The sequence below is a fragment of the Podarcis pityusensis genome, assembly GCF_964106645.2.
Source record: "Podarcis pityusensis genome assembly, chromosome: 7".
Taxonomy (NCBI): Eukaryota; Metazoa; Chordata; class Lepidosauria; order Squamata; family Lacertidae; genus Podarcis; species Podarcis pityusensis.
The window spans coordinates 63,385,727-63,446,674 of record NC_138031.1 but is presented as its reverse complement, the minus strand read 5'-3'; the positions used below and the strand labels follow the sequence as shown (position 1 = coordinate 63,446,674).

Genomic DNA, 60,948 nt, shown 5'->3' with positions numbered 1-60,948 from the left:
TAAAAGATTCAGGCTTCCAATATCCAAAAGACCACCTTCTTTCCTACAAACCCTCTTGGGCCTTAAGGTCAGCAGAGGAGGCCCTCTCAGTAATTCCCTTCCCTTCAGACGCTTGAGAATTTGTGGGCCGGGAGAGAGCAGCCCCTAAGTGTGGAATTTCCTCTCCAGGTACATTGAGAATCTTCACTTTTAAACTTTGCACTCTGTTTTTACGATTGTAAGTCCCTCTGAGATTAAAGCATAGTAAGTGATGAATAAATGCAAATAATATTTCACATTATAATACACTAAATCCCCTTCAGCTCTGACATATTGATTCAGAATCATACTGTACAGAATGGACAAGGAAAACTTTGGGGGCAGGGGGTCTTGGGGGGGGCTATCATCCATTTTAAATTGGCCGGTTTGACAATTGCACCCAAACAGACAGACAGTCGTGATTCTCATGCATGCAGTGTCGGAGCTTCATGCATGTGTGGGGCGCCGCCCACAGAGGCGTGGCGCGTGTCCTGGGGCAGGGCACACTGCCTGCAGGGGCATGGTGCCCAGCACGGGCAGGGGGGCAGCCGCGATGGCACCCTACTGGGATCACGCTGCCGGGGGTGGTGAGCTCCCCCCGCACTCCTCTTCCTCCGCCAGTGCATGCATGCATGCACAAGCATACATTATTTCTGTTTTGCACACTATTCTAGATCAATTCAGCTTCTCTTCTGTAATCACCATGTTGTCAGATGTGTCATATAGACTGGGCTTGGGCCCCTAGTTTCCAGGATTTCAAATCATATGCCAAATCGTCGTCATCATCATCATCATCATCATCATCATCATACATAGAATCATAGAATCATAGAGTTGGAAGAGACCACAAGGGCCATCGAGTCCAACCCCCTGCCAAGCAGGAAACACCATCAGAGCACTCCTGACATATGGTTGTCAAGCCTCTGCTTAAAGACCTCCAAAGAAGGAGACTCCACCACACTCCTTGGCAGCAAATTCCACTGTCGAACAGCTCTTACTGTCAGGAAGTTCTTCCTAATGTTTAGGTGGAATCTTCTTTCTTGTAGTTTGGATCCATTGCTCCGTGTCCGCTTCTCTGGAGCAGCAGAAAACAACCTTTCTCCCTCCTCTTTGTGACATCCTTTTATATATTTGAACATGGCTATCATATCACCCCTTAACCTCCTCTTCTCCAGGCTAAACATGCCCAGCTCCCTTAGCCGTTCCTCATAAGGCATCGCTTCCAGGCCTTTGACCATTTTGGTTGCCCTCCTCTGGACACGTTCCAGTTTGTCAGTGTCCTTCTTGAACTGTGGTGCCCAGAACTGGACACAGTACTCCAGGTGAGGTCTGACCAGAGCAGAATACAGTGGCACTATTACTTCCCTTGATCTAGATGCTATACTCCTATTGATGAGGCCCATCTGATGGGGCTGCCCCAGTCACACTGGGTGGCTTCCAACAGAGTATAAAGGAACACACGAAACATCAAACATTAAAAGCTTCTTGACACAGGGCTGCATTCAGGTGTCTACAGAAGGTTGTATAATTGGTTATCTCTTTGTCATCTGATGGGAGGCTGTTGCACAAGGCGGGCACCACCACCAAGAAGGCCCTCTGCCTGATTCCCTGTAACCTCACTTCTTGCAATGAGGGAACCTGATGTTTCAGGAAGGCCTATATCCTTGCCCTCTAGCTCAGCCTCCCTTCCCCAACCAAACTGTCACTCTCGCATGCCAGGATCTCTGTTATCACAGCAGTAATATGTAAATTCCACCCACCACAGCTGACCCTATTAGCGGAAGAAAGTGACGACAGCTCATTTCTTGTTTTCCATTTAAATTGGCTCTGCTTTTTTAATGTAGACTTTTAAAGTAGATTCTGTAATCAGAATCTGTACACAAATAAAGCTATTAGTAAGGTAAGCAGTGAAATGCAGAAAATGCAGCAATGCCAGCTACACGGGGGATGGGGGTTGAAACAACAAGAAGTAGCCACACTCTCTAGAAAAATTTTAAAAAATTACACACTAACTATTATTCAAGTGCAAGGTAAACATGACAAATCTGACTAGCTTTTGGAGATATCAAGCAGTTTCGCCATTACCACATAATAGGTTTTGAAAGTGTTGCCTGGCAGTTCAGTCGCAAATCCCAGAGGAAAGTCACATTACCAATGTGTGAACATGAAATTTCAGTGTTCCATTCATGGGGCTTTGTTAGCATTTTTAGGGCATGTCGACTCTGAAGTATTTTCATGGGATTTGTACTAGCAAATAACGCTAGCAGTGTGTGCATTCTGCACCTAGCTCTTTGTTCTGTTGAGATTTGTTCTCCACTTCTGGCTTTTAAGCACTGGAGCTAGTCCTGGCTGTATGAGGGAAGGGCGGCAGCTCCACAGCAGCAGCTGCTTTGCACACAGAAGGTCCCAGTTTCGATCCTAAGTATCTCCAGGTAGTGCTAGGAAAGATGCTTAAAACTCTGGAGAGCTGTTGCCAGTCAGTGGAGACCATTCTGAGCTATCTGGACCAACGGTGTGACGCAATATGAGGCAGATTCCACATTCCTCATAAGTGGGAACTAACTTTACTGCAGTGTCTCTATGCAATGCTACAGAGAGTCTCTCCATTTTACGAGCCTTTTTAATAATATACGGTAATCTCCATGTTGGGTAGAAGGTGATGGAGACAAGAAGAGGAGATGACTGCTTCAAGAATGGTCTTCTTATGAGCATTAAAAAGGCATCTAATTCACAACTTGCTGAAGTAGTTAGGTGCTAGGCCTTGTCCAACACAGGAATTACTATATCAACTGGATCATGCAGCAGTTGACCCTGGAACAGCACCATCCATCTCAGTGAGGCTAGTACAGACTCATTGAGACCAATGTGGACTTTGGTGGCTTATTACATACGATTAGAGGCCACATAAAAGGAGAGTGCTTCCTACTGTTCTGATGCTCTGCCAATCCATATGGTTAACGTGAACAACTGGGATTAGCATAGGCTGGGCAAATTGCATGTCTGGCCACACCCTACTAGGGTAGAGAAGAGGTGTCTGTCTTTTTCTTGGGTGTTCCTGCTCTCCAAGTTAGGAAAACAAGAATGCTCAGCTGTGAGTGCATGCAGATGCCATTTGAACATGACCAAGGTAGCAGGTCCAGCCTAAGATATTTTGTTGCCTGAGGCAACAGACAATATGGTTCCCCTCTCCATTCCACATGCAGAAGCTGAATGGACTGACTGTTGAATCTTGTCTAACAATGGCAGCAGAAAAGTGTCCTCCACCACACCAGAGAATAGTAGGTTAGTTTTGGGGGACACACAGAACAACACAACCAGGAGGCTCAGGAGGAACAGCTGGGAGGTTGCCCTGCTGCTCTTCCCAGATTTGCTGCCTGGGGTAGTTGCAGCACTCTACCTAAAGGTAGGGACAGCCCTGCAAAGTTGGTTAAGTAATGTAACTAAAATTACATTCAGAATAAATGTTCCTCCAAAAAACGCTGTGATATTTTTTTCCTGAGCAAAGAAGCTTGTAGATATATAAATTCTTCATTTAAGGGGCCTGCAACACAGAGAGGAATCTTAGCCTTAAGTCTCCAGGCATGCTTTCAGTCAAAACCTTTTCAAATCAAGAGAGACCGAGACAACAAATACTTGCCATTACACTTGTCTCTGCCGAACAGTTTGGCATAGCCCTATTCCCCATGACAATGGAGGCTGAGGGAAAGAAACATGTTGGTTGGAAACAGCCAAAAGCTGTCAGCAGCAGCTACTGTCAATACTCATCAGCGGGGGAGCTCACTTCTGTTGCTTTGTCATCATTCATTGCTGATTTACTTTCCCGAAAACACATGTTGAGTGGAACCTTTTCTGAGTGCAATAAGGGTGTTTCACAAATTTGTTTTTGACCTGCACCTTCTCCCCGGGTTCTGCTGGAAACGTTTTAATTGATTTTACTTAAGGCATTTCTAAACCACCCTTCATGAACATTTACTCCAGGGCAGTTTCCAATGACTATTTAAAGTCCAAAGCTGGAATGTACATCCCACCCCCATATTTGGAACTACCTCCCTTGAGAACGTCACACATCCCTCTCTGATTTTAAAATTATTATTTTGTCAGATTTTATTTTTTGCTTACCGCTTTTTAATCTTGCTTGTTTTGAAATGTATTATACTGCAATGTATCGATCCTAGTTCCCTTTTTGTAGATAGCATTGTGAAGGTTCTAAAGACAGTGGGTTGTATCCAAAGACAGCAGCAGCAAGCAGCAGGACTCACCTGACCTTTCACTGCCCACATTGCTGCTGCTTACTGGGATTCGGAGGGGAAGGGGACTGCAACAGTGGCCAGGTGGAACTGCACTGGTGGATCCAATCCAGTGCTCCCATGGATACACTTGCATCATGCCAACCTCTTCCTTCCACTTCCCAGGAAGCAGCAGCAATGGGCCAACGTGAGGTCAGGTGAGCTCAGTCAGCTCACCGACCACTACTGAATGTTAGACCTACTCAAAGACCCACTAAAATTAAGGGGCATAACTAACTTAGTTCCATTTACTTGCGACATTGTCTTACCCCATATATGCCCACTTTCCACTGCTCCCATCTACAAAACTGGCACTTTTACATACACAAATGTGTCATACAATACTTGTTCCGTATTTGTAAGAAATCCACAAGTTGAGATTCCTTGCCTACTGACGTCAGGCAGGCACCTTCACTGTACTTTTTCCAGCACCTGCTAAAAAACATTTTAGTTTAGGCAAATCTGTCCAGACATTTAGAATGCTGACATATATTTTAATCTGGTTTTTTATCTAATTTGTGTTTTTTTAAAAATTATTCTTATATGGGGTTTTAATATACTGATAATCTTACTGTTTTATACTTTTTATTACAATCAGATGGTATATAGGTCTTGTGAGATGAATAAATAAGTACATTTCAGTGGGTCTATTCTGAGCTGGAATTTACTTGGATACAACCCAATATTATTGCTGCTCCTTATTTATTTATTTATTTATTTATTTATTTATTTATTTAAACAGCAGTTGAGCTGATGGGCTTTTGGTGGATGCACCAAAAGGAGAAAAAAATGCCACCTATAATATGCACATCTTCTTCAGTTTTATCAAAGCACGGGGAAGATTTCAAAAGGGAAATGCATGTTGTTGGTTTTTTAAAAAAACACTTTTAAACTACAAAAGAGAGAAAGAGAAAAGCTTACCTCAGCACTTTCTTAAGGTGCAGTTGCCTCAGTTGCAAGCTTAACAAACTTGACAGCTGCAGAATATAGAACAAGGTGATAACTAACTGGAGCCAAAAGGGAAGAAAACTTAAAAAATAATTATAGATGGAAAAGACAAGTGTAAATAAAGATGCCTGGCAGGAATATTCACTACATGATTTTGTTGGACTGCTCAGTAACATTGTTTCCGCTTTTCCCCCCTGAGCAGTCTTCTTCCCACCAAGTGCAAGGCAGCTAAGACTCCTTACAGTCAAATGTGCAAAGTTTAGCAGCTTCCAGAATGGTACATCCAAACAACAGGTCATCTGCTGCAGTTTCTGTTCTTTCTTTCTTTCTTTCTTTCTTTCTTTCTTTCTTTCTTTCTTGGCTGGAGGGAGTTCTCTCCTCCCAACATGCTGAAGATATGTTTATAAGAGAGAAGTGGTACATGCATTCATCGTGCTGTCATCATCTATGTTCACAACCTTTTGCAGTGCTTTAAAAATCTGTTAGGGAAGAAAGCAAGACGGGTCAGTGTATGGTGATCATAGCACCTTCAACTGTCCTTAAAACTATAGTCTGTCTCTAGCATTTGCTGCTTTGCTGTTCATTGAGAGTTTGCAGTGCCACACACTTAAGAAGCTGCCCCAAGTCAGACCAACTGGGTCAATATTGTCTACAGTGGTTGGCAAGTACCTCTCCAAAGTTTCAGACAGGGCTCTACCTGGGATTGAGACTGGTGCTCTACCTCTTAGGTACCACCACCACCTGCCCCCCCAACACATTTAGTGGGCTTTGGTTCTTTGCACACACTCGCAGCTCTACACATAACCCATATACACAACACACATTCACCACAAATATATACATTCAGGCACACAGACACGGAGACAGTGCACACATATTTAGGCAGCAGTGGTGTGTGGTCAGTGGACTAGGGGTACTAGACTAGTTCCCTAAATGTTCCCGACAAATTAGAGTATTAAAGTATTAAAGTCTAGCACCTCCTTCCCAAAGCCAAGGAAGCTTCTGCCTGGCTTAGGGAGGGAGGCACAAGGCTCACGTGGGCGATGTCAGGACATCACAGCGTCACCCCCTGCCCATCACCCTCACATGCTGGTGTCTCTGGCCCGAAATGTTCCCTTATGGAAAATTTCACTGCATGCCACTGTTAGGCAGAGAGTCATATACTCACATTCAGAGAGAAGCCCCTCCGGCCAACCAAGCAACAATAGAGTAGGACGCTTTCCTCCTACACCAGTGCTGAAACAAAGTGGAGAAGGGGGAAGGAAGCTTTCTTCTAACTTTGAAAGGAGTGTTTTCCCCCTCTGTGGCATTGCCATTGCCAGGAGGTATTGGGAAACAGGAAGGGAAACATCACTTCCTGAGCTCTAAGACCTTCTGGCCATGGTGACAAGAGGGAGCAAAGGGGCCTCTTAATAGAAGTCCCGGATATGGGAACTGGAACTGTTTTAGACACCCCACACACAAAAATCCCAAAGTGTGTGTGGAAGACAAGCAAATAGAAAATAGTTACTCCTTTAAAAGGGGTGGGGGGAATTGGAGTCGGGGTGTCTTGGAGGCACACATACACAAACATTGGGGTGTTGGATACAGGCTCCAGGTTAGCCAGCCGTGTATTAAAATGGCCCAGACACTGTTGCGCATGTCTCCATTGACTGTTGTGAACTGTGCGAAAGGAGGAGGAAAGGGAGAAACCCATGAGATGTCCCTGTTGATCTGTGGGAAAGGCAAGGCCATGCAAGGTCAGAACTTTGCCTTTTCATACAGCTGAGGTATTTTAATCGATTGCTTTAATGTGTTGTGCTTTCCTGGCTGCTTTTCGCAACGCTTCCATTAGCTGCCTTGCATCAGAATGGCAAGGTGCTAGTCCTTACATATAGAAAACACATTTTGAGACCTCTTTCTCTCCCCTCTCTCACACCTAAAATAAATAATAATAAACTCGTGTAGTGCCTATTGGAAGAGGGCTCAAAGGGGGCCAAAAATCTGCATGAAAGAAGAGTTGTTGTGGGAGGAAAAGTAAAATAATAACCAGAGGGAAGTGAAAGGCTATATAGACATGTTTATTCAACATGCCGGCACCTTCATTATACACCTTTCGGCAGCAGGTGAAAATGTTCCTCTTCAACCAAGCCTTTGGCTCATTAAAATCCAGTACCTTTTTAAATGATTTGTGGGAGGGAGGGGATTATTTGTTTGGTTCTGCTCTTATTTTTATTATATGCTTTGTGCTTATTCTGTTGTATTTTTATGTTGTGAACTGCCCTGAGATCTACAGTGAAGAGTGGTATACAAATTTTAATAATAATAAGGTAAAGGGACCCCTGACCATTAGGTCCAGTCGTGACCAACTCTGGGGTTGCGGCGCTCATCTCGCTTTATTGGCCGAGGGAGCCGGCGTACAGCTTCCGGGTCATGTGGCCAGCATGACTAAGCCGCTTCTGGCGAACCAGAGCAGTGCATGGAAATGCCGTTTACCTTCCCGCCTGAGTGGGACCTATTTATCTACTTGCACTTTGACGTGCTTTCGAACTGCTAGGTTGGCAGGAGCAGGGACGAACAACAGGAGCTCACCCCATCGCGGGGAGTCAAACCGCCGACCTTCTGATCGGCAAGTCCTATAATAATAATAGTTATGATCTAAACCAAGGGGGTGGTGAAGGCAGCTGCCTCCCACCCTTCTGAATGAGAAGTGGCTGTAGCTTATACTTTGCATACAGGTTCAATCCTCGGGGCCTCTGGATAGAGCTGGCGGCGACTCCTGCCTAAAACCCTGGAGAGCCACTGCCAGTCAGAGCAGATAATACTAGATGGATCAGCTTTCTGGCCCAGTGTCAGGCAACTACCTATCTTCCCTAAATGACAACGCACACCCATGCAGCCCTCATTCACTTTGCTGAGATTTAGTCTGTGCCTTTTCAGTCAATGAAATGGCTTTCCCCAATTTAACCAAGAGCGTGTAGTCAAACAAGGACTAGGGAGACCTGCGTTCATATCCCCACGTGAAGCTCGCTGACTTGCAGCCGAACTTACCTCACAGAGTTATTTGGGGGATAAAATGGAATAGGGGAGGAGAGATCATGTAGGCCACCTTGAGCTGCGGTGGGGGGGGGTGGGGAAGAGGAACAAAAATATAATAAACAATTTTTTTTCACATGGAAAACTCCCCCAGTCCCATTGCAGAATTCCATTCTACACTTCCTTTTCATGCAGGGGGGGGGGGGGCGGGATGACAAAGCCAGGACCAAGATTTGACTGCCCTTTGAACGGTAAAAGGAGTCTCTTTTTATTGTCCTAATCTTAAATAAGGTGCCACTTGTCAGACACATTTCATGAATTCAGGCCCTTATTTCCAGCTTCCTAGAGAAATGAATGAAGAATGCAGAGTGCATCCATTTCTTCCTCTTATTATGCTTCACATTTTCCTAACAAACCTCTGACCGTATTAATGTGGATAGACGAATATATATATATATATATATATATATATATATATCCACAACACAAGAAAAGAATCTGACATCTCGGAGGCATTTTCTTGTTTATCTGAAACCACAATCCCTCTGAGGCTGCATTAAAAATATACTCCCGTCGCATATAGATTAATGGGCAAGATGCAGGTGAGTCGATCAAAAGTACATGATAAATGCAATTTATCACTTGGATAACTACACCACATGTGTAGCTTCGCACATTGTCTACAGGGACAATTTCCAGTGCTCCAAAATGCTCTTCAGCAGCAAATAGCTTAACAGTGTATTCTCAACCTCTCCCTGGAGGCTCTCAGTATCTCTTTCAGGACCAGCTCCTAATGCTGCTCCATTTAACTCTATTATCATTTAACGAGAGATCTCCCTGGTAGAGGACACATTGGGAGGCAAAGTGTCCCCTTAACAACCCATCAATGGGGATGCCATTTTAACCTTTTATGTTTACACATACACACACGCCACATCTTTTCCTGGCTGTGTCGCACAGAACGGCTGGTTTAAAACAGGTAAGTGTTGAACTCACCTTTTGCTGCTGCACTCTGGCTTCATTTGGGAAGTGGCAAAAGGTGGCATATTGCTTTCCATCTGTTTCTTATAACAACGCCAGGCAAGTAAGAACAAGGGGAACATTCCATGCATTTTTAAATTGCATTTACAAGCTCAGCCTACTCATAAAACTGACTTTTCAAATGAATAGAACGGGGTAGAAAGATGGGTCTTTGCAGGGCTGGGGTAATACTTGCAGGGTTTAGGTAAAGGTAAAGGGACCCCTGACCATTGGGTCCAGTCGTGGCCAACTCTGGGGTTGCGGCGCTCATCTCGCTTTATTGGCCGAGGGAGCCGGCGTACAGCTTCCGGGTCATGGGGCCAGCATGACTAAGCCTCTTCTGGCAAACCAGAACAGTGCACGGAAATGCTGTTTACCTTCCCGCCAGAGCGGTACCTATTTATCTACTTGCACTTTGATGTGCTTTTGAACTGCTAGGTTGGCAGGAGCAGGGACTGAGCAATGGGAGCTCACCCCGTCGCGGGGATTCGAACCGCTGACCTTCTGATCGGCAAGTCCTAGGCTCTGTGGTTTAACCCACAGCGCCACCTGCGCCCCCACTTGCAGGGTTTAGGTGATATCTTAACAAGAACAGAGCGACCAATTGCAAGGGACAGCTAAGCTCTTGTACCTAGTTTCAGAGGTGTGCAGTAAAGGGGATTTCAGCTTCTTGCGCTGCTCAACAACAAGCGCCATCTGGGTGGAATAAAAACCCATGGACACTTTCTTTTGTGAGATGTGGACAGCCTAAGTGAGAGGCTTTGTTGTGCTCCTCACCAGATGAGGGTTGTAAAGTCTTTTAGTCTTGAAATCCAGTCACACGCATGTTTACTTGAAAGCAAGTCCTGGCAATTTCAACAGGCCTCAAAGTTCTTACCTGCATGGGATTTGAGCCTAAGACGGAGGGTTTTAATGGGCACTTTAGTATGGGAAGTAGCACAGCAAATGTGATTTGGCCCTCATTCAGGCTCACTATTTTATTTGTTTGTTTTATTGATTTATGAATTGCCTTGCATGCAAATTCCAAGACAATTTACAACCACACAATAAAAGCAACATAAAGTCAGTTTTAAAGCAATGCAGATGAACACCAGAGTCATAGCCAGCTGGGAAAGCTTGCTGAAACAAAAACTAGCAGAAAGTTAGAAGGTGAAGCATTTCCAGGTTGGGTGTTAAGCAACGGGAAAACCTCCTATGTGTGAGGCTGCCTCTGAAGTTTACTGGCATTTTCAGAGGCTGATATTGGTTGTCAAGCAGAACAGGCAAGCAAGCTCTCTAAGGCAGGGTTCCTCTCATCATGAAGCCTTTCCAAGACTAGCAAAATAACTGCAAACTGGCATGAGTTCTCTAGAGATCTGGACCCGGCAACTGCAGGCAGAATAGTAGTAGGTTGCTCAAGAGACAATGTCCTGCATTATGATAATCAGAAGTCAACGGACTCTTTGAGCTTATATTTGTGTAGGAAAGGGAATGTTCACAAATGTGGCTGTTACACAGGGTGAGTACAGAAACTGCACTGCCTAAAATTCCCATTTCTACACATTTACATAATGAAGGTCTTGAAGCCATCTCCTTTGCATGTGGTGACCCTATTGTGGGCTTAGGCTAAACATACGCAAAATGGCCTAGACAATCATATTAGTGGGTTCCCTGAGCCATCGCCAGACCCTATGAATGAGCAGGCCACATGGTGCCATTGGCCCTTAGTTCCACAGCTTGCTGCTCACTTCCATTTTATTTCTGAAGGTCAGGTGCTGACAGTGCTCAGTAGGCGAGAGCAGTGCTCTGCACATCATGACTGAGACACCTTCTCCTCACATCACCCAACTGACAACATCCAGTTCAGCTGAGTGGTCACTTTGGGCTATTATTATTTTTTCTGTAATGATTTTTATTAAATCTTCCAAATTATTTCGTAACTCCAATCATATTCATTGTTGTTGTTGTCATTACACATTTTCTTCTTGGCTTCCCATCCCTCCTGCCCTATTTTTTTTTTTTATTCCCCCTCAATAGCTGCATTAAAATACATCTACATTTATTTTCTAAGCCCCCCCCCCATCCATTCTCTACATTCTTCCATTGCTCATATCTCAAATCCTGCATGTGATTTCATATAAGAACGATAATTTGACAGATAGTCTACCAGTGGCCTCCATTCTTCTATGAAAATAGTCATCATTTGGTCCTCTTATTTTAGCAGTCAGTTTCACCATTTCTGCATAGTCCATCAAGTACTTTGGGCTACTAAATGTTTGGCCAAGGCTCTGCCCAGCTGAGTAATTTTAGATTCTGGACGTAATGGTTGGTCTCCCCATAACTCTCACACTCCAGCCTTTACATGGCAGTTGTCCTACTTCACTTAGTTCAAAATGTGGCAGTCTAGCCCTGCTGCATTTGATGGGAGTCCTGTTCCTGCCACTGAGTGGGACCCTCGTCTTGTGCCTTCAAGCTTTGCCTGCTCTGCTGAGCATGCTATTTGAACCACAGCGAGGAAAGGGATAAAAGATTATCAAAGTCAGAAGGGGAGTATAACTTTCTCTCCTTGGTTTTTTTTCTCTGCAGTAATTTGTATAAATAAAGAAAGCTTGGCTACCCTGTAGTAAATAAACAGACTTTCATGAATTAATTTTTACTGGAATACTGACCAACTCCCAAGAAACCTGCCAGAACCTATAAATAAAAATAAAATTTTAAATCTTTCCCTGGTGGTTTTTTTCCTCCATTATAAGTTATGATCTTTGCAGTTTGTACTAAATAATCAATATTAGTTTAAAAACGCTATTTTCTCCAGGGGATAGTGTGCTGGGGTTTTGGTAATGAAATATCATAATGTTCACTAGGTTTATATATCATATAAACATTGTAAAATAAACATCTGACGGGAGCCTGGATTGAATCTCCCCTCCATAAAGAGTCAAGAATTTTCTACTGGAAGCTCAGGCTGCATTTATTCTTCCTTTATACAGTTTAAGACCTTCTTAAAATGCTGTTGGTCTGAATTCTTCCTCTTCCTGAAATTACACTGCATTCTGAGCTAGTCTTCCATGCATCTTTATCTTGGCTGCCATGAAACACAGTCAGTCAAACTAGCAAACCTAAAATTAATTGCCATAGACAAGTGTTAATAGATTTTAATAATGCTTTATTAGAATTTATGCAAATTGGACTGCGCTGAGAATCTAAATAAAATCCTGGCTGTTATAACCATTTTTTAAAAGAGCTGTTGTCTTAAAACACAGTTAAGAGAAGGAGCAGCTTTAATTAGTGCCTCCTGACAGGATCTGTTGATGGAAATGTTCTTCTTACCAGCAGAAATAGGTGTCACAAAAATTAGTTTTAAAACTGCGAGGTTCATAATTCATTAATTAGCACTGATGTCTCTTCTCTGGGGGGTGGTTCTTCATTACAAATACTAATCTGCAGACTTTTAATAGTAGAGCTTCACATCGGGTTGGTTACTGTGTTTGTTTTTGCAGAAGCTGCATATTACAGAATATCACAGAATATTAGCACACCAAGGCCTCTGCAGAATGTTCTGACTCACATGCATGTCCTCAGTTCAAGTCATTATTCTCACACAAGCGCACCACACAGCTGCTTTTTGGAAGACAGCAACAAAATATCAGGAGCGCCAATCATGGGGCATTATATCTCATTGGACCTAGCTGTGTTGAACGTTTCAACAACGTACACTTTGAAAACAAAAATCCTACAAGAAAACAGTACTCCAAGGAGGAAGGAGAGATTTCCATAGATCAGAAGTTTTCAACCTGTTTGGTCCACGGCTCCCATGACCCATTCTTTCTGTGGCACCCCTGTGGTGCTCAGGAGCCCAGTTATGTCTCCCATTGCCTGCAGAGCCGGCAGCCCCTCACCCATTTTCAAACACCCTCCCTTGTGGAGTGTTCCCTCAGCCTCCTCTCTTCTCCCCTCTCTTTTCGCCTTGGGAGTCCTCCGGGCAGCCACAGCTGCTGCCCCGGTCTCTGAGCTGCCCCCCCCCTGCCCCAAAGAGAAGTGCCTCCTCAGACTGCCCCACAGGGGCCTGGGAAGCACTCCCTGGCCAGCCCCAGAGGCACCATTCGCCTGGGGAGCTTGTAGCCAGAGCTGCTGCCGCAAACAGCTATGCAAGCCTTTGGGAGGCAGTGATGCAAGAGGGCATCAAAGGAAGTGAGGAAAGGAAAGAGGGACAGAGGCCAGTGTTTCCCGCAGCACCCCTGACCATCATTCAAGGCACCCCAGGGTGCCACGGCACACTGGTTGAAAACCACTGCCATAGATGTAGGTGAGCACAGCTGCATATGCATTCTTCTCTAAGACAAATACATTAATTAGATTTCTATTACATGTGTTTTCTTTCTGAAATTCAGTATGCAACAAGCCAGCTTTTGCAAGCTACTAAGCACTCCATCCGCCCAATATCAACCCATCTCTTCCCTCCTCCCGCCCTCCACCCACAATCTCCTTCCCAACAAAGTGTAGGATGAAGTCTGGAATATTTCTGAAAGAAATGGTGAGACTTGGCACATGTAAATTTTGCTGCCTTACTTCACCGTAACTGATTACAGCTGACAGAGAGTTAATAAAAGAGCAAAGCTAGCTGTCAGAGCACATTAGTGTGTGCAAAGGACAAGACAAAGGAATAATGCTGTCATTATTTATGGTCATTAACTGGGTTGAGTTCACTCCTACATCATCCTACCTGAGCTGTAAAAATGATAATCTAATCACGAAATATTGCATTTAAGTTCAAACCAGTATATTTTATCTATATGAGTTTCAGGGTTCTGCGAGGAATTTGATTTTCAGAAAGCAGACACAATGGATATTACATATCTGTTTAATGTGTACATTATAATAATATTTTCTTCTTATAGGGAATATCCATTTGCTGTGTAATCTTTCCCCAGTCACAACACGTAGCCAATTGTTTGCTTCATTAGATTCATCCTCTGGGTTCAGTAGCAAAAAAAAAAATGTTGGCTATTTTCAGTCTGATTTATATACCCACATTCTTTAAATTGACAACAATTTGAAAATGTAATCTTGATCTAAACATTTTTGTATTTGCTAAAATTGCTGGGAGCATAATATGGTCAGCACTTATGATTTAAGCAATGGCTTGGCAAGAGTTGTGGTTTACATGTAATCTAAACCTGCTATCATCATAATGACTTCTAAGAATCTGCATTCAACAGTTCTTAAAAATTATGATAGCAACCTACTTCCCGGTCTCATAAATCCCAGTGGGCTTTCATGTTGCCTCATATATGCACAATAACATGAGGAGACCGTGCTCAAATTTCTTCCCTTGGTGATTTTGGACAAAGAACACAATACAACAAAAATTTAGTCACGACTGAACAGAACTGAGTGAACAGACCAATCCTATGGTCCAACCTTGTATCAGAAGCTTTCAGGAACATAACAAACTGCTCCTCTTCAAATTGAACTTGGCAATTTAAAAAACTGGTCACTGTTGAAATGAACAGGGGTTCTACAAATATAATCAGTATGCAATGTGTTGGTCAGGTACATGAAACAATGGAATGGACTTACCACAACCTTTCAAATGATCAATCTACTCCCTTGTTTTGTCTTTGCTTTCATAAAGTGAGACATGTTTTCATTTACATGCGAATTGTGGGAATGTTGTGGATAGTAGGAGAGGATATATTGATTAAATATATTGATTAAATATTGTCCGGATTGGATTGTTCCTAGTAAATTCCCCTTTAATTCCCTCTTAAAAAGAATAAAGACAGTCTTCTCTTAAAAGTAATAAGAAGGTTACTTACATTCAGTTCACAGTATGATCCTGAAGGCAGGCTTTAACTTGTAGTAGCAGAAGAGAATGTGGGTTCATCCCATGTGGGGAATGAGCCCATGTGCTGCTGGCTGAAAGCCAGCAGACAGCAACAGATGCATCAGAAAGAGTCAAGAGAGAGAAGAGCATCAAGAGAAAGATGGCTGCATGACCAGCCCTTTTATGGGGCCTCCCAGGGTCATGCCCATCTACCTGGTAATATGCAGGGGGAGGATGCTCCAGACAGGTGTGACAGGAAGTCCTCCTGGCTGGAGCAACACTCTGGGCAAACAGAAAATGTTGTACTTGACAGCTACAGTGACGTTACATCCCACATAATTTTATGCAGAAATGGCATGGCAGACAAAGAAAGCTATGTGCATAATAGGTGGACTCTTTGAATCCATCCAACTACTATATTTTGCTATGGGTGGTCTCAATCAGATTTCTTCAACATGTAGCATCCAGATATTACAACTGTGATGGCCTGGGACTCGGACTCGGAACCAGAGGAATCTCAGTCTGCACTGGATCCTTTGCCTCAGGCATAGTCTGAACGAAGTCAGGGGCCTGATCCTGAAGAGTCCCAGTCTGCACAGGTTCCCCTGCAACAAACACCAGCTGGGGGGCCTGAGCCTGCCCCGGCTCCAGATGCAGGGATTACCTTGTTGCCTTCAGCTGGGCCATCACTTACAGCTGCTCCACTACTGGCTTGGTCATGGGAGGCTGAGGCGGCCCCTGGGTGTAGTAACCCACCGACTGAGGGAAAGGCAAGAGCAAGGGTATGTGCCCTGGGTGGGGGTGGGGGTGTTGCAAACAGCATCCTACCCAGGAGGAAGAGAGGGGGTACTGAGTGGCAATGCCTCCTGCAGCTGTGGAGAGAAGAAGGGCAGGAGACCTGCTTCCCTGCCCTGCAATTGCCTGGACCAGCTGAGTGGTGAACCCTTCCAGGTCACCACTTGAAGAGCACGTGCAAGAGAGGAAGAGAGAAGGGTACAAAGCAAGCAATGTCACCTGACGCTGATCCTTTGAGTCTCTGGTTTGCAGGTTGGAAGGATCACCATGGGGTGGGCTTTGCAAGGCATGGGGAGGCTTGAAAATCCAGCAGAGCTTCAAAAGAGGAGCTACACCCAGAGTGCAGAAGTATTCTACCCTTTGCCCTCCCCTCTGCTGCTACTGCTGGTACTGAGCTAAGTGACATTTTGAAACATAGACTGTCACTTACCTTGGCAGCAGTGGCAGCAGAGGGAGGAATCATTATTTCTCTTCCTCCGTCACCACTGCTGCTGCCACAAGTGTGGTAGGAGGGAGAAATGGTTCCATCAGAAGACTTGAGCAAGGCCCACTCCTACCACTTGTCAGCTGTTCTTGGCTCAGCCACTTGGTGCCAAGTCTGCAGGTGGTGGGATATTACGAGCTCAGTGGGGATGGGAAGGCAGTGGTGGTTGTAGCGGCAACTCAAGTCATTGGGGTTACATGGCGGGCAATGGAAGTGGAGAGGGCAGTTGGGGGGGGAATCCACATGACCACCTGAAGTGTCGTGTCCAGTCTCCAACTCCACATTGAAAGGGTCATGTTTAGAGAGGGTGGGAAATGCTGATTCAAAGAGGGGTTTGCACTGAGTCAAAGTTGCAGTGGGCAACGCAAGAGCAACAGGTCGCAACAGGGATTGGCCAATGAGGTCCCCTATGAGCTGCGAGGCTGAGGAAGGGGTTAAGCTTCCAGCCCTGCCCCATCTCCGCCACTTCATGAGGGTGTGAGGGCCTAGAAAATCAGAGGTTGCATGTGACCCTAGCAACGTCTGCAGCTCAATCCCCTTCCTTCACTGCTCTCACACTTTAGTGAAGCAGCCTGCCTGAACGGATCACTTCTGCCGGGATTTCTTTCTGAGATCTTCTTGCATTATTCAAAACACTTAAATGCACAGGTTTTTCTGCATCTATTTTTATAACCCACCCCTTGCTCTTTAGATCTTATCAGTAGGTTTGCTCTTTTGTCCTTGGTGGTGGTGGTTGTTTTAAACCTGTTTCTATTGCCTCCCTCTCCAGTCCCAATTGCTTGAGAACCTGAATAATCTTCTGTGGCACTGTAACACTTGTCATTTATTTCCAGACTTGAGCTTTAATTGCGATTTTAGTTTTTTCACCTTCTGCTTCTGCCTTCCGTTCTCCAAAAATTTCCATGTGTTGAGTAAGGGAACCTAGAATAAAAGACAGAAAGTCAAGAGTATTTTGACCTTTCACCATATCATCTTTCCCTCCCTCTCTTTTATGTGCAGTGGAGTCCTAGCCATATTTAAAGGTAAAGGTAAAGGGACCCCTGACCGATAAGTCCAGTCGTGAACGACTCTGGGGTTGTGGCACTCATCTCGCTTTACTGGCCGAGAGAGCCGGCGTACAGCTTCCGGGTTATGTGGCCAGCATGACTAAGTCGCTTCTGGCGAACCAGAGCAGCGCACGGAAATGCCATTTACCTTCCTGCCGGAGCGGTACCTATTTATCTACTTGCATTTTTACATACTTTCGAACTGCTAGATTAGCAGGAGCAGGGACTTGAGCAACGGGAGCCCACCCCGTTGCGGGAATTCAATCTGCCAACCTTCTGATCGGCAAGTCCTAGGCTCTGTGGTTTAACCCACAGTGCCACCCGCGTCCCTAAGTAGCCATGTCTACTTAGAAGTAAACCCAGGAAGTTCAGTTGTACTTACAAACAGGAAGCAAGTATAGGACTGTGGCCCCAGTTAACACAAAACCTGTATACTTGTGGAAAATACTTAATGAAGAATGTTATCCTTTAGGTACATGAATCAGTCATGCAAATCAAGAAAAATATTTTTGGCAACATTGTTGTGTGTGTGTGTTTGCACGTATACACACACACAAACATACACACACAAATAAATAAATAAATAAATAAATCAGGGAGAGGGCAGCAGCAGTGCAGACATATGCCCCTTATAGCAAAATGTGTAGCTCCAGCACTGCTAATGGTCAGGGACAATGGGAGTTGTACATCAACAATAACTGGAGGGAGGCCAACAGGTTGGGGGAAGCTGGTCTGTCTGAACAAATCCACACCTAAAACTCCACTCTCAAAGTTGTGGTTTTATGCAACCAGCAGCACATTATTTGGCACACAACAAGGTTTTAGGAATAGTAGCAATGACATCCTTGCACACAGACCCTTGTGATAGCACGCACAATTCTGTGCCAATGGGGCTTGTGAATTTATATGGGCAAGTAAGCAATACAGGCCTAAGGAACAATAATATGTATGGAGGTCTATGTGTATTGCAAATCGGAGACAAAGAGCATATGCCAACTCAAGTTATTTCAATGGATACTGGTAAAATGTACATTCAGTGTTCTTGCATGTCGGTAAAACCAAAATGACTGTTTCGTGCTAAAAAAAATTACTCTTTTCCTATAACCTGTTCTGAAATACACGATTTATCACTTCTCCTCGGTCAGGTTACAGATAGGAGATGTAATCAACTAATGGAACATGAGGTTGGTTTAAATTGTCTGTGGGAGCTTTCGGAAATGAGCAGGAGGTCTTCTTTTTGCCATTTTGGTTCTTGTTGCTGATTTAACTACACCAAGGGTAACACCCTGTCAGTTACCTTTTAGCCTGGAGCAGATTTTTACAGCTGAGTCATAAACCCCTGAAATAGGAGTATGTAATGGGTACAGCTGCTTCAGCCTTAACTATACAGGGTGCAACCACCATAAAACGGCAAGAGTTCACATTAACAGGGGAGTCCCCTTATAGTCTTTCCTCTTCCCCACCCATTAACTAAGCAACATTACTCAATGGAGGAAGCGCTCCACAATTTTTCCATTTCTTTCAACAACAAGATGAACAACTAGAAGCCACTAAGTGACCTCAAAAGTCGTCGTTTTCAGAGGACTGAAAGAAAAAAGGTTTGAAAATAAATCAGCTCTTGACAAGGCTAGAGGCAGCGCCCAGCTTCCATGGCCAGCTTTCGGTGGGTCTGGCATCGCAGGAGAGGCTAGTGGTTGAGAAGAAACCTCCCTGTCCACCTGCTTTATTTGGTCTAAATTTGTTGTTGTTTAGTCGTTTAGTCATGTCCGACTCTTCGTGACCCCATGGACCAGAACACACCAGGCACTCCTGTCTTCCACTGCCTCCCGCAGTTTGGTCAAACTCATGCTGATAGCTTCGAGAACACTGTCCAACCATCTCGTCCTCTGTCATCCCTTTCTCCTGGTGCCCTCCATCTTTCCCAACATCAGGGTCTTTTCCAGGAGTCTTCTCTTCTCATGAGGTGGCCAAAGTATTGGAGCCTCAGCTTCAGGATCTGTCCTTCCAGTGAGCCCTCAGGGCTGATTTCCTTCAGAATGGATAGGTTTGATCTTATTGCAGTCCATGGGACTCTCAAGAGTCTCCTCCAGCACCAGAATTTGGTAAATTAATTTGGTCTGAATTTACCAAAGGGCAAATCCACAAAGTTAGGAAGCCACCATTCTGGTGTTCCTGCAATTCCCAAGAGGGATGCTACATTTGAAGGTGACTCGGAAACTGCAATTAATCCAGAATGCGGCAGCTAGACTGGTGACTGGGAGTGGCCGCTGAGACAATATAACACCGGTCCTGAAAGATCTTCATTGGCTCCCAGTACATTTCCAAGCACAATTCAAAGTGTTGGTGCTGATATTTAAAGCCCTAAACAGCCTCGGTCCTGTATACCTGAAGGAGCATCTCCACCAGCATCGTCCAGCCCGGACACTGAGGTCCAGTTCCCTTGCTGAGAGAAGTGAGGTTACAGGGAAGCAGGAAGAGGGTAGTGGTGCCCGCCCTGTGGAACGCCCTCCCAGCAGATGTCAAGGCAATAAACAACTATTTTACTTTTAAAAGACAACTGAAGACGGCCCTGTTTAGGGAAGTTTTTAATGTCTGACGCTGTACAGTGGTACCTCGGGTTAAGTACTTAATACGTTCCGGAGGTCCATTCTTAACCTGAAACTGTTCTTAACCACTTTAGCTAAAGGGGCCTCCCACTGCCGGCGCACCGCCGGAGCACGATTTCTGTTCTCATTCTGAAGCGAAGTTCTTAACCTGAAGCACTATTTCTGGATTAGCAGATGTAACCTGAAGCATATGTAACCTGAGGTACCACTGTATTGTTTTTAATATTCAGTTGGAAGCCGCCCAGAGTGGCTGGCGAAACCCAGTCAGATGGGTGGGGTATAAATATTATTGTTGTTGTTGTTGTTATTTATTACATTGCGTAAGAATCCACCGCAGCTCCCAGAAGTGTAGCTGCCTACCATGGCTCAGGATGACATTTCAGTCTGGCTTCAGGCCTGGATTCAAGAACACGCAGAAGCACCTGAGGAAGTTGTGGAGCAGCAAAATTACATAGAAATATGTAAACGTTGGGAGAAATGTGCTGTAAAATGCTGCTGGATTTTCACAAGGACTTTAGAAAAGGATTGCAAACTGGAAATGTAGAGAACTGAGCTTAAGGTCAGAAAAATGAGAAACTGAGAGAAACGGAAATTGACAGGTGCTCCTTTCCTGCAGTCAGCACTGTAGGCGACACTGAGATATACTGGGTCACACCAAAGGTCCATTGAAGGCAGCTTGTTATGTTCCAAATGTAAGGTCCAACCCAAAGGGTACTGGAGGAAATAGGGCTAGATGTATCATCAAACCCAACGGATTGGTTTCAAAATTAGTATAATTAATTTTTTGAAAAATGAGTTTTTAAGAAGAGTTGCATGGAAGAGTATAAAAAAAATAGGGCAGCTGCTTCATAGCTGTAATCCTCCGTGTGTGGCATTGTAATATTCCCTCATTTAAATATAGCACCATAACAAATAGAGGATTATGTTTTAAAGTCCTGGACTGTTAGCAAACAAGAGCCTGTTTATCCTAGAGAAAGCTGCTCTCACAGGGGGGGAAAAATTAAGGAAACAGACTGGCTCATAAATTATAATGTGGTATGAAAATAAGTGCATTATCCCATTTGTCTGCAAATATTCTAGAGCAAAACTGAGTGGCATGTCACTCATAATCTCTTATGGGGATACAGTGCCTCAGAAATACAGTTGGAGGTCAATTCCAGATGAAATGTATGTTGAGAAATCACCCTGATTTGTTTTTCCAAAATTTGCACAGACCTTATACAATGTCAGTGTCAAGCGGTCATTACCCTTCACTTTCCACTGTACTTTTCCATCACTTTTCTTGTCGCAAAAAAAAAATCTGCTTTTTGCAGGGGGGGGGGTATTCTAGCCATAGCCAGTAAGCTTATGAGGCCAGTATGAACAAAAAACACTTTTGCCTGAGAAGGGTCCAGATGGCATACCCTCCAACATTTCTCCAGTGAAAATAGGGACATCCTATTCTATTATTATTATTATTATTATTATTATTATTATTACCCTGCCCATCTTACTACCTCTCCCTGTTTATTCACTTGTCGAAAGGAGAAGGTTAAAGCAAAGCCATAGGTATGGGAGGGTGGACTAGCTGGGTTTCTTGCCCCAGTTGAAGCCACCAGAGGGGTACCAGTGAGGCTCCCAGCGTGTGTGTGTGTGTGTGTGTGTGTGTGTGAAAAATTGTGGGGAGGGTGCCAAACTGGGTCTTTGACCCAGGTGGAATAAAGCCTAGTTTTGACCCTGGGTTAAAAGAACCTATCTTGTCCACTCTGCTGAGATTTCATTGTTAAACGATACCCATGAAATTGTGGATCTATTCTTCCCCCTCTTACTAAAACAAAATGGCTGTCGTCCGATGTTCTGAGTGAACTGGGCATATGTAGGGGGAAAGGAATAAGCACAGCTCCCAAGTAAGGAACTAATGTACTTCCGATGTGGGTGGGCTTGACTTAAGGAATGAAAGTCTCTGCCTGTGTTTTTGTAGGTGGGGGAGACCTTGCTTTCCTATAATTCTGCTGAGTTAAAGACAAGGCAGACTGAGACCAGCTGACTGTAAAGGAGGCAGGCAGGATTTGAAGGGGGGCCCTCAAAATTGGGGGGCCAGCTGGTTGCTCACCCCAAAGCCACCACAGGGACACGGAGCCTACATGAATGAAACAGGGAACTTACATAAATGGCAAGACTTCAGTTGACTTCTGCATATCCACACACTTCTCCCAAAGGAAATCAAAAGGGTTTGCTTTTCCTTGTGAGCATAAACTTTACATTTTCTTTTGTGTTTCCTGTTCGCGACCTTCTGAGTGTCTCAAATTAAGGAGCAGGAAATGTTCAGATTGCTCAGGGATTCTTTTCCTGTTTTTTAATACAGCGCTGGATCCCTCTATTTAGCAATACATTGAAGCTATGGGTTTTCAGAAGCCTCTTCTTATATACATAAAAATAAGCAAAACCTTGACATACGACGAAGTCTGACCTGAGTGTATTCTTAAAATAAAATTTAAGAAACACACCAAGTTAATGAACTCTCTTCAGCAAATCTAAGGGAATAAATTACATGAAGGTGAGCCAAACGTCTTCATTGCTGGGGGTACAACAAGGATGTCATTCAGTCTAAACACACAACGGCTTTTTTCCCTTTTCTTTTAAACACAAAGGCAAAAAAAAAAAATCTGCAGAAGAAAATTATTCTGGAAGAAGTAAAGAGGATTCCACAAAAAGCCCCCGACCTCTCTCATCTGCCAAAAGAGACTTTTTGGCATGTGTGTATGCTTTAGTTCTTTTTTCTATGGGATACAATGGGTTTTGGAAGCCAAATTGGGGGGGGGGGGGAGGAATATGAATAGGAAAAGCTGGAGGGAAAAGCTGGCTCCTCACATCATGAGCAACTATGGGGTAGAGGAAACAGCACATAAAAAGGGATTTCACCAAACACACAAAAGTGACCCATTATTATATGTTGAAAGTGCATTGCAATTCCTCCCTCTCCAAATAGTTTTTTGTACACTTGGGATGAAATCCAGTTGGTGCCTTTGCACTCAGGGAAAGATTGTGAAGCAGCAGGTGCCTCCACTAGCAGCTGGTTCCTCCTGCAGGATCCAGAACCTACCCCAAATATTGGCGCTAGAGAATTGGCCAGCCGTCCAGACAGGGTGGAAGGTGGCATGGGTGGGGCTGTAGGAGGAAGGGGAAATGGGGGGGGATGTATGCCTTTTTCTTTCCTTAGTGGAGACTTCTGCTGGGTCAAAAGCCCTCCTAGAAGTAGAGAGAACCAGGCCTTTCTAGGACTGGATGTAAGCTAGTGACTCCCATCCAAAGAGCTCCAGTGCACTTTTTTCTTGCCATCTTCTGTTGCACTGTACCCCAATCTCCGAGCAGTGCAAAATTCCAGGGGTCCCATGGTTCTGTTTCCTTGGAATGAGGGGCAGCAGAGACTGTGGTGCACTTTCTACAGAAGGGAAAGTCTGTAGGTGCACAAGTTCTAAGCTCAGCATCCACCAGCTGATAGCGATATTGTAAACGCAGGAATTCCTAAACTGCTTCTGGGCTCAGGCCTAGCCTCCACTCCCACTTCACTGACCGCTTTATGTAATCCCGTATTTGTGAATGCCTGTGCTTTCACAAGAAGAAGAAGAAGAAGAAGAAGAAGAAGAAGAAGAAGAAGAAGAAGAAGAAGAAAAGTTTGGATTTGATATCCCGCTTTGTCACTACCCGAAGGAGTCTCAAAGCGGCTAACAATCTCCTTTCCCTTCCTCCCCCACAACAAACACTCTGTGAGGTGAGTGGGGCTGAGGGACTTCAGAGAAGTGTGACTAGCCCAAGGTCACCCAGCAGCTGCATGTGGAAGAGCGGAGATGCGAACCCAGTTCACCAGATTACGAATCTACCGCTCTTAACCACTACACCACACCACACTGGCTCTTGGAATTACAACTGCAGTAGGTGACGTTGTGAAGCCCTGCTCACACATGATAACAGGAAGCTGATTTACATCAAGTCAGACCATTGGTCCAGCAAGCTCAGTATTGTCCTCTGCCATTCTGGTAGTGGCTCCCCAGAATTTCAGACAAGGTATATTCCCAGCCCGACCCGAAGATGCTAGGAACTGAACCTGTGACCTTCAATTTAGCATGAGAAGGAGATGCTCTACCACTTCATCAACAGGTAGGCCACATGGAGGGTGCAATGTGTCAACGTACATGCCTCCTTGGAAACATGCCCCCTCCTCACACACCTGCACACACATAGTCGCTCTGCCTTGCCGGGTGTTTTCCTTGTAATGATAATAAGACAGACAATGCGTTCTGTGTTTCTTTTCCTTCTGTTCTTCTGTGTCTAACAGGAAAGACGTTAACTATGTGTGGAGCCAAGCCAAGGCCTCTCAAAGATGATGCCGAGGTACTTCACAACGACTTTCACAGTAGTTGTCAGGGAGTTTCATAGCACCGCGTTTGTCTGCAGAGCACCTGGTTGGAAAAGGCTGGCACAGACTGAGCTAGTTGGAAGAAAGGTCTGAATAGCTCTCGTGGCCTCTGTTTCTGGGTGGGTGGGTGGGTGGGTGGGTGGGTGGGAAAGTATGTCTGGAACAGCAGTCAAAAGAGACAAAGTGATGGTTTGAAAGCTGCATGCTATCTGAAATCTCAAAATGCAGCGCATTAAAGTTGCACTCCGATACACCACTCGCCTGGCAGTAAGTCCCATTGAATTCAGTAGGGCTTACTTCTGAGAAGACGCATGCAGAATCGCCCTGTAAAGACCCCACACTGTTGCTTTCTTCCTACTTAGTTATGGATATGTATTAATATTGTTGTTTTGTTTACAGCTGCACTGTCAAGTCTGTATTGATGACACGAGTGGGGGGAAATGACACAGAACAAATTTCCAGGGAAATTGATAGGGTGATTATATTCTAAGTAAGCAAATGTTATGTAATACATTATGGTTGAGGCTATGAGATTTCTGCTGCCTGCAGAGCCCACAATTAGTAGTACTGCTTTTGTGAACACCAGCCAGATTAATTTCATAATTGACATTTGGAGCACAAGAATTATGGGACTGGGTATTTGAATGTGTGTGTTTTTTCTTCTTCTTCTTTTACTGGCATGGATAAATGCAGCTCTTTTTCAGCAGTGAGCCAATGCTGAGTTGCACCTATGGAGAATCTTACCATTGCCAGCTCATCCAGAATGCATTTCATGAGCCTTCACAAATAATGTAATACTTCAGTGCGTGGTTCCCATATGTATAACTGGAAGTATCAGGTGTGTCAAGTTTAATATATTTAAATTTGGCTTTTGAATGTGTGTATGCTTAATTATAACTTTCATATTGTTATAAAAACACTATTAAAAATGTGTGCAGAGAGATTGTTTGACTGTTTACTCAGAAGTAAGTCCCGCTGTCATATATGAGATTTGCTTTCCATGTGTGCCTAAGAAAGCAGTCTTTGAAACAGGAGTGAGGTTGCCTGTGGCCCTCCAGATGGTGCCATACTACAACTCCCATCATCCCAGACCATTGGCCATGCTGACTGGGACTGATGGGAGTTGGAGTCCAACCGTATCTTTAGGACCACAGCTTCCCCACCCCTTTTGTAAACCTCTGGAGGGGAAAGAACTGCAGATGATCCTATCTCATGTTTTGCCTTCTCAGGTTAACACAGGTTGAATCAGAGCCAAACTGACAAGTGGCCACTGACTTTACCCCTGTTTCGGCAATAAAAATTACAATTGCATGAAGGGGAAGAGCTCTATGTCCTAGAAATGAGACCCGCCCACTGCCCCCCACCACAGACGCCACATTCTACTATTCGGCAGAAATAGCTGTAGAGAGCCTAGGACCTCTAAATCTAGGGGGCCTCACCAGCCTGCCATCTCCCCAGTGCCGCAGTCTCCCCTCTCTCAAAATTGCAAACCCAAGCCATCATGCAAGGGCCCAGCAACTATGAGACTCAGGGCTAGCCAGTGGGGCCAAATTTGAAGAAGTGGGGCCCAGCTTTAGTTGTTTTTTTGTTGGGTCCCAGTTCACAGCCAAAGTCTGCAAAATCTTATAGATATAGATAAAATCCATCTAGAATGCCCTGGTGCGGGAGGCCCCTTAGGAGCGGCTCGCGGGGCCCAGTTTGGCACAATTGTTACAATTGCCTTAAGGTCAGCCCTGATGAGACTGTGCAGGGGTTGAACTGACAGGCCCTGCACCTTCTAGGTCCCTGGTGTCACTATTCAGAGTGCAGACTCTAGGACTTGTGAGAGCAGTAGTTGCTTGAATTAACAAATAAGAAAGGTTTGAGAATTTACATGCTAGATTAAAATTGATGAATTCATTGAGAAGGGGATTGTAAGAAAAACACTGGGGCCTAATTTGAATAACAGACTGCCTGATATCTCGTGGGCAATTTCCTCCTTTATTTCCACACTGGGGCTGCAGACCAAATCACCTGTCAAGAGAGCTATGAGATTCAGGTGAGGGTCAGATGCCTTGTCAATCCCAGCAGGTATAAAACAGGAAGACCCGGCCTGCCCAACTAACTTCAATTCATAGTAGACCTATTGAAATTAATGGAACTAAATTTGTCATGGTCAGTAATTTCAATGGGTCTGCTCTCAGTAAAGATGAGTTGGACATAACCCAATGGGTCTACTTTTAGTAAGATCAAGGCTAAATAAACACCCCAAATATACAGTATATTTTCTTCAATATACTCTGGCTCCTTTTTTGGAGGTTTCTTCCCCTCACCATCATTGTTAGATCCAATTGTTCTTTTTTAAAAAAGAACAAACCCTGATCTTATCCACGTGGCTGTATATTTTAATGCAGTAATTAAAAGAGAATACATCTATAGGAGTGATTGCGAAGAAAACCTAGTTAGTGGTCAATGATTACCGGTAGCTAAGACAAAAAGGCTGTTTTGGTAAGTGATAGCTGCACAAAGTCCCCCCCCCCCCGCCCTTTCCTTATAGCTTACAAGTTTTAAGCTCCAGCAGAGCTGAGCACGTGCTAAATGCTCAAGAGATCTTTCACCAGATATTCAGGGGCTATTTCATCCCGGATATCAGGTGCCTTCAACCTTACTTCCACTTCCTAGCTTTCTGCAATTGTTTTCGTTAAGTCCCATGTCTATCTGTTGCACCCTGACAAAATTCAAACTCAATTTCATTAGGCCAAAAGCTGATGAAAAAAGAAGCACCCTTGCATGGCAAAGAATAAAGCATGCCTGGTTTCAGGGTTGTTCGTTCTCAGGGCTGCTAGCATCCTCTGAAGAAGAGAAATCCAAATAAGCACTTCTTATTTGCCTCGATTAATTTATTCCTTTAACTCATCCACTCTAATTCTGCCAATATATAAATGCACCTCTGGTTCTCCACCCCACCCACCACTGACCTGTGAACCTTTCACCTGGAAAGCTCCAGAACCTTGTGAGCCTAGTCTAAGGTTACCAGACGTCCCCGTTTCCCGGGGACAGTCCCCGGATTTACAAATCAGTCCCCTGACAAAATCCATCCTCTTCAGCTGAAGTTGAAAAGTGTCCCCGGATTCATTGAAAAAAATCTGGTAACCTTAACCTAGTCCACAAAAGGATATTCACTGCCAGCATATTCAGTGCTTTAACACTTGCTATGCAACCCAGGGCTACATAACTAGGATGGTAGGCTACAGAAGGAGGAAAGGCTTCTAGTTTCCACCACCATTCAGACATTTCAAGCCGTATACATGAAACAAATAAAAAAGTGCCAGTATAGCATCCAAAATCACCATCAAGCTTCCCTCTAGCATTTCTACAAGGCATAGGGGGCAAACTTGTGGCCTTCCAGTTGATTATTATTATTAAAATTTGTATACTGCCCTTCATTCAAAGATCCCAGGGTGATTCACTGTCCATGTTGGCAGTGTTGTTTTTGCCAATTTCCCATTTAAAAAAAGCTTGACAACTTTTCTGCCTGGATTTGAAATATGGCAACCCTAGTAGGGCTGATGGGAGAGTCCAACAGCATCTAGAGTGCCATGGGTTAGCCACCCTTGCTATGAGGAAACTAAACAGGGGCTGAAATCTCATCCTGCAAAACAGATCTCTTCTTCCACCAGCATCTGCCTTCTCATGAAAGTAGAGATGGAGAGAGGGACCTCAGTTCCAGCTTCTCATGGGCATAGGGAGCAGACGATGGAAATGGTGTGGGCCAATTCAAAATAATAAACAGACAGTTGTCTAAAAGACTTCAAAGCATTGCCAATTGTCAGACAACATTTCCACATGTTGTCTCATGCTCCCCTTGATTCAGTGTTAGGCTCACAGTTTTAAATAACTCGCAGGTCAGCTGTTTGGCTTTATTCTGTTTTGGGTCTGGAGTAAATCAAAGCATGGCAGCTTGTAAAATGAATGAGTAGCTTCCCATTCTCCCTGCCCCTTGGTGCCATTCATCCTGGAGGTGGTCAGAGGCTGGGTTTCCAACTACGTGTGTGTGTGTGTGTGTGTGTGTGTGTGTACAGACACCTGAGAAAATGGGAACACCTCACTGTCTGACTTTAAGGTAATAACAGAGGCAGTGTGTATTGCTGTGATCACCTCCCCCTATATTCCTCCTTCTGCTGTCTGTAATGCAATGCAATGCTCAACTCAGCATACCTTGTCATTAGGGAAATCTTTTGGAAGAAGCTCAGTTTTCAAAAAAATGAATGGAGGAAAAAAGGCCATGGGAAAGGCAGCCACCGTAATCAAGCAACAACAAGATCCTTCAGGGAGCTGGATGAGGTGGTGGCAGGCAAGAAGGCATTTAGTAAACTCAGTGTAGCTGTTGGGCTTTGTGTGGGAAGCTCACTTGTTCCTGCTGCTGCTGCTGCTGCTGCTGCTGCTGCTCCATGGCTGCCTAGGAAGTTTTATCTACTGATCAACATTATGTGCCAGAGGGCTGGTGGGACAGCCCTGATTTGGCTTTCCCTGAAGCCTGCAAAGTTATGGCAGAAGGGCACAAAGAGAGGAAGGCGATATCAGCAACAGGGAGGTCGCCTGCACAGTTCCAGAGAGGGCCTGCACAGCGCAGGCCTTTCTCTCCTCCTTAACCTCTGTGTTGCAGCCATGGCTGCCTGCTTGCATTAATTACCTCTCACTCCCCAAACACATCCATTCGGAGCTATCTTTAGGGTTCAGAGTGCAGAAACCAACTGACCAGGGATGAAAGCAATTAACAAGTAGGTTATGTGAAATTAACAAACTCCCTCTTTAACCAGCTGCCCACAATGGGTTTGTTTAACGCCACCATAAAGTTAGTGTAGAGAACATTTGCGCAAGAAGAAATCGTTCACAGTTCCAATCCATTTCCTTCTTGCATGCGTTAATTTTTATTATCTTCCCCAAATTTCTTTCTGGCAGTATAGGTAAAATTCAAGCAAGCTTCAGAAATCACTTTTGAATTTTGTGGCTGTGGTAAATGAATTCAGAGATGAATTGGGAAAGTTGGACGGGCCGGGTCCTCCTGTTATATACCTGCTGGGATTGACAAGGCATCTGACCCTCACCTGAATCTCATAGCTCTCCTGATAGGTAATTTGGTCTGCAGCCACAGTGTGGAAATAAAGGAGAACATTGCCCACCAGATACCAGGCACTCTATTAATCAAATTAGGCCCCAGTGTTTTTCTTACAATCCCCTTCTCAATGAATTCATCAATTTTAATCTAGCATGTAAATTCTCAAACCTTTCCTATTTGTTAATTTGAGCTACTACAGCTCTCACTTCATTACAAACAGTATTTCTACCTGCAACACACTTGAGCAAACCTGCTCCTCTTCCTTTCACAGATATTTTTTTTCCATTTTAAACTGTAGCTGCCTCTGATATGTTATCATTTAACTCTTTGCGGGAGGAATTAGCATCAGATGTCATGTGCATGAAAGTTGCCAAATCAATTAACCAACTACAAGGGTTACTGTTAATAGCACCAGTTTTCCTATAACTTGATATTGCTGGATAGTTCTGATGAACTCCAAAAGCGTTTTTAGTTTGCTTTCTGTTGCCAACATGGAACTTTTCTTTATTAGTGCCACTTTGTTTTGTACGATTCCTTGCAAATGAAAGAAAACAACTTTTCTACTTGTATATGTTGATAATATAATTTTGGTTACTGAGAACAAACAAGATTGTACAAAAACAAGACTGGGTGCAGGCCTGGCCAGGACATAGGCGTTCTGTGACAAAGGTGACCTGTGTGCTTGCTTGCTTGATTAATAGCTGTTGGAAACTTCAAAGTCCCTTCATATGGTCTTTATATTGGACCTGGAGACTCCAATAGAGAGCATTCCATGTCAAGAAGGAGGGCAAGTGGGCACCTTATCAAATGACAGGGCAGGAGCTATGTGGAGCAGGGCTTTTTCACTGGTGGTGCCCATTGTATGCCTCGCTCTTCCCAGACCTGCTCTCTTTTGGCCTGTATTTTGGAGCTTTATAATTTAGGAAGACTTTGGAAGAACTGGCTGCCAAGTCTTATCGGTCACTGACATATGAGCGGATTTTATTTGCTGCTATTCTGGGCTCTGGGTGCAACAGGGTTTACACCAGCGTAATAGAATTGGCCAGGATGCCAGAAGGGATACAATTTATGAGCTTTCTCCATTATCTGCAGAGCAGGGGTGTTCAGTCAACAGTGCAAAGGCTGAGCTGAAGTGTTTCCTGCTGGTTACCTGCTTTCAGCAATAGGGGTCACTGTTTGGTAGTACCCGATTGGTTTGCTGTCAGATTCTAGAGCTCCCTATTGGTGGCTCTTAGGTAATTCCAAAAATAAAGAGTCCATTAATAAAACACAGTGTTCATTCATAAAGCAGTAACATAAATCTCCATTGCTACATATTGGGTGTGTATTTCAGCGGTTGAACGTACATGTTTATGGCCATGTTGTAGTGTAATGCTTATGCAACTGTGAATAAAAGGTGGCTGGGCTCATCATCCCAGGGTCTGGGGGGGCAGAGAGGTGACAAAACTGATTTCCAATAAGTGCCCCCCTTTATTAACAAGTCCTTGAGTCTGTACTCTGAATAGTGACACCAGGGACCTAGAAGGTGCAGGGCTTGTCAGTCCAACCGCTGCACAGTCTCATCAGGGCTGACCTTAAGGCAATTGGAACAATTTGGCCAAATTGAGCCCTGTGGGCCACTCCTAAGGGCAATCTAGATGGATTTTATTTATATCTATAAGATTTTGCAGACTTTAGCTGTGAACTGGGACCCAACCAAAAAAAAACACTAAAGTTGAGCCCCACTTCTTCAAATTTGGCCCCACTGGCTAGCCCCAAGTCTCATAGTTGCTGAGCCTGAGTTGCCGTGCCCTTGCATGATGGCTTGGGTTTGCAATTTTGGGAGAGGGGAGGTTGCCTGCTGGGGAATGGGCAGGCTGGTGAGGCCCCCTAGATTTCGAGGTCCTAGGCTTCAGCCTACTTAGCCTATACATAAATCAGGCACTGGGGGGACCAATGGAAAACCTCTCAGGCCTATGCTTTTTAGGCACAGGGCAAGTTGAAGTGTGGACAACCCTTGGATACAACCCTTAATTTATAGTGAGAGTTAATGTTATGTAGAAGTTTAGAGACTGAAGTGTGAACCTGAAAATCCCTGATTCATACCTTCCCATCATCATTTTCCTGCTTGGCAGGGGGTTGGACTCGATGGCCCTTGTGGTCTCTTCCAACTCTATGATTCTATGATTCTATGATCACCAAGGGCCAAACAAAACTAGATTGCCTGCTGTGGTCTTGCTAATTATCAAAATGCAACTCTTCCAGATGATTCTATTTGCATATTTTAAAACCTGCATGTTACATGCAGAGATGCACTGAATGTCACATCTCATTTGGCCCTAACAGATGGGTCCTACTGTCCTTGCTATCCTTCACTGCAGTTTTATAACCAGATAATAAGACTATCCTCTTGAAAATGTATTCTTTAAGCAGAGACTGGATGGGAACCTATCAGAAATGCAGTCATTGTAGGTTTCCTGCAGCAGGCTGAACTAAATGACCTTTGAGGTTCCTTCCACCACTGTGGTTCCAATCCACTGTATCACGGAGGCTGCATTTCTAATTAACATGGTAGACCTACCCCACATAGCTAAGGTGAGTTTGACACCAGCTATATAAGTGGACATTCAGGCCATGAATTCCATAAACTAATTATGTTATTATTTGATAATGATTTGAGCTATTTATATACCACTTAATCACAGGGATTCCTAAGAAAGTGTTCAAAAAACAAACAGTAGCTAAAATCAATTAAAATGGATCCCTAAAACATACAACGTCTAAGCCATGGTTTTTCTTATATACAGTATTTCCTTCTGCATTGTCCTGAAACTAGAGACAATCGCATTGCATTGAATGGCTTCAGGTTTCAGTGCATTGACAGAAAATAATTTTGCTCCCTTCACTCCCAACATGCAAATACTTTTTCCTCCACCCCCATAAGAGCGCAGGAAGCTACTAGATCAGAGTCTGCGTCCATCTAGCTCAGTACAGTGGTACCTCGCAAGACGAATGCCTCGCAAGACAAAAAACTCGCTAGACGAAAGGTTTTTTTTGTTTTTTGAGCTGCTTCGCAAGACGATTTTCACTATGGGCTTGCTTCGCAAGACGGAAACGTCTTGCAAGTTTGTTTCCTTTTTCTTAACACCGTTAATACAGTTGCGACTTGACTTCGAGGAGCAACTCATAGAACGCGGTGTGGTAGCCTTTTTTGAGGTTTTTAAAGACTTTGGTGATTTTTGAAGCTTTTCCAAAACTTTCCCGACACCGTGCTTCGCAAGACGAAAAAAATCGCAAGACGACAAAACTCGCGGAACGAATTAATTTCGTCTTGCGAGGCACCACTGTACTCTGACTGGCAATGGATCTCCTGGATCTCAGTAGAGGTCTTCCACATCATCTGCTATTGATCGATTGAACAGGAGATGTTAGGATTTGGGGGTTTGTTTGGGGGGGTGCTACTTTACAAAAAGTGATTGTTATGTACTGAGTTGAATAGGATCCAAATTGCAGCAGTCTGATTGGTCCTAGAACAATAGGATTCAGAATGCAGCAGTCTGATTGGTCCTAAAACAATAGGATCCAGAAGGCAGCAGTCTGATTGGTCCGCAGGAGCCACCCAATCCAACTTCAGGTGGAAGTGAATCCGCAGCCTGATTGGCCTACAGGAGAATCCGGAACTAGCCAATCACGTGGGACCCATTGTGTAAATAATGTATATAAAGCAGACATTTCGGGGGAAGTTCCATTCCTTGCTACTATGAGCTGAATAAAAAGCATGAAATGCACACTTGACTCCAAGTTTATTTCAGTGATCCAGTTCAAAGTATGATTTATAGAAAAGAATGGTAAGAAGAGAGAACAGGGGTCTGGAATTTGCCCATCCATGGTCAGTTAGAATGATAGAATTGTGGAGTTGGAAGGGACCCCAAGTCCTACCTCCTGCGATGCAGGAATCTCAGCTAAAACATCCCGGAACAGATGGCCATCCACACATTAGCCCATTAGCACATGGAGGGAGGCCTAGTACAGGTCACTTTGTCACAGTCCTCCCCAGTATGGGGGAGATAGATTGTATTCCTATTTAAATTATAGCTATCTAATTCTGAATCTATCCATATAAATCAGCTTATGCAGATTTTATGCAAATCTCTCTGTCCTCTGCTTTTGGCAATGTGCTAAGTGGGCAATCTGCAGAAACTGAACCTGGCCTTCTGCATGCAGAGCATGCAGTCTACTTCTGAGCTCTGACCCTCTCTTGCTAGGTGTCTTTAATATATTGCTGTTCACACATATTTTTAGCCTAGATAATGTGACCGATAGCCTCTTTCCCCCACAGCCCAGATAACCAAAGAAGTCAACAGAAGTGGATCTGTTCTGTTCTCTTCTTCCATGGGATTTCACTGCCATCCACCTTACCCATCACAGGAGAGAAAGGTGGTTTGTAGCGTAACTTAAAAGGTCACTGTAAGAAAGGCATTCAGTAGAGGGAAGAAGGAGCAAGAGGAAACATGTGGTTCGAAAAATACAAGAGGCAGCAGTGGCCACTGAAAAACTGCAGTCTTGAAGAATGTGAACGAAGGAGAGAAGCTTAACACGATGGCGTTCATTCAGCGAAAGGAGGGGAATTTTTTTCAAACAAAAATTAAAAATACCAGCTGGACAAAAGCTTCACTAGTCAGGAAGGCGATTTCAAGCAGCGGCTCGCTGTACCTGACCTAGTTAACTGCTTAGTGGTGCTTCACTGCAGCAAAAAGCGCAAAGCCCTGCTGCAAAACTTCCATCCTGCTGGCCTGCTAACAAGACCAATTCTCACATAGCAGCCGCATCTACCCCAACAATGTAATTGGTCTGGCTCTCCCAGCTAGTCCCTGTTCCTACTGTAGGCCCTTCGCTGCAAAGAGAAATCCCAGACATCCTAAGGGCTTGGAGAGCAGGGCGGTGTGTGTGTCTGGATATGCCAGCACCCCGTGCTATGTTATCAACAGCTACATGGTTAGCTAACTGCTGTGACTAAATGGATATCGGGGAGGACTGCAGGCGAGGGATGGAAAGTGATGCCCTCCCAGAGCACGAGGCTGATAATGCAGAATTGGCCACAACAATGTAACTTCGCAGACAGTGTGGCAGAAGGCACTGGCTCTCTTGTTTGGGCATTTTGTTACCTGGAGCAAAATGTGCAGAGAAGGGAGATAATGAAGTACTTGACTAATTCAGTGTGATCCAGCTGGCTAAGCCAGAGGGGCTTTCAGAGCAGGAAAAGCTGAAAGAGAACTCACTGCTAGCCATTCTCCCTTGGTACCTGGGAAGCCAAAACAAAGAAACTGCAGAGATCAAAAAGCACAGCAATATCAATAAGGGGGGGGGGGAACAGGGTGGAGAGAAACACCAGAGAAAGATGTGGGAAGAAAACCGAGGGGGACTGTCTCTCCTGCTTAGCATTTTATCTGAAGAACAAGCGTCTCCCTACTTTATTTTCCCAGTACTGAATTTTAAGCTGCTTGACAGATTAAATGTATTTACAGAACTCTCTCTTGATTTCCATTTTTTATATATATATACAATGGAAGTCAATGTAAGGAATGTCTAAATTATTTGACTACAAGATTTTGAAGAGAATTTAAAAAAAAATAAAAATAAAGACTGACTCATTGACATCAAAGAAGCGTGAATATTCCTTATAAGATTTTTTATTATTATTTCTCCATCCCTTCCTCCCCCCCCAAAAAATTATATACCTAAATGTAGATTCTTGAAAGAAAGAGGGATGGCTTTCTGTAGCTGGGATTTTGGAGTGTTATTTTGGAAGTGCTTAGTTCAGCAACAAAGAACAGTGGAACTCATCAGTTAATTCATTGTGTGCTCTACTTATGAATTCACGTCTCCGGAAAAGAAAAACAGGCATGGTGATGGGTCATAAGCAAAAAGAGTATATGTGGAAGACTGGAGGGGGAAAGGAAGATTTGACTGGAGGCGTCACTCTGAACCTGAGATTTATCCTGGGTCTGAAAAGGAAGAAGGGGAGTTATTTATACTGAAAGAAAGAGAGGTGGTATTAGATAATGCTAAGCTGTTCCTGTTATTTAATTCCCTTTTCAGAATCTTGGGAAGATTTTAGAGCATCAACTGTCATAGGTTAGGAGAGGTATGGCCATAGATGAGGGACGATGGGAGCTGCACATATCCCATACAATTAAAGTGTGCACACAAGGAATTGTGGGAAGGGTAGTTTGTGGGTTTTTTTGTGTTTTTTTCAAATATTTTTTATTGCTTTTTTTCCAAATAGAAATACAAAGTCAGTTATACAAAGAAATAACAGAAAAGAAAAAGAAAAAGAAAAAAAAATCATCCTTTCAGAGCATTTTTTCATAACCAACCGGACTTCCCCACGTCTCCCTCACCGTGCGTTCTTTACAATAAATTTTTTCAGCAAATTATAACCTTATTTCGTACATTCTTTTGTTCTTTCAAATACTTGTGGTTTACGTTTAAAATACTTATTTTCAATTTACACTAATAACATATATAATATTCTTTTAAACATTAGTCCTTCCTTTATATAACTTAGTTTCCCATACCTTAATCTTATTGTTGGAGCTGAATTTCCCTAATCATGCGAATTCTTAACATTCATATAACTTATAAAATTTTTGTAAATAATCTTTAAATTTTTTCCAATCCTCCTCTATTGCTTCTTCTCCCAAATCTCGGATCCTGGCAGTCATCTCGGCCAATTCCATGTAGTCCATCAATTGCGTCTGCCACTCTTCCAGTGTGGGTAAATCTTGGGTCTTCCAGTATTTTGCGATGAGAATCCTTGCTGCTGTAGTTGCATACATAAAAAAGGTTCTATCCTTATTTAACACCTTCTGGCCGACAATGCCCAATAGAAAGGCCTCTGGTTTCTTGGGAAAGGTGTACTTAAACACCTTCTTTAACTCATTATATATCATTTCCCAGAAGGCCTTCACTTTTGGACAAGTCCACCAGAGGTGAAAGAATGTCCCTTCAGCCTCCTTACATTTCCAACATTTATTATCAGACAAATGATATATCTTAGCAAGCTTGACTGGGGTCATGTACCACCTGTATATCATTTTCATAATATTCTCTTTCAAGGCATTACATGCCGTGAATTTCATACCAGTGGTCCATAACCTTTCCCAGTCCTCAAACATAATGTTGTACCCAATGTCCTGAGCCCATTTTATCATGGCTGATTTGACTGTCTCATCCTGAGTGTTCCATTTAAGCAGCAAGTTATACATTCTCGAAAGTACCTTGGTCTTTGGTTCCAACAATTCTGTCTCTAGTTTCGATTTTTCCACCTGGAAACCTATTTTTTTGTCCAACTTAAAAACCTCTTGAATTTGAGCGTAGTGAAGCCAATTTTGCACCTTATTCCTTAATTTTTCATAACTCTGCAGTCTCCAAGTTTCTCCTACTTTTTCTATAATTTCCCCATATTTCGGCCAACCAACCTCCATATTAGGTTTTTTCCGGGCCTTGGCCTCTGCTGGTGAGAGCCACCTCGGAGTCTTACCTTCTAATAAGTCCTTGTATTTTATCCAGACCATAAATATTGATTTTCTAACAATATGATTTTTGAACATTTTATGAACCTTTACCTTGTCGTACCACAAATATGCATGCCAACCAAAAGCATTGTCAAACCCTTCCAGATCTAGGACATCAGTGTTCTCAAGTAATAACCAATCTTTCATCCAGCAGAAGGCTGCAGCTTCATAATATAATCTCAGGTCCGGCAGGGCAAACCCCCCTCTTTCTTTCGAATCAGTTAATATTTTAAACTTTATCCGGGGCTTTTTGCCCTGCCAAACAAACTTGGATATATCCTTCTGCCACTTTCCAAAACATTCCACTCTGTCCACAATCTGTAGGGTCTGAAACAAAAATAACATTTTCGGCAATACATTCATCTTTATAGCTGCAATTCGGCCCAACAAGGAAAGTTTCAATCTTGACCAGATTTCCAAATCTTTTTTGATTTCCAACCAGCATTTTTCATAATTGTCTTTAAATAAATTCAAATTTTTAGCTGACAAGTGGACCCCTAGGTATTTCACTTTTTTTACCACACTTAGTTCTGTTTCCTTCTGAAACCCATCTATTTCCGAAGATGTCAAGTTTTTTCCCAAAACCTTGGTTTTTTGCTTATTCAACTTAAATCCCGCCACCCGACCAAACTCATAAATCAGTTCTAATACTCTTTTTGTACTAGATTCTGGCTCCTGTAATGTTAAAACCAAATCATCTGCAAAAGCTTTCAGTTTATATTGTTTCGCTCCGACCTGTACTCCTTGTATCGACCGGTCCTCCCTAATCATGTTCAGTAACACCTCCAGGACTGAAATAAATAAAAGAGGGGATAGTGGGCACCCTTGTCGTGTCCCTTTTTCAATTTTGAACTCCTCTGTCACCACATTGTTCACTATCAGTTTAGCTTTTTGCTCAGAATAGATTGCTTCTATTCCATTTTCAAACCCCCGCCCCACTCCCATCCCTTCCAGGTTTCTCTTCATAAACATCCAAGAAATGTTATCAAAGGCCTTCTCCGCGTCAATAAAAATTAACACAGCTTTCGTATTGATATTAGTTTGTAAAAGTTCCAAAATATCAACAATGTTCCTGGTATTATCAAACAAATGTCTCCCTGGGAGAAAGCCTGCCTGGTCCTTGTGAATTACTTCATTAAGTATTTTTTTAAGTCTACTTGCCAAAATGTCAGCAAAAATTTTGTAATCCACATTTAGGAGTGAGATGGGCCGGTAGTTCTTAAGTTGAGTCTTTTCAGTTTCCAGTTTAGGTATCAATGTGATGAAGGCTTCTTTCCACGTTTCCGGTGCCCTCCTCCCCTCCATAATCTGGTTACAAACCTCCATTAACGGTTGTATCAAGTAGTCTTTTAATGTCTTGTAGTACTTGGAGGTAAGTCCATCTGGGCCTGGAGACTTGCCTAGTTGCATATTCTGAATGGCACCCTCAATTTCCTGTTGTGTTATTCTATAATTCAGGATTGTCCTCTTCTCCTGAGATAGTTTTGGTAAACCATTTGCTTTTAAAAATTTATCTATCTCAGACACTTCTTGAGGCCCTTGTGTATAAAGTTTTTTGAAATATTTCTGGAAACACTTTCTAATTTCTTCTGGTTTCTGAATGTTTCTGCCTTCCACCTCTAGATTAGTGACAAAGTTCAGTTTTTGTCTCTTCTTCAACTGCCATGCTAGCAGTTTTCCACATTTATTTGCCGATTCAAATGATCTTTGTTTCATTTGTTTAATTTTCCATTCCACTTCTTGGTTTATCAATTTCGCATATTGAGCTTGGTGGAATTTGATTTCTCTTAAAACCTCTTTTGATTTTGGTTTTAATCTCAATTTTTTCTCTCCTTCTCTTATCTTCTCTAATATCTTGTCTTTTTTTCCATTCCAAAGTTTTTTCTTAATTGTATTCTGTTGAATCAGAAACCCCCTCATTACAGCTTTACTTGCGTCCCAGATTGTTCTCTTTTCCACCGAAGTGTTCAAATTAATTTCAAAATAGTCCTTTAAAGTTTTTTGGGCCTTCTTCACAATCTCCTGATCTCTTAGTAGGGTGTCATTCATTTTCCATCTGAAAGAACCGGTTGGAGTAAGTCTCAATTCCACTTTCAAAGCATTATGGTCGGAGCAAGTCTTTGGACAGATTTCCACTTTTCTGATCTTAGGTGCCAGTCCTCTAGTTGTCCATATTTGGTCGATTCTTGTCCATGATAGGTGGGCCTCAGAAAAGAATGTTCCTTCTTTACCCAGGGGATTCCTTGTCCTCCATATATCAATCAGGTCCATATTGTCAGTTAGTTCAAAAAAAGTTTTAGGTAGTCTGCCGTCTTTAGTTAAATTTTGATTTTGTGACTTATCCATGTGAGTAGAGACCACCCCATTCATATCACCCATCATTATGATGTTGGTATAGTCCAGATAGTCCAGCATTATCTCGTGCAGCTTCTTGTAAAATTCCGATTTCCCCTCATTTGGTGCATATATTCCTAAAATCAAAAATTTTTCTCCCTGTGTTTGTATTTCAATTGCCAAAATTCTTCCTTGCTCATCTTTAAATAAAAATTTCGGTGACAAGTTCTCCTTTGCGTAGATTACCACTCCTCTTTTTTTAACTCTGTCTGATGAAATAAATTCTTGGCCTAATCTTTTGTTAATTAGCACCTTCCTGTGGAGTCTAGTCACATGCGTTTCCTGCAAGCAAATAATATCCAATTGTTCTTTTTTCAAAATATGAAAAATCTTTCGTCTTTTTTCCGGGGAATTGCCGCCATTTATATTCCAACTGTACAGCTGCAGAGACATCCTGAATCAATCTGTTGTTCCTATAGTGGGGTGTCTTCTTTTTCTTCTGGACCCGAGGGTGTAGGTATCGGTGTTATTCCAGGCAGTGGCGGTGGCCAAGAGGCTACTGCTCCCTTCTGAAGGTCTTCTCCGTGGTCGTGCAGGAACTTCTGGTTATCTTCTGGTGTTTTGATCTTAATTTTCTTTCCTTTAAAATTAAAAGATAAACCTTGGGGGAACTCCCACCTATACGGAATCGCGTTTCCTCTCAGTAGTCTTGCTAGGTCTGTATATGTAGCTCTGAGATCCAAAAGTTGTTTAGGGATATCTCTATAAAATTCTGCTCTTTTTCCTTGGATATCAAGTGACTTCTTAAAGTGGAGGCCTAGTATTTTATCTCTCTCCTGCTTGGATCTCAAAATAATCAAACAGTCTCTGGGCTTATCCCTCCTCACGACTCTTCCCAATCTAAACGCAGTTGTGATCTTGAAATCTTTGTCCTCTTCTATACCCCAGAACTTAGAAAATTCTGCTGTCAGATAACCAATTAAATCTTCCTGTTCAAGCTCTGGAATAGCTCTTATTCTCAGATTATTTTCCCGGTTTCTCAATTCCACCATAGACAGGTAGGCCTGTTGGTCACTAATATGCTTGTGTAATGGCCATACCTCCCCTTTTATAGCCTCAACTTTTTGATTTGCTTGTTCTGCTTTTTCATTGGCTGCTTCAGCCAGTCTCCGATTTTCCACAGTTGCTTCCTTAAGATTCCCAATAACTTGTGTATGTTGTGCAACTTGGTCAGACAGTTTAGTAATAGAGGATGTGGCTTGGTCTATTTTTGCCGATTGGTCATCTACCTTCTTATTCAATATTGCAAATTGTTCTAGCATTTGTTTTAAGAAGGTATCCGATCCTCCCTCCGCCATATCCTCTGGTGCAGGCTGTGCAGTTTCTTTTTCTTGTATTCCCAAAACAGCTGGGACAGATGATCTACGTGACTGAGTAGTCAAAGTTGTTTGCACAAGTTGGGCTTGTCTTGCTTTCGTTTTAGCAGATCTTGTTTTCGGTTGGCCACTCATTCCACACCTGTCTATGAGTCAAGGTCAAATTATATATTGTCCCATGGGAAGGGTAGTTCCAGAGTGTAAATAACAAAGCAGCAGATAGTCAAAATAAAATTTGTTCCCAGGCACTTGTAATTCCAAAACTCCACTAGGGGGAGTATTACTGTAGTTCATAAAAAGGAAAGAAGTTTATCCGCCATTAAAGTCCCTGCAGCCCCAAACAGTCAAATTTACCAAAAGTCCTTCATAAACTTTTTTAACTTACAGAGCACTTCCCAAGCTGTCACAAAGTCTCAGATAAAAGGTGCAAATAACAGTTTCTTTAATTGTATCTTGCCAGTATCACTCCACTGCAACAGTCTCTATTTTAAATACAGTTTCCGCAATGACAGCTCTCTTTTTCTCCTGTCAGTCCGAGATTTGGTTCTTAATTCTTTGTAATCCATAAAGGGGAGGAAAGTCCCATTTGAGATCCAAAACACTTAAAAATAAAAGTCTTTACTCCTTCTTTTTAAAAGCCAATTCTGTCAACACGATAGTCCCAAATTTTTAATCTTTTAAAGCTGCTTCCCGCTTGTTAAAATCTTTGCCTTTGATCTTTAAAGCACTGCCGGAAGACGGACTTCCTGTTTAACGTCTCCCGCTTTCAGCCAAATTTAAAGCTTTTAGTCCCAAAATATTTGATCCTTACTCACGAGTAGGTACTTTAGAGCCTGATGTTTCAAGAAGAAAGGTCGGCGCTCATCAGCAGCAGCCGCGCGGCTTCGCTCCCGCAGAAAGAGCGATGAACTCACAGCACCGCTCCCCCTTCCACGTTTCCGGAGCCCCTTACGGGGTTCCTTCTTCGTTTTTGGGGTCGCTCCTGGTGCCCGCCGAGTCCCACGGCCACGGGCTCACTCTGCCCGTGGTTTTTCTTGATGGGTCACCGCTGTGCCGCAGCGGACGACCCTTTTCTGCGGAGCCCCTCTTCAGAGACCGAAGAGGACCGCCATTGCCGTTTCGCGCCGCCTCCGGAAGTCGTGGGAAGGGTAGTTTGTTAAGGGTGCTGGGAATTGTAGCTCTGTGAAGGGTAAACTACATTTCCCAGGAATCAGGGGGGGGGTGAGGAACCATGGCTATTTAAAATTTGTCCACAGGTCCTGATGTGGCCTGAGTGAGCACAACACAGAGTTGAAGATGTTTAAAATTCCTTCTTAGCATTTTAACCCCTCCTTTGACAGTCAAATTAAATGAACTTTCCTTCCCCCAAGACCTCAGTCCAGGCAGATGTAAACTGTACCTGTAAACCTCCATTTCTCTCCTGATCTTGCCATTGGACTGTCTCTCTCATGCTTGCACACATACATTGCTTTCCCTCACTGTGCCTTTTTAAAAGCATAATGTGTCCTGAATTCTGTCACGGAGGGCCCCCCCCCATTTTATTTTAAGGGGCAAACGTTTTTACTGGCAAGTAGTGGTGGGTGGAGAGGGGAAGGGGCTTCTTCTGCACACTGACATCAGACGTGTAGGATCACCATCACTCCAGAAAGAAAGATCAGCTTTCAAATGCACACAAGGCTACAGTTCTCAAGTCAGACTGAAGCTGACTTGCGGGAGACGCAATTTCACAAGAAACTGCAGGACACTTTTGGATTGTGGCTAACATTGTGTATGTGTGTGTGATTTCAAAAACCAGTGATGGGAACACACTGAAGCCAGTGTAAAGGATAACGCGAGGTTAAGGAACAGGCTTGCCCCCAGCACCGCTGCACGTACCTGTACTCAGTGTACAAATATGGACATCAGAAATGCACAAAGAAAAACTCCAGCCTTGTCAAAGGGTCTGCAATAAAAACCAACTGTAGCAAATGCAAAGCCTCCCATTGACTTGTGTGGGCTTTGAATCCGGCAGCAAGTGGCCAAGGGAGGGATTTCCTGACGATGGAGGTCCACGACTGTAGCATTTAGATAAAAATATTAGCTGCAGAATTCTGCTAAATTAATCCGGCTCCTTTTGATTATTGATGTCCTACTGTTTCCTGCCTGAAACAATATACACGAAGCATCAGTCATTTTATAAATTATTCATTCACAGTTATTTTGGCAGCACTGTCTTTCCATTTATCAACTGATAAATGTATGGGAGATAAGGAGGGTAATTTTGTAGCCTCCTGACATTTACCTTTGACATGATTTCCATATTAAATAAGGTAAAATACTAATGATTTCTCTCCATCACCACCAACATTCCAGATTCAGCAGGTCGGAATAGCTCAATAAACTCCTCAGCCTTCCTGAGACAAACCAACTCCACAGCCCAGCCTGCAAATGCCTTTGAAAAAGACCCAGCCTCGGGCCTCTGACTTCAGGCTTACGGGATCTACTTTGTTTTCACTCTGAGCTCCACCAGTAGGGGAAGAACCAGATGGTGGCTTGGGTGGGATCCAATTTAAGTCCTGCACCCCATCAGCCTGGAACAGATTGCATATAAAAGTGCAAATCGGCATCTGAGTTCCTACATAACACAAAACTCCAAAATCACCCAAAAGAGATGCAGAAAGGCTAGTTCAAAGGCAATTGGTTAATATTCCTATTTTACAGAAGTGTAACACTGAGCCTGAGGGGTAAGTGGTTAGTCAATCCACTTTCATTTGTCAAGTTTACTTACAGGGCTTTTTCCAAGCAATCAGAGACTGTGCCTGCATGAAGCCCGCCACTGCTCTGCCTGTTTCAGCCCCCCTCTGGTTCTGGGAGACTGGGGGAAGGGAGCGTGTCACAGGAGGAGGGGGAGACACCCATGCCTCTTCACCAGCTGGACTTCTCTCTTTCTCCTGGCCTCCCTCCTTCCCTGCTTCAGCTTCTGCCTCCGATTCTAGACATCTCTCTGCCACAGATTCTCCCAGCTCACTAAGCCCTCTTCAGCTTCCAACACCTTCTCCTCCCAGTCTTCTTCCTCTTCTCTCTCTGACTCATCATTGTCCCATCACTACTCTCCAGGCTCTGAGCCTTCTTCCCTTGCTGGTTCCCCCAGATGGTTCCTCCCATCATTCCTCTGCGTCCAACCAGTCCATGACAAGAATGTCCCAAAGCAGTCAAGAGAGTGGAGCAGGGTCAGAGAGAAATGTGGTCTAGGGTGGCTTTATGGCCTGGGCAGAGTCCAAAGGGCCAGTTAAGGGAGGACTGCAGGGACCATATCTGATGTAGTCCTTTGTGCTCGAATTAACCAGCCGTAGGGCAGGTACCATATTCAAACAGGCAAGTCGTAAAGTCGTCACCGCGGGGCTAGCCTGTTCATGTAAAGAAAACCTTGCACTAATTTCCTCCTGTCTTGTCTGGCCACACCTGCCTTTCTATAAGTGCTAAGTGTCAGAGAGATGAAATTAGGTTGATGGCTCTGAGCATGCCACGTTGGGGAGATGGGTGTGTTTCATTATTTTCTTCTTTTTAAAGTGAGCTTCCTCTCGCTGGGCAGTTTGTTACATGCTCTCGCAGAGCAGCTCAAGCCGGCTGTCTCGTGTTACGTGATGGATGTTGGAGTTGGAAAGGTCAATTAGTAATTGAGTTATGGTATGATTCCTTTTGATTAGTGCCAACAGGTTCATGTAGTCCACCCTTAAGATAACAGTGCAACAAAGGGGTCTTGTTCCTGCGACACCGAAATATAAACAGTCTTAAAATTCCCACTTCAAGCTGAATGAAGCAGGTGAGCAAATGTGATGAGTTATACCTTAAACAAATAGTTCCACATTAAGAATCAGTGCCATTCTTTTCTCTCACTTTTTTTTGGGGGGGGGGATGCACATCAATTTCTTTTTAAACTGAAATCCTTCATCCTGTTCTGCCCACTTATTCCAGTGAAACTAAGGACCACTTATATAGTATCTGTGATGCTAGTCTGTGTGCAGTGGGTGGGGGTGTATCCAGTTCCCACCCCATATATATGGAGCATATATATATGCTCCAGGGATCTGTTCCAAAGAACTGGCTGCAGGAGCTCTGATTCGACTGTATATCTCTAGGAAAAACCAACACTTCTTGTTCTCTGAAGAACTGAAGTTATATTAATAAATACTAATTTATTAATCACCTTCTATACAATCATCTCAAGGCAATGTGCAAGAGAAAAAGAAGTAAAAGCAGGTTTATTTAAAACAAAACTAAAAACATACAAAATATACACTCGTGGCAAAGACCCATTTATCCAGCTGTGAAAGCCTGTTGGAACAAAGATGACAACAATTGTTTCCAGAAAGTGCAGATAGGGGGGCACCTGTCATATCTCCACAGGAGCACTTTTCCACAAAACCAGGGCAGCCATACCAAAAGCCCTTCTCCGAGCTTCTGGAGTCTTTGAAACTTGCAAGAGACACTCTCAGGCAGACCGCAGCAATCTACAGGGTGTGCAAGGGATAAGGTGGTCTCTCAGGTAACCTGTATAGGGCTGTTTGTGCCAACGTCTTGAACTTGGCCAAGTAGCAGATTGTTGTTGTTTAGTCGTTTAGTCGTGTCCGACTCTTCGTGACCCCATGGACCAGAGCACGCCAGGCACTCCTATCTTCCACTGCCTCCCACAGTTTGGTCAGACTCATGTTTGTAGCTTCGAGAACACTGTCCAACCATCTCGTCCTCTGGCGTCCCCTTCTTCTTGTGCCCTCCATCTTTCCCAACATCAGGGTCTTTTCCAGGGAGTCTTCTCTTCTCATAAGGTGGCCAAAGTATTGGAGCCTCAGTTTCACGATCTGTCCTTCCAGTGAGCACCCAGGGCTGATTTCCTTAAGAATGGATAGGTTTGATCTTCTTTCAGTCCATGGGACTCTCAGGAGTCTCCTCCAGCACCATAATTCAAAAGCATCAATTCTTCAGCGATCAGCCTTCTTTATGGTCCAGCTCTCACTTCCATACATCACTACTGGGAAAACCATGGCTTTAACTATACGGACCTTTGATGGCAAGGTGATGTCTCTGCTTTTTAAGATGCTGTCTAGGTTTGCCATTGCCTTTCTCCCAAGGAGCAGGCGTCTTTTAATTTCGTGACTGCTGTCACCATCTGCAGTGATAGTAGCAGATTGGCAGCCCCTAAAAATCCCATAAGCAAGGTGTTCTATGCTGGTGGTAGTTTGCCCTTATTGTCAGGATGCTGTCAGCGGCTCCCAGCTGGTTGCCCAGGAAAGTATAATGACAAGGAAAGTTTCTTACCATCCTTTTTTATTTCAATCTTTACAGAGAGAGGCTATAGAACCCAGCCTCTTGAATAATGGCATTGTCCTAAGTGAATCTCCACCCAGCCCATCTCTCCCACTTCCTCATTCGTCATTCTCATCGTTTCCTCTATGGGCGCTGCTACATGCCCTCTGTCTTTGAGCTCTTTGCTCTCCTACTTTTAAGGCTCTCCAAGTTCTGGGAGATGGAGGGTCTGGAAGGCTTTCTAATGACAACATGTCAGCTGGGTGTTGTTCTGGCTCTCCCATGATTTCCTAGCAACCTTCCTCAAACCCTTGTTGTAAATCTATACTGTCTTCCTCTTCCTCCTCCCTGGAAGGGTCAGGATGGGGAGGCGGTCTCCACCATTTGTCCTCTGTCCAGTCTCTGACACCTATCAAGCAACTTGGCCACTGCATTCTGCACCAGCTGCAGCCACCAGACAAACCCCAATGGTAGCGCCATACAGAGTACATTGAGCATACAGTGCACTTGGCAGAAGAGCTTCCATATTCATCAAACGAGAGAGCAGGCCTGTTGTGAATCAACTCTCCCATTTAGCCGGGTATGGGAATCTGAGGCACGACATCTCTGTAATATGCAAATTGTATATAGCATTTTGATGTCTGACATACTGAAATTAAACCAAATTGGAGGAGGAGGGAAAAGCAATGTGTGTAATAAAGCTACCTTTATGGCCTCAAGCTGTAGATAAATTGTGGTCTGTGGTAGTTAAACAACAGCTGTTTGAGTTTAAAACAAAATTATGATAAGGCTCCCCAGAAGATAACACCTCTCGAGGTAACCGCATTTACCTAAATGCATCTGCTATATGCAAACACTGTTGTCTTTAGACTGTTTATTGTGGTAGTTTATTCCTCCTTCTCTCCCCTCCCCCCGCCTTTCACCTGCCCACTTTCAAGTTTGCCACTGAAAATAAATGTAATAAATCTTCCACAGCAAAGTGGAAAGCGTCAGGCGGGAAGAGGGGTTTGGAGTGCACGCAACCCCTCTGGGTTCTCTCCCTGGGACAAACTGCCTGCTCCAATTGTCCACAGGTGGAAACGGCTTGCAATCCCTCTGTGCATATAAGTATCAGGAATTAAACAACTGAAAAAAGCAAATTGTAATGGTTAAAGGAAGCCAACAGCAAGACTAACACATCTTAGTGGGGTGCATACATTCAAATCCAGTGATCTTTTATACCCCTTGCGAACAGTAGTCCTTTAAGAGCTTCACACCCAATAACATCCAGACTTTTATATATATTTTTCCTACCTTTATTGCGTGACGTTTTAGGTGTGTGTGTGTTTTATTGCAGAAACGTCGCTAGCCACCCATAGAGAATTTCCAAAAGTACACCAACCCAGCCAAAATATTTCAATGCTTTCTGAGCGAAACTTCAGGATCCATCATTTTTGAATGGCATTTTTATTTCGTTCGCAGAGCAACATGGATCTTACCTTTATTATTGACTGGGGGGGGGTGGAATTTGATTCAATTCACATTCAAAGGCAAATCTATTGACTCTGTATTGGATTGTGATCATTACAGAGAGAACATTTTGCTGCTAGTTTGCGATTAGCTCCATTCGCCCCTGACACAAAAGTTGTGGAGCTTTCTCTTTTTTTTTTCTTTTTTTGACCAAAGATTTTGAGCTATTTTTAATGAAATTTGCCAAAATCTACACTGCCAACATTGTCTGCCATACGTCTGGATTTTCCCAGACATTTCAGCGAGTTCCACACAGATAGATGGCAACCCTATATTATGGGCAATGTGAGAGAGTGTTTTTTCCTCAAGGAGGAAGATTGTGCTATGTGAAAATGTAAAGGGTGATCTCAAAGTTTATTCTGGACACCGCTTACTAAAGTGCAAGCAGCCATTGTCTCTGTGACAGAGAGAGCTATGCTGGGGAAAGAACAGCAAAAATTGCTCATCTATTTGCACCAACAAACAGGGCACAGGGATGCTCCTCTTTAGGAATTAGCAGTGCTCTCCCTTCATGTTTTGTTGCAACTTTCAAGATATTCTAAATCAGGTATCTTCAACCTTTTAAGACCCAGGACCCACTTTTAACCCAAACGTGCATTTGGGAACCCCTTTCTTAATCTTTTGCCATTTATATGCATGGTGGTAGTGCTCCTGTTGAGACCCACATTGGATCAGGCCATGTCCCACTAAGTGGGTCCCGATCCCCCAGTTGAAGGCCAGTGTTCTAAAGCTCAGAATGTGATGCACTTTGCAAAAAAAATAAATCCAAAATACTGTGCCTGTTCTGCAGGCTTGTCTTTATTATCTCCAGTTCACAACTTTCTGGAAGTAGTTTCTGCATTTCATCATGCCCATACGATGGCCATGTGAACTCCTTCACAAAGGACAATCATCTGTTCAAAGGGCTACTCAGTCTGTCCAGTTTTAAGAGGAAGACTCTTAAGAAGGAAAAGCAGGGGTCTTGATGTTGCCCACCAACACTTGGAGAGCAGACTAAGCTGGCACACAAGCCACAAGGAGGTTCAACTACCAAGCTCCACCAGCGGAAAGACATGCAAGGGCTTTTGCTAGTGCAGCAGAGTTTCCCCCACCTTTCTTCCCCCTTGCCCCCCAAACTGACATGGAGGAGGGTGGTCAGGAGAACACCCAGGACAGCACTCAGGGGGAGGAAAAGGCAGATTGTTCCATCAGGCAAGCAGAAATGTTTGCACTGACAGAGCGATCTGCTTAGTGCTACGTTGAGTTTTTTCCACAGTTTCACCCTACTGTGGAGCAATGTGTTGTATTTCAATTTAAATCATATAGATTATTTCTAGAATTGTGCTGATCTGTGTCCACTTTTGCCCTCTCTCTTTTTAGCAATGCAGAAGTTGCCCCCGTTATTTGATTTAACTCCTCTCCCGAACCTAATGTTTACATTACTGGGGCTATGCAGTGGTATATGCTTTTAAAACAACAACAACAACAACCACCTCTCCTCTATAGGTTAGGCCCCTATAGGTCCCCTTGAATTTGTGATTATATTATTTTTTATGGCAGTGCTTATGTCCTATCTCTCGCTGTCAACTCAGTCATTAGAACAATATGATTCGTGAGGGACTGAGGTGATATGGAGAGGGGAACCAAGGAATTGTTGCTTAGGGGCCGCACTATTACGAACTGAGCTTTACGGTGGGTACAGACCAATACAGGTATAAAATAATGTTAAACTGAAGTAAACTGTTTGTTCTGAATGTGGCTTGTGTAATTTTTCACACCCTGAAGGCCCGCTATCGCCATTCCCCACCCCACCCCCAGAACTGCTACTAGTATGAATAATTAGATACATTACTGAATATGCAGCATGTCTTTCCAGGGCATCTATCCCGGAGATTTCTAAGCTTCACATGCAGCTTTCACTGACAAGTTACTGACAAGCCTTCAGCCGCTTCTGCTGGGGTTCCCATGCAGGTGTGAGACAGTCCAAAAACACCTGCGTGCACCACCTTTCCCTCGGAAACACCGGAGCTCCGCAACGCCAATTCATCATCCAAAGAAACATTAATATTTTACTTCAGTTACCAAGTGCGCCCGTTCAAACTTTTATCTAAAAAACATTCTTTATCATCTTTTCATTAAGTTCTCAAGAGCTAATGGTTTCTGAGTTCCCCCGGTAAGGATGATGTTCTGAATAATGAAAGCTCATTATTTCTCCACAGAATGCTTGTTAATTCAAATGATGATATTAAAACTATAGTAGCCTTTAGCGCTGGGGTGATTTCTAGCATACTTTATCATGTATCAATATATACTCTGTTTGTCAAAACTGCCCTGGGCTGGGGCTGACATTCTCTCTGGAGGAGTCTAGTGCTTCAAGAGGCACTGAATACACCAAGGTGACAACTCGCAGAGTCTGCGCCTCTAGGAAATGGAAAGATGAAACTTGAAGTGCCATTCGTCCCCCCCTTGATTTCCTTATTAGTATTCATAAAGAGACAGTATCCTCTTTTTTCTAGTCCTCACAGGCCTTCCTTTTGAATAGAATGAAAGGGTGGGGACTTTTTCCCTTAATGGTGGTGATGCTGTGTCTACTACACAGTGACACAGACACATACTCCACATATAAAACATCCTTGTTTTCCAGATTTTCTGGGTTGATCAACAGATCTAAAATAAATGCCTGCTGGGAGCTTAGGCATTTCCCAAGTAAGAAACAATGTTAAACATTAGCCAAAAATCATTTGACTGATTTGTTGATGTTCAAATTAGCTGTAGTGCTACATACACACACACACACACATGCACAGACTCCATTCCTTTCCCTTACTCTTATGGGTAGATTCCCCACCAGTAATTCAGCTGCAGGAACTGTGACATCCATGCCCTCCTTTCCACTCCAATCAACAAGACACTTGAAATCTTGTCTCCTCTCTGCTTTTTTCTCTCTCCATTGCCATCCTTTCCATTCCACACCTTAAGGAAGATCTCAGCAACAAGGTGAAGCAAAACAGTCCCTGCAATGAAATAACTAATTTGAAAAAGGGAGTTTTCAAAAGCCTTCTAAATCTCCTCCACTGAGCCAGCCTTAAGGATGGATAAACCAAACCCTCTCCCTGGGTGCCAACCTGAAGGGGGTACTGTGCTAAGCACTCAATGTTTGTTGAGTGTACAGTAAACTAGGGTGCAATTTTTGAAAGGTAGTTCTGACATTTTCATGGACATTGGGCACTGCTGGGAAAACCTGGGAGCAATAGGGCCTGGTCCACTTTTGCAATCCTGCGCAAGGCATGCAACTTGGCAGCACTGCAAAACTGAACCAGGGTGGGGCAGAGAATGAAAGCGCTTCTCGCTCAGGAGTCCTATCATCCTACAGCATTCCCTGCATCTCACGTAGCTGGACCTTGTAATGCACCATGCACAGTAGTGAGCCCCTGAAAATGGAGAGAATAATTTGGACTTCAAAAATCCATGCTAAAGCAATGCCTTTCTTTCCTCAACCAAAACATTGCGAAATCACATGCAAGCTTTTATTAAATTTCAGAGGATCACAGTACGGTTTACAATATAAAAAGCACAGAAATGAATGCCATAGTAACAAACAAAAACAATAACCCCACCAAACAGTCAAACCTGGTAGTCAAACCTGGGGGACCAAAGGTTCTCCGTCCCTGATTCCTGAAATAAATATATACTGGCCAAGGGCTACAATGACAACAGAAGGCCAGAGAGAAGGAGGATGTGATAGTTAAGGTGGGGGAGATGAGCAAAGCAAGAACCAGGGTTTTCATTGAGAAGTCAGAGGGAAATATGCACCCCTGAGGAATTTTGCAGGTATAGACACTTGCTTAATGACATGGACAGGTAATTATATCTAACTTGTTGGTGGTTCATTTTTTGTATGCACTGCACATGCTTTGAATAGAAGAGATAATTTTCCAATAAATCAATTATCTTTGCTGGCACAGAAAACATTCTTGTCCTCCTCCAGTCTTAATATTGTTAAAATATGTGCAGGGCAAAATCCAGTGCCTCCATTTCCTGTGACATGTCCAGCTTAGATGGACAATATTTATGAGGTAAAATTTGCAGCAGAATTGCACATGTACCAATTTTCAATTTTCTGTCTAGTGAGGGACTTCCGGAGGTGGCGCCAACGGCAATGGCGGAATCCCTCTAACCCAGAGGGAGATCGCTCCACAGAAATCGGGTCTAAAACCGCTTCGGCGCAGCGGGGACCCTTCAAACCACAGGCGGGTGAAGCCTGTGACCCTGGGACTCGGCGGGCACTGTTTGCGCCCCCCCGGTCTGCAAAGGAACCCGGCAACGGGCTCCGGAACAGAGCGGGGAAGTGAAGGCGCTGTGCTGTGAGTCGTCTGCTTCTTTTGTGGAGTGAAGCCGCATAGCTGTTGCCGGAGAGCGCTGCCTTTTTTCCTGGACAATTCGGACTTTAAAACAAATATCCGTGAGTACCCAGAATTTGGACAAATTGGGATACTAAAGGAAGATTAGTGAAAAGGGCAGAATTGGACTATAAAAAAAAAAAGAAAGAAAAATTGATTGAATTTGGTACGGAGCGGTAAGGGCTAAACAGGAAGTCACCCTTCCATTCTTTTGTAAATATAACAAAGCAAAGTCAAATTGTACTAGAGCTTTGAAAATTGCTCTCAAAAGAGTGGAATCCAACATTTTAAATTGGGAATATTTTTTTGGACTATTTGAAGCAGTAAAAGGAAGTTATTTTCGTCCTGATCCTGGAGCGGGGAAGTCAGGACTGACGTGAACAAATCAAGGTATCTGTGTGTGTCAGATGGTTAAAAGAAGAGAACTTTTGTGACTCTATTGTTCCCTTTCGCATTTTAAACGAATATATAAGGATAAAGGATTTTAAGTAACATGGAAATGTATCAGAAACAAATATAAGTTTTCCCCCTAGGGGGAGCTTTAGAAACTGTAACTAAATGCCAAGGACTTGACAGTTGTTATAAAGAACCGTGGGAGAGTGCAACAATGTTTTCAGAAGTTGTGGTTTGCCTGCTCAAAGAAACAAATATTCTACTGGAAGAACTACATGATAAGGTGAACCAGATGGCCAAGTCGACTGGAAATCTCGGACTGGCAGTGGAAGGCGTTGATCAAACTGTGGGAATAGATGTGGAGTCTATCCAGGATTCAAACCAGGAGTGTGTTTTGACAGAACAGGGGTTTGTGGCATTAAATCAGGAGTGTGGCCTGACAGAACAGTCTCAACAGGAGCTTGATCCTTCAGACTTGATAATGGAATTTGGGAAAAATCAGATATGGGAAGGGAAAGTTCAGTGTGGTTTGGAAATGGGGGGCTGGATTGACCCCCCTATGTTGGGATATTTGGACTTTTTAAATTCAGTAACAGGCTGCGATATGTTTGGAAATGTGGGGGTCCTCAAATTCGGGGGGCCCTTGAAGTATGCTCTTAAATACTATATGGAATGCAGCGATGAACAGGGAAAAGGATCTGATCTGATGAGAAGGGTTAAAAGCACTATTAAGTTGGAGCTACTACGAGCAAGTGACTACAGCCACAAATATGAAGAAAAGCTGCGGAAGGGCCATGGAAGTGACTTGAGGGCCTCGGACATAAGGTCACCGGGTTAGTTTGATGAATAAGGACTGACAAATCCCGAAACCAGGAGGAAGGGGCGTTGGATTAAGATTGGACTTGATTATATGCTTCTTTCTCTTTTTTCGGTTTTTTTTTTTGTTTGTTTTTTTAATTAATAGAATGTTTTATAAAGCTGATGAATGATAGAATGAGAGAAAAATGAATGATAGGAAAATGTTGGAAGAATTTACCGGGCTTTAGCAAAAATGTACAAAGAATTATGACAGAACATTAGGAATATAAGAAGTGGGTAAAGTCAAGATCTAAGTTTTAAATTTTAAAGTTTATTTTATAATAGAAGGATCATGAAAGAACATTATGAATATAAGAAGTTGGTATAATTAAGATTTAAATTTTAAATTGTAAGATCTATTATATAATAGAAAAATGGAAAGGATTTGCTGGGATAATTAATAACTAGAATACAAAGGAAGGGAGGAGGAGGAGGTCTAATGTTTTTTCTTCTCTATTATTATTTTTCTTCTGTATTTCTTACTTTTTCATATTTTTAATTTTTTTACTTTTGTATCTTTTTCTTATTGTGTGTAAGTTTTTGTATTTCCTATTTTTTGTCTTTGTGTAATTTTTGTTTTTTGTTTTTTTGTTTTCTTTTGAAATCTCAATAAATATTATTAAAAAAAAAAAACAATTTTCTGTCTATTGTGTAAGTATCTAAAGTACTTTGAGCCACACACACAGCTATGTGTGTATAATATTTGTGTGAATAGAGAGAGGTGGGGGAACATCTGAGTTTGAAAGCTTCTCAAGCGTTCTCAATTCCCCTTGTTCAGGGGTGTAAAATATGAGCGACTTTAACAGAACACCACCTCCTCTTCCTGTTCCCCAGAAGGAAATGTAATTGTGAAAACCAAGTCAACCCCAGTGCTGCCAAGAGCAGACAGGCCAACACACCAGAGCATTCATGTACGCTATAACACAAATTTCTCTACCGTTGTCTTGTAATTATCTCTCCCATGAAAGATTTTTGCTAGAGCATTATGCCCACAGGCAGAATGATAAGAATATGGTGAGCTTTTTTTATTACTAAAAAAAAAAATCTTTTCCCTCAGTATTTCTTCAGCATAACAATGATGAAATATTAATGGGTATTAAAACATCTCATAGGTCAGCAGTCTAATGCTTCTTCAGCTTTTCCCCCTTTTCTTTTCTTTAAGTATGAAGACATTTTCTTATTAAATGAAAGGGGCCCATGTATTCATTTTATTTTATTTATTATCACAGTAACATCCTCCCTTTCCTCCAATGAGTTCAAATCGGGGTACATGGTCACGCCCATCCATAGTCGCATCAGATCTGTGAGGTAAATTAGACTGAGACACCCTGATACACTTCTAAAGCAAGAGTGAGGAACTTATGGTCTTCCAAATGTTGCCAGTTTATAGCTCCCTTCATCTCTGACTATTGGATATGCTGGCTATGGGGGATAATGGGAACTGGAATCCAACAACATCTGGAGGGCCCCATCCACGTTCTGTACCATAGGGAGAGAATTTGCATTCAAAGCCCTTTCCTTTCATATGTGAATATGCCTATTTTAGAATCCCTCATTCAGGGTTTCCATTTAACCGTAATTTACCTCAGTGGGGACTCAGAACATAGGTGCCAACTCCTTAGGGCTGAGGTGTCTTCAGCCTCCTCCATATTGTTTAGCACACACACACACACACACACACACACCCCGCTATTGAGGGGTGCTGAGGAGGCCAAGCCAAACGTGGTGCAGCATCAGTGGCAGGCTCCATCGCTCATGTGACATCACAGATGCGCACATGACGTCGTGTGAGTGACACGACACTGTCTGTTCCCCCCTCCCCCCAGCTTGGGCCCAAGCTGGTGTCTCTGCCTCAGAACATGTTTTCTGTGGTGAGGCGTAACCTCAAAATAGGCATTTTGATGTTTATAGAATGGCGTGGCCACAACCAACTCTCTTACAGAAGTGCTTAAGCTATTCATGTGCAGAGTAAGGCTTCCATACAATTTCAGCCCTTGTGTCTTTTTTAAAATATATATATATATTCATAAAATTTAGACACCGCTTGATCGTAAAAAAACAAAAACACCCCTCAAAGCAAGTCACCAAAAGACAAAACAAGAAAATCATGAAAAATTCACAACAAAACATACAAACATTGAAATACTAAAACAGATTAAAATTACTTCTACTTTCTAAATATCTGGGTAGGCTTGTCTAAACAAGAATGTTTTCAACAAGTGCCCTGCTTTATCTGAAGAAGCATTTAGGACTTTAGGAAGATGAAGAGGGCCAGGACCTCTCAGACAAAGGTATTTTATTTTTAAAAATCTTTATTAGCGGAAGCAAGAATGATGAGTGCCAGAAGAATGGAAGGAATTAAATGGTCGTTTAAAATCAGAATGGTATCAAGAATTTTAGTCTATTGCCACAATGGGGGGGGGGGGGCAGAGACAAAAAGGAATAAAAGGCAGAAATAATCCAAAGATCACAGTGGACAAATTTCAAGCAACTCAGTTACGAAGCAAAAGCTAGCTTGGAGAAATATTTTAGAGAACCATGCTCAAAGAAATGAGAAATCAAACAAAAACCACAATCCTGTACACACTTAGCTGAGAATAAATTCCATTAAATTCAGTGTGGTTAACTTCTGAGAAAACATGAACAGGGTTGTGCTATAAAATACTGTTTAGATAGATTTGCAGAAATGCAGTGGTCTTGTCGATTTGCACCCAAATATTAGATAAACTTGACAAAATGTTATAGAAACCTGGGGTAAATGCGGATTGCAGTCATTGAAATCCCCATCCCTATTGCTTATATGAGAGCTTCAGCTTTCGTTGAATGAATAGTCACTGGCTCATGTCGCTGTGTTATAGGACGGCTATAAACATTCCAACTGCACAGAACTACTTTTAAAACTGCCTCTTCGAATTGCCAAGGAACAGATGGCGCAGTGTAGCGTTGGTGGGAATGAGTTCAGCAGAGAAGAGAGCAGGCAGCTCTAGCGCAGTGTTGGTCAAGCATGTGTGGAAATGTGTGTTTATGACACTGGCATGTGAGTGGCATGTCTGAGAAGCATGTTCATATGAGTATTGCTTGTGAGTGTGTGTCCTTAAAAGTAAAAAAGGGAGTTTAGAAGGTATACACAGAAACACACAATCAACAGCATTTTATGTGGGTCTCCACTTATAACTACAAATTGCCAAAACATATAAATATATATATTAAATCTATGTTTTTGTTTTGTTTTGTTTTGTTTTGTTTTGTGTTTTGTTTTGTTTTGTTTTGTTTTGTTTTGTTTTGTTTTGTTTTGTTTTTACAGCTACACAACTGTTAATTCCTTCACCACTCCCTTAGGCTGAAATCAAAGGTCTTTAAGTGCCAATACATCACAGCTGCTTCTGTGATAGATACTGGTTCTATGGTATGATGTACTAGTTTAACTGGTTCTACACACCCTGAGAAAAAATGACAGCTTTTCATTGCAAGCTGTTCTGTTCATAAAGCAGTAGCAGCCAGCTCCAACGCATGCCCAAACCTGTCTGCCTCCCAAAAATGGCAAGGAATATCAGCTCTTAGCTCAACTTTCTGGGGGAGACCTCTGTTTCCATCACAGCTCAAGCAGCTCCCTGGTGGAACTTCATCCTTCTTGAGCAAAAGTTAATGGCCTGCTAGCTTCACAACTGTGTCTGTATTGAGAATACTGCTTGCGTGTGTGTGATTTAGCTTTGGTAACAATAAAATGTCCAGAGCCCTGGGACTGGGTCAGTTTGTTATCTGTGGGTAAGAGAATGAGCTCTTTTTATTGGAATGTGCTTTACATTTCATGCCTCCCCCTTTCCTTTCCTTTCCTTTCCTTTCCTTTCCTTTCCTTTTGCGAATGTGGAAGAGACAGAAGGCAAAACAGGAAAGGAAAGCATACATAAATCTAGATAAGCAAAGCTTAGATTACAGACCCTCCAAATATCCCTATTTTCTAGGGACAGTCCTGGATTTACAGAAGCTGTCCCAGTTTCTGATTTGATCCCGTAATCTCCCGCTTTTCTTTAGGATGGCCCTATTTTCATTGGAGAAATATTGGAGGGTATGAGATTCTTGTGAAGCACAAACATAATGTGTTTTACCACCTCTGGCCAGTGATCAATATAACTGAGTTCTGTGTACTAAGTAGTACCAGTGACTCTTCAAGGTCTCAGGCCCAGATCTTTTCCTGTCCTTTTACTAAAGATTCCCAATAAAACTGGTTGAAGGTAGAATCTTTTGCATGCAAAGCAGATTCTCTCCCACTGAGCTATGGATTGAATATGTTTTCTTTTCTTGAATATGGGGTGAGCTTCTGGGTTAGCAGAAGATTAATCATGATGGGTTTGTAGAAGTTGCAAAAGAATAAAAACAAAATAATCCTAAGTGATCTCCAAACATGAGAAAATGGCTAATCATAATCAGTGAGTTCACAGAAGAATTTTTCCAATATGCCTCAAAGCTGACTGAAGAGAAAAGTTTGAAGACGAAAGTCACCATCCAGAGTGTGTATTGAAAGGATCCTCAGGAGTTCAGCGTGAAAGTTTTGTGAAGTTTAGTCAAATGAAGGCCCAGAGGACTGTGCACAATATTTAAAGTCATTAGCAGAAAATCAGGGAAAGCCAAGTCAAACGAACCATGAAATAAAGGCTCCTTGGAGGAGAATATGCAACGCTATCACCCAGAGAGATTGTTGGGGGGGGGGGCAAAGCAACTGACTGTGTTGTCAAGTGCTGAAGGAATTGATCTATAGAGACTCTCGACTAGGACATCAAACTATAGTCCAAGGACAGTATGTATTAGAAGAGCACTGAATGTTTACAGCTTTCAAGTTTTGCATTTATGTTTCAGATGATGAATTGCTTTCTCTTGGATCTGTAATCTAGGTATTGAGGGGACGGGACACATGTCCAGCCAAAGCTATTTGACACAGTCCAGCCAAAGCTAAGGACCCCAGCATGGATTTTAAAGGGAAAGATTTAGGGAAAGATTTAGGCAGCAATGCATTTCACATGGGGCTTATTTCTGTGCATGGGGCTGCACTATTAAACATGTCATTAGGAATGTAAGAAGCTTCCTCATCCTTTCCTCAGACCACTGGTCCTCCTAGCTCAGCCTTATCTTCACTTATTGCCAGCAGCTCTCCAGATTTCAGGCAGGAGATATTCCCAGCCTCACCTAGAGATGCCAGGGAATTTTACAGGAGCTTTGGGAATTCAAAGCACTTCAGTTTTGCAGATTGCACTCATGGGGAACAAAAGTGTTAAAATGGCTGCTTTTCATTCTCTCCCTGATAATCTTAGATGTGGATGGAGTTACTGATGATTTCTTTGTGACTGAATTCTGTATTAGAGTGGGAACATGTGAGTAAATACACTGCTGCTGTCTTCGCAGTCATCCCCTACTTAGAATTTTGGTTCTTTGGAGAGGTGTGTGTATGCGTGTGATCGGATGACAACGTTTCTGTAATGGATAATAAACAGTTACAACTTTAAATGCACACTATTTAGGTTGCCTATCAGTGTAAGGAAGTGTTTGGGAAATTGAATATACAGAATTCAGCACAAATGCTATCCTTTTCAAAACATTCAGGGGTTGTTCCCTGAAATGCCTGAAGCATCACATCTGGAGCAAGAAAATATATTTAGTTTCTAGAAGGTAACAAAATATACATAAGATGAGACTATCATGCAAAACACATAATTGTTTCTGAATGTGCACAAGGACAAATGCATATGTGCAGCCCACCATACATTGTGCTTTCAGCTGCACTTTTATTTCCTGACTTCTTCCAAAATATCATGCGCATGATGACGTTCTCTATAATGATCTTATTTCCAGCAGTTAAATGTATTTCTCAATTAGCCCATCTCTTGACGATAAAATGATCCATTGTCACCAGCCATCCTGTGGGTTGAAATGCTGGCCACTTTTTTGTTTTGTTTTATTGCTTTGGAAATGTGGGTGTCTACCTTGACCTGATCTTGACTGGGGACAGGGGCTGTGTCATTTACTTGCTTTCCTTTGGTCTCATCTAGATCTATTCAAGCTTCTGTATTTGTCAAAACATTGCTATTTCTCCAGCACCTTGTACTTGGAAAAAAAGAAACTCAGGACCCCAATAACTTCTGAAATGCCTTTCCCAATACAAATCTTCCTAAACACATAGATCTTATTTTGCAAAACCTTCTCCAGGACCCTCTTTGAGGAAGCCTGAGAGTGGTGACAAGGGAGAGGGCCTTTTCAGTTGTGGCTCCCCATGTGAGGAATGCTCTCCCCAGTTAGGTCTGTCTGGAACCTTCACTGAAATCTTTTTGGCGCCCTTACCTTTTCCTCTAGGCCCTTTGACAGGCTGATATTACAGTGGTACCTCGGGTTACATACGCTTCAGGTTACAAACGCTTCAGGTTACAGACTCCGCTAACCCAGAAATAGTGCTTCAGGTTAAGAACTTTGCTTTAGGATGAGAACAGAAATCGTGCTCTTGTGGTGCGGCAGCAGCAGGAGGCCCCATTAGCTAAAGTGGTGCTTCAGGTTAAGAACATTTTCAGGTTAAGAACAGACCTCCGGAACGAATTAAGTACTTAACCTGAGGTACCACTGTATATTGTTTCGCCACTAGTATACTGCCAAAGTTTCCTGCGATTATTATGGGGGTTGATTTCTTTTTATGGTATAGTGTAGTATTTATATTAATTTTCTTTAAATGTGTTGTAAGTCACTTAGAGAACCTCAGGTAGCAAGCAACTAAATAATAATAATAATAATAATAATAATAATAATAATAGGCTCACAAACACAGCTTTTTCACCAGGAGGTGACTTTTTGTGCCACCATATGGCAGAGCTCCTGAATACTAGTTTCTAGAAACCATAGGAGGGTAGAAGTCCTGCTTCCCACAAGCATCTGGTTGGCCACTGTGAGAACAGGATGCTGGACTAGATGGGCCATTGGCCTAATCCAGCAAGCCCTTCTTGAATTCTTATGGAGTCCAACACAATCTGAAGGACCTCAGGGTCCCCATCCTTGCTGTACAATATATTAGCTGGCCCCTCAAAAGATTAAAGCCTCAGATAGGTGATGTGCAAGCAGGGCCTTCCTAGTGGAAAAGTTTGTTTTTTAATACACTGCTTGTCAGTCTGTGGAGTTGGCTGTCAAGCTGGTATCCCTGAGGTAAAGAGAGTTTACCTCAGAGAGCTATGTATGCAGCTCTTGTTTCTCCAAATCAAGCAACTGACAGTATGGTCACTGGTTGAGTCTTAAGAGTTTGACCATAAATTCCTGAGGAGAGGAAAGCCTGGCTATGGAGGAGGTGATTTGGAGCCTCCTGTTGACTCTTAACAATGACTCATGTGATGCATAACTTTTCAATAAAGCATTGTGTTTTTCTCCAGAACCATGCTTTAAATTAGGTTCAGCCATCATTTTACATCCATGAAATAACCAGCCAAATCCCAAGCTGAGGTTGAGACAATCTAACAAAGTATCCCATGTTTATTTTGTATTCTCTTTTAGGGATAAGCAGTTCCTTTTATTTCTGGGCAGTTGCTATTTGCATTTGTTTACAATTTTCATCTGTGGGTATTTGTGAGCAGATGCAGGAGAAACATGAAATGCCATTTTATGTTGAACTAGAGAGATGCCCTTCACTAATGTTTCCCTCCAAAAACTTACTTTCTTCTTCCTAACACCTCTAGCTGTGATCACTTCACAGTTATTCTCAAGTATGAAGCTCCCAT

General features: G+C 43.1%; 1 long non-coding RNA gene across 1 annotated transcript; it reads right to left on the bottom strand.

The window, feature by feature from the left end:
- Positions 1 to 17,071: 17,071 nt before the first annotated feature.
- On the bottom strand, positions 17,072 to 54,924 carry LOC308482193. The gene is made up of 3 exons (XR_013989135.1): positions 54,791 to 54,924; positions 50,404 to 50,569; positions 17,072 to 17,293 (listed from the first exon to the last, which is right to left on the bottom strand). It is a non-coding gene; the product is annotated as an uncharacterized lncRNA (long non-coding RNA).
- Between the last annotated feature and the right edge of the window lie 6,024 nt (positions 54,925 to 60,948).